This window comes from Anabrus simplex, chromosome 1 (assembly GCF_040414725.1).
Source record: "Anabrus simplex isolate iqAnaSimp1 chromosome 1, ASM4041472v1, whole genome shotgun sequence".
Lineage (NCBI taxonomy): Eukaryota > Metazoa > Arthropoda > Insecta > Orthoptera > Tettigoniidae > Anabrus > Anabrus simplex.
In genome coordinates this window covers 560,520,186-560,592,274 of record NC_090265.1, presented here as the reverse complement: position 1 = coordinate 560,592,274, position 72,089 = coordinate 560,520,186, and the positions used below count along the sequence as shown (strand labels likewise).

At 41.5% G+C, this 72,089-nt stretch overlaps 1 protein-coding gene across 1 annotated transcript; it reads right to left on the bottom strand.

Annotated features, from left to right (window-relative positions):
- Positions 1-13,594: 13,594 nt before the first annotated feature.
- On the bottom strand, positions 13,595-60,289 carry LOC136869690 (coagulation factor IX). The gene is made up of 5 exons (XM_067144867.2): positions 60,133-60,289; positions 32,688-32,810; positions 31,269-31,364; positions 19,183-19,338; positions 13,595-13,893 (listed from the first exon to the last, which is right to left on the bottom strand). The coding sequence occupies exons 1-5, from the start codon at positions 60,227-60,229 to the stop codon at positions 13,829-13,831; spliced, it is 537 nt and encodes a 178-aa protein (XP_067000968.2). The 5' UTR covers positions 60,230-60,289; the 3' UTR covers positions 13,595-13,828.
- Between the last annotated feature and the right edge of the window lie 11,800 nt (positions 60,290-72,089).

The following is a 72,089-nucleotide window of genomic DNA, read 5'->3' as shown; positions in this document are numbered from 1 at the left end:
GCTTGTAAATCTTGCTTACTTAGTAAGCCCGTCTTGTCTACTAAGCTAGGGCTATTGTCATCTCATAAAGCATCTCGATCTATGGAGCGTTTATATATAGACTACGTCGGACCCTTCCCTCAATCTAAAGGGAACGGGAACAAATTCATCCTTGTGTGTGTAGATGACTTCACCAGATTTTCATGGTTATTTTCGACTAAGTTGGCTACCACTCAGTCTACCATTTCTTTCCTTAATACTATCTTTGCTTCTTTTGGTCCTTGTCAATATATAGTTTTCGACAATGCAAAGGCTTTCACATCTAACTTATTCCGAAAATTTTGTTTTGAATTATTCATATCCCATGTCACTACTTCTGCGTACTATCCACAACGATCGCCGGTTGAGCGCGTTAATCGTAATTTCCGATCTGCTTCGATAGTCTTTCATTATGACGATCATTCTAGGTAGGATACTTCTCTGCACTGGTTATCTTTTGCTCTTAATTCGGCTGTTCATGAGTCCGACAAGTTTCCTCCTGCATCTCTCATGTTTAAGTTTGTTCCCAACGCGTTGTTCTCTAATCTATGGTCCATCAATGATATATTGCCAGAGACAATGTACTGTATCCCTATAATATTAGGGACCTGTGGAAGAAGGATAAAAGTAACCTTAAGGCCTCTAATGAGAAAATTAAGGAGAGATATGATCGTGGACGGAGGCCCATCAATTTAAAGGTCGGAGATCAGGTCATGGTTAAGAATTTTGTACCGGCAGGCAGGCTTGCCCACAGATTTTACGGGCCGTATTACTATTATTTTGGATTTCTTAACTCCGGTCACCCTTTTAGTGAGCAATCCAACCACAGAAAGAATATTTCGGGTGCATTTGTCCCTAGTAAAATCCATATGAAATCTTTGTTTTTCAGTGTTAGCTGCTAAGTCATGGCAGTGAGAAAATAGTTATATTTCTTTCCTTAACAACATAGAATCTTTAAATTCATAAGTCAGTTTGTGAAGTGGAGGCCTTCTGCCATGCTAATATACATCTAGGGTATTACCTTTTATTGTTTCACCTGTGTAAAAACATTTCCGTCTAATAAGATTAGCTTTTCTTTACCTTTCCCCGCCTTCAAAACCGAGCCTGCAATTCACACACTCATCCTCGATGCTGCCCGCCTCCCCGCCTTATCTGCACCACCATACTCAAGTATAAAGAAACTCCCTCTCGCCATGAAAACAGTCACTGTCACCCTGAAAATTATTGTTCTAATGCCTTAATTGTCATCTGCGTCCGAGATACAACAACTGGCGAGTGATGCTGGCGTGGGATAAGGGACCACCCCACTCTAGCCCATTCTCCTTCATGACGGCGAAATCGAGCAGCATCTTTACCGGCAAGGGCTGAGGCGCGGTACCACAACCGCCTACTTCACCATGGGGCAGTGCAACAATATCTGATCTGTGGCGACCATCACCTGGGCTACCCCTCTGAAGGTAGCGAGAGAGATGTACCTCGTATCTGAGGGTACTTGGACGGTCCGGGGATCTCACCCGCGTACAGGCAGTGGCAGCCACTTTTGCCGTCAAACTTAGGTCTGTACCTTCCTGACTTGTACGGCTTCATGAATACTTCAAGATTTATTTACGGCACAATTACTTACAAATTTATTTATTTATTTAATCATGTCAGAAACATACATTATATCTTACAATAATATCAGGCCAATAGCAAATTTGGTACTATAACCATTAATTATTTCTGATGATGGCAGGTAACAATGTGATTAAGCTCTACATAAATACAAATGAAGTTTCATCAATAAATTTTCTGACTATAAACTTCAACTTCAATTTAATTGAAGTAAATTTTTAAGCCTGTGTCACTTGTGTAAAGACTTTAGGGGGTGGAGGTCTGTACAGGAGGTACACCCGCCCCGTGCATTTAAAACTTGCGCCTTATAGAAGGCCATCGAAATCAGGAAATCTGAAACTCATTTTGGAAATAGTGTGAACATTTCTCAACAGATGTCGCTACTATCAACTTTCAGTATGTTGTGCCCTCTGGGGTAAAGATGGACTATTAATTTGTAAAGTAAATTTGTATGTCTAGGTTTCCTAAACTGAGTTATTTATAGTTTGTTTTGATGTTGATAGGTTATCAACAATTCTATCTCCTCCTGCAAACTTAAGGCGTTGGCCAATGAAAAATTTTGTACATTTATTTATCTACCAATCAAAATCTTCAGATAATTATTAAATTTACCAGTACGAATTGAGGGTGTGTCAGGGCCTTGGCCCAGGGTTTTCTGGAGCTTTCCTCTACGATATAAAAGCCGAGGGCCGGTGAGCCATGTTGTCTTTGTGATCGTTCCAGTCTAGAGTGTGTACGTAACCGAGGTAGGGGGAAAGGCTCCCTCGTCCATTTTCGGGAGGTCCACCAGCTCAAGGTAATGGCAGTTTCGGCGTAATTATGTGATAGACTTTGAAAGCTAGCTCGAGGGGAAGGTTTAAAGTCTTTAGTAATGTAACTTTTATTTTCTCAAATGTAAATTTCAAATTTAAATGTAAATTTCAAACAAGTCGAAAGAACTTAATTGAAATCAGGGAATAGAAATTGACTTTGATGTTGTAACTTTTAAAATCTATCTTCTAATTTCTGTCACTTCAATATTTTTTTCATCTAGTCACCTCCGTAGTATAGACTTAGCCTCTATAACGTCGGACCATAAGCCCAAATAGGGTTTTAAGCATTTCTGGTAAATTTCAAGGAGCGCATGTGTGCTACATCTAAGCATTTTGATTTTTGGCCAGTAATTTTAACCTTTTGTTTTTACCAAAGGCCAGGTGGAATGTGTACTCGTTACCCCTGTTACAGTTAACATCATTCATTTCATTTTGAGGCAATTCGACTGTTGATCAGTTAAGACAGTGAATACTGTTTAATTTTGTTTAATGTAGGTTGTGCCTGGATAAGCCTGGAACTTGTAAATTTCGAGAATAGTCTACTAAAACGTGAATTTTTAGTGCAATGAAGCTTTTCCACTGATGTAAAAAAATTGGGAGATCTGTCTTCTTGAGTGTTGATTGAATGGAGCAGTAGTGCTCAAGTAGCATTTGTAATTTGGGAGCTTCGGGTTCATATGGTTAATTATTGTTATCTGATTATTTTAGACCTCTCTAAAAGAGTTTTTTAAGCTTAAGAGCTAAATTTCTGTACTTGATTGTTATTTGCTGGGCAAACTTTAAAGTGTTAAGGAAAAAAGAAAAGGTTAAGAAAGGAAATGAAACTGCCCATTTTAAAGTTTTAAATCAATCTCTCGATTTTCGTACATCCACCTATTCATGCCCGCAGCTTTTTTCACCTCTGGAAACCACAATATTTCCGTAAGAGTTCTTCTTCTTATTATTATTATTATTATTATTATTAATATTATTATTGTACCGAGAGGTACACCTCAACGCCGCGCATTCAAAATAACCGCCTTTAAGAACTCCCCTATCGATCAAAAGGTGAAGCTGAAACTACACGAACTTGGAACTTTAATCAGAAGATGTCACCACTGATATATTAAGTAATTGTTTTGTTGTAAAGTTTCCTAAACTGAGTGAATTTCTCCTTGTTTTGTTTTGCAATGCATAAAGATGTTTGGACATTTTTCTACAGATGACACTACTCAAAACTATGATCATGCACTCTGGTGCAAAGTGAAAGAACTTACAATTTAAAGAAGTTTTATATTCCTGGGTTTTCCATAACTGATATATGTTCATTTATTTTTTGGATTGGCAACACTTCCTTTTCTTTCCGCCAGTTTTGAATTTAGCCAATCAGGAATTTCTGTAATTAATTTTCAACATATCACAGGCTTCTTGTTCGATTCTGAGTGTAACTTTGAGATTAACCAATTAAATTGAGAGGGTGGGGCTGGATTAGTCTTGAATGCTCTCGAACCTTCCCTGAGGGTTTATAAGCTGCGGCTTTTAACGTTTCTTGGCCAATTGATCGTCGTCTATCTGAGTGGGTGTGCTTAAGCAAGAGGCGGGCGGCCTCTTTCGTCGGCAGCAGAACATCTATAAGGTAATGGCTACAAAAATTACATCTTTGTTGTCGTAGCTACCTACGCAGCTTAGCCCGAGAGGAAAGGTCCGAATCTTTAACGATGTAACCGACTTTTCTAAAATGTAAATTTTCTTCTGGCTAATGTAAAACTTCATAAAGCTTTAACTGTAAACCGGGGATAGAGAGTGAAGTACCCTCTCGAGCTCCCCTTCATCTTAGTTTGAGGTGACTACGTTTTGTAACTGTTTTCCTTCCTTTCCGTAATGCATTAATTTAACCTTTATTCGTGTCACCTCAGTAGCTTGGGATTAGCTCCTATTTCATCGGCCAAGAGCCCGGTAGGTTTTTAATTTTTCATTATCTGGAGAGCTGTGTTCGCCTCCATTCAGTTCGTGTTTCTGGCCGTTTACTTAACCTGTTCTTTTTCGCAAAGGCCCTATAGATTGGGTACTAGATACCCCTGTTTCAATTTGTAAGTTGGGCCATGGAAGGCCGGAGAGTGTTAGAATTGTGTGTAATGTTACCTTAAGCGGGCGGTTAAAATTGAATATATGTTGGAGAGCCGGTTAGCTCTTTTTCCAAGTTTTGATTATTGTAAAGAGTGCCTCTGGAAGGCTTGACCTTTGTAATTGACGGGGTAAGTCCTCTTGATTTAGGGGGATTTCTGCCCCTGACTTAATGGTTCCCCATTTTTAATTGTGTAAACTGGATCCGGTATCTCTGGAATTGTAAAACTAGGGGCTTGAAGCCCAGAATCTGTAAATATCAATAACCCTGGATTTTCCTAGTCTTGTTTCAAGATTGCTTTGTACCTGATATATTGTTATATTCACTCAGTGAAAAATGTTGTTAAGTTTGTTTTTGGAAAAGAAATATAACTTTTTAAAGTTTTAACTCTACTTTGATATTGTAGATAGACCCATTCACCCCGGCACCTTCTTTAACCTCTTTCTGCTCCACGGGTGTCCCCTTAACAATTATTATTATTATTATTATTATTATTATTATTATTATTATTATTATTATTATTATTATTATTTGGTCATTAAGAGCTGAAAGACAGGGAAGAAAATAGTAAAATTAGCGTGGTTCGGAAGGAAACATGATGAAATGTACGTCACACGTGGGAACATCGGTCGCAGTAGTTAAGTACAGAACACTATGCGTAAGATCAGAACCAGGTCTCTTGGGGATGAATCAGCTGTAACCTCGTATTGTGGTTAGGGGTCTCGTCCATTGTAAACGGAAACCTGCGAAAAGCTACGATGACGAATTCGTACGAACACGCACGAAGACATTTGCCTTTTCGATAACATCATTTACCCACTCCCGTCTCGTTTCCTGAGCTCTTCTTCTCGTTAGCAGATGTGTATCTAATGCATAGAGATCAGGAGACGCCATCATCTCACACGTACACCTACTAAATAACTCGGCCGAATACGCAGCCAAAGGACGATAGCATACGCACGATTTCGGACGAACAGACATCGCACAAATTCGTCCGAACTCGCATTTCGGAGGTTTGCGCTTCTAATAGACGAGAAGCCTTAGCAGATAGGATGAAGTGTGACAAACAGGTTTTGTGTATAAAGGTCAAACATACACATCAACAAATCTGAGGAACATAAACAATGTTACACGTGACAGACATGTAGCTATTAACCTGATGCCAGGCCGACGGTCACTTTCATGAGTACCAGGTTATACACAATTTACACATGTCTAACGAATCTTAGAGGATTCCAGTACAACTATATCGGGTATTTTACTATGATGGTGCTATTACCAGATTTCATCAGATTATGCTACTGCGTGATATGACGATTCCGGTAGAATACAACTGAATAAGACATAAAGCTCCAGAAGAAGAAGAAGGTAATGGGAGCCGCATAGTTTAGCAGGATATAGTCGAACAAGACTCACATTACACTACAGTCGTAATAGTAACACTCTGTTGTAGAAAAGAATGAATTACCATATAGTAGGGACTCCGTAATTCCAGGTGGACGTTAACGAGAATCTCAAATAGAAAAACACGGATTTAAGAAAGTACACACAAAAAAAAAAAAGCCTGTGTACAAAAATAATTTACTTGTGAAACATTACAGCACAATAGTTTAGGAAACAAAAACATACAAATTGCCTTACACTAAAATAAATTTTAAATTTTCTGTTGTAAATTTAAAAAAGCTCAATGTAACCTACTTAAGTTAAACGTTATAGTTTCTATTTCAGTATTGATGAATATAGAAACACGCATTTTATTGAAATTTTAAATGTGATGATGATGATAATGGTGATGATTATTGCTGTTTTAAGGTCATCGGCCCTTAAAAACATTTTTTTGCTATTTGCTTTACGTCGCACTGACTCAAATAGGTCTTATGGTGACGATGAGCTAGGAAAGGCTTAGGAAAGGGAAGGAAACGGCCGTGGCCTTAATTAAGGTAGAGCCCCAGCATTTGCCTGGTGTGAAAATGGGAAACCACGGAAAAACCATCTTCCTGAATCACCACTACCACCTGGGATTCGAACCCACTATCTCCCGGATGTAAGCTCACAGCTGTACGCCCCTAATCGCACGTCCAACTCGCCCGGTCCTTAAAAAACGTAAAGTATCTTCTGTTATAACTCATAGTAATAAAAAACAATATAAACTGCTTGAACACACGTAATGGGCCCAAACCACTTGCAGGGTAGGATTGAGGAACTGCCGAACTGCGTTCAAGGTCTATGTCTAGCGTTTTGACAAGCATGTCTTCCGTGTGTTGTGTTCAGCTTTCGCCACGTATAAGGCACTCGCGCACTGAAAATATTGAGTTATAATTTTTGTCACCGGTACTTCAATTTTTCGGCTCGGATTTATGAGAATATCGAACTATCGAGACTCAAAATACTGCATACCGAGCTCGATAGCTGCAGTCGCTTAAGTGCGGCCAGTATCCAGTAATCGGGAGATAGTGAATTCGAGCCCCACCGTCGGCAGCCCTGAAGATGGTTTTCCGTGGTTTCCCATTTTCACACCAGGCAAATGCCGGGGTTGTACCTTAATTAAGGCCACGGCCACTTCCTTCCAATTCCTGGGCCTTTCCTATCCCATCGTCGCCGTAAGACCTATCTGTGTCGGTGCGACGTAAAGCAAAAAAAAAAAAACAAAAAAAAAAAAAAACTACATCGATTCAGTACTGTACTCCCAAGTCAATACGCTGCAGAAATGGCGTGACATCTTACATACCAAAGTGAAACTCGTAGTAATTGTTCAAAGTGACCACCATGGTCTTATATGCAGGCTTCACTTCTCCTAATCCAGTTGCAACGAATTCGAGCCAAGACACCAGGGTTGTTCCGAATATCCTCTGCTTCTTAAAACGTACGTTCTCGGAGGTAATCTGCAGTGGTTACTTCAGTTCGATATACTTCGTTTTTATGCCTCCCCAGACATAAATATCCATTGGATTAACTTCTGGAGATCTGGCGGGCCAATTGATGGGTCCACGTCGTCCTATCCACCATTGATGAAATGTCTGATACAAATGATCACGTAATAAGCGGCTTATATCAGGTGGTGCACCATCGCGGCGCGTCCTCTGAAAGCTCCAGTAACGTACCTATGAGGAACTCCAGGTAAGATACACCGATGAACCGTGCATGTAAGATGATAATAATAATAATGTTATTGGATTTACGTCCCACTAACTACTTTTTACGGTTTTCGGAGACGCCAGTGTGCCGGAATTTAGTCCCGCAGGAGTTCTTTTACGTACCAGTAAATCTACTGTCACGAGGCTAACGTATTTGAGCACCTTCAAATACCACCGGACTGAGCCACTTAACCCGGCAAGATGATTGGTGCCGCGCAGCGTAAGGTGCTGGCCTTCAGACCCCAACTTGGGAGGTTTGGTCTTGGCTCAGTCCGGTGGTATTTGAAGGTGCTCAAATACGTCAACCTCGTGTCGGTAGATTTACTGGCACCTAAAAGAACTCCAGCGACACTAAATTCCGGCACTTCGGCGTCTCCGAAAACCGTAAGAAGTAGTTAGTGGAACGGAAAAACATTATTCTTTTTATTGTATCATGATTATTATTGAAGCTCTAATTAAACGCGTCAATTAGTCACCATTTTACCTATCGGCACTTCTTGGCAAATGATAAGCCTTCTATTACAAACACTCTGCTGCACTTTTGAAAGTAATGTTATTTGCTTTACGTCCCATTAACTACTTTAACGGTTTACGGAGACGCTGAGGTGCCGGAATTTTCTTCCGCAAGAGTTCTTTTACGCGCCAGTAAATCTACCAGTACCCCCTGTGGACGGGGGACGTAGACAAAGAACACATCCACGGTGTTTCCTGCCTGTCGTAAGAGGCGAGTAAAAGGGGCGACCAAGTGATGAAGGAACTGGAACCATGAGATTACTTGTGATATAGTACCATTAAGTAAGGAACACCATGGTTCGACGTTACTTGCGACTGGAACCATTATGTGAGGAACACCATTGGTTTGGGCGTCGCCTATGATTAGTACCATCGTGTGTATTCCACCGAGGCGGGGAGCGGGCGCGCGGGAGGAGCTGCCGTGCGCTGAGCTGAATCGCGTTACCTATGAGTAGTACCACTATATGAGGAGCACCATGGATCTGTATTGCCTGTGAGTAGTGCCTTTGGGCCGATGACCTGGATGTTGGGCCCCTTAAGACAACAAGCATCATCATCAAGCAGTAGTGCCTTTATGTGATCTACACCATGGGTCTGTGTTACCTGTGGGTTGTACCATAATGTTTGATAGACCGTGGATGTATTGCCAATGATTAGTACCACTATATGAGTAACACCATGAGTATACGTGGCCCGTCACCAGTCCCACTAAGTGGGGAACACCATGAGTCGGCGTTGCTTGTGAGTAGTACCCTTATGTGAGAAAGACCATGGGTCGCTGTTACCTGCGAGTGGTGCTATTGTATGTGACATACCATGGGTCTACATGATCTGTGATTTGTACCACCATGCGAGGAACACCACGAGTCTACGTTACCTATGATTAGTACCACCATGTGAAGAACACCATGGTTCTGCTTTACCAGTGATTAGTGCAATTATGAGGGGACGGTGACCTAAATTTTGGACCTCTGTGGACAACAAGCGCCACGAGGTCCCGGGTTCGATTCCCGACCAGGTCAGGGATTTTTACCAGCATCTGAGGGCTGGTTCGAGGTCTACTCAGCCTTCGTGATTGCAATTGAGGAGCTATCTGGCGGTGAGATAGCGGCACTGGTCTAGAAAGCCAAGAATAACGGCCGAGAGGATCCGTCGTGGTGACCACACGGCACCTCGTAATCTGTAAGCCTTCGAGCTGGTAGCAACTACGGTCTTTGAAATTTGTGGAATGAATAACAATTTCATTGAATCTACGGACAGCGTTTTTCTTTTCAAAGTCCACTGTTCTTTCGTTGACCTGAAAATATCATAACCGAGCTCGATAGCTGCAGTCGTTTAAGTGCGGCCATTATCCAGTATTCGGGAGGTAGTGGGTTAGAACCCCACTGTCGGCAGCCCTGAAGATGGTTTTCCGTGGTTTCCCATTTTCACACAAGGCAAGTGCTGGGTCTGTACCTTAATTAAGGCCACGGCCGCTTTCTTCTCACTCCTAGCCCTCTCCTATCCCATCGTCGCTGTAAGATCTATCTGTGTCGGTGCGACGTAAAGCTAGTTACCTAATTGCAAAAAATATTACGAAAATAGTATAGGCAACTCGTATTGTCTGTTATCAGAAATTCAACATAGACTGACACAGTAATAGAAGTGAAATCGTGCACCTACATTTCATTAACTCATGAACACAATAACTATTTCCCTTCATTTTTCACTGAGTAATGTCACTGACGTCTTATAAATCACACACCACTGCACAACACTTGATTCGCATGTAAGCACTGGTACGGATACTCCGCGTCACATACTATTTTAATTGTCGTAGACCTTAGTAAAGACTGAGTTTCTACCGGACATAGTCCTGAAGCTTGACAATTTTAAAACTAATTAACCTTAGGTATTATTGAAATTCAGGAAACTCAATCGTCAAAAATTACCAGTGTTTCGCTCAGAGTGCGGCATGGGCTCATCAGTTGGATACCGCACCTTTTCCAAGACACTGGCCGGCTAGCACGCCGGTAGCGACACCACTGCAAGCCATACATGGGATAAGCACAATGCAGTGCCGACGTACTAGGGGAGAATTGTATTTCCACTTGCAATATTGCCCTCCCGGGCTAGCATGACCAAAATATGGTTTCCGATTGAGATAGCTAAAATTGAAATTCAGGAAACTCAGTCGTCAAAAATTACCACTGTTTCGCTCAGAGTGCGGCATGGGAAAAGGTGCGGTATCCAACTGATGAGCCCATGCCGCACTCTGGGCGAAACACTGGTAATTTTTGACGACTGAGTTTCCTGAATTTCAATTTTAGCTATCTCAATCGGAAACCATATTTTGGTCAACCTTAGGTATTGTTTATGAATTACTTTATAAGTTCAGTTCCATTTCAACCAACGAATATGTACATGCAAATCCAAATAACACAATAATTACATTTATAGAAAACGGTTGGTACGAGTACAAAATAGCATTCGACGGCAACGTGAGAAAGTACAAGAGTGGATACGTCGGTAAGCATTACGTGTACTTCTCACAGAGTACCCTACATCGGTTTACGAGTACAGATAGTGGTCTGGCATGTGCTTCTACCATCCCTATTTGCCCAGCGGTTAAGGGGAGGTACAGCAACATGTGTTGGCCTTCGATAACAAACAGGTTCAACAATCCCTATGTTCTGCTATTGTACTCTACCACACGAGGGCAGTATGACATACCCGGCGTTTCTTACTACGGCCGTTCAAAACACGTTAGGTCCTGAAATATTTGGCTCATTTATGGGGAAACTAATAGGGCAAGGTAAAAAGTGCATAGTATATGTTTTGAGATGTATTTTTCTTTACCGACAAGCAAAATATCTGCACATATACCCCTAACACCCTGTTTAAAAACAGACGTGTGTGTTCGTATATTTCACCTGGCAGCCACAACTATCTACCGCAGACCACTGTTTCTTTTTTTTGTGGTAGTAGCCGCAAGTCTCCCTTCGTGCACTATAGAGGTTGAGTGGCGGTAGCTGTGGTAATGTGGGGGTTGTGGGGTTTGAAAGTGACCGACTATATATAAATAGACGTGTGTGTTGGTATACTTCATCTTACAGCCACAAATACCCACCGTAGATCACTGGTGATTGTGTATGGTAATAGCATTGAGTCTCCCAATGTACACTATTATTGGTTGTGTGTATGTAGTTGTGGTGGCGTAGGAGATGTGGGGGTGAGGGTGGAGGTTGAAAGCGGCCTACTATATAAAGAAATGGACGTCTGTGTCCGTGTATTTCACTTTCAGACACAACTACCCATCGCAGACCACTTGTGTTTGTGTGTGGTAGTAACTTCTAGGCTCCCCTCGTGCACGGTAGGGGTTGCGTGTATGTAGGTGTGGAGGTGTGGGAGATGTGGGGCTTGAAAATGGCTGACTTCGTCATTGAATGTATTAAAATGAGTGCGAACATTCTGGAAGGATCAGAGTGAGAATGTACTCTAGGAGGATATTATGTGTACTCTTTGGTTTTATATACCATCTGTGATTCATCTCGGAGGAGAGTGGTGACATCAGGACTTAAGAGTTTGCTGCTTGAGTACATCTGTGAGTATTTTCTGTAATTCTTGAATTTAAAGCAGATAGGTCCTGGGCGTTAACGAGGTTAACGTTTGCATCTGATTTTGTATCCGTTCTGTAGAGTTCTCTCAAACGCAGATCCATCTCTACTGAGTTCCAATTTTTACAGTGCACTATACCTCTCGTATGGTTTTGACAAATGTAAATGACTGAGCTAGTTCGTCTCCTTAACTCAATGGCCAGCGTCGCGGTCTTCGGTTCAAACGGCCTGGGTTCTATTCCTGACCGGACCAGAGATTTTATCTGCGTATGGAAAATTCGCGTGGTCCGGAGAGTGTGTGTTTGTGTTAATACACATCTCCTCATCTACACACTGCATATCACAATACCAACCACCACAAATACACAAAATAGTGAATTCATCCCTTTACATAGGGTTGGCGTCAGGAGGGGAATTATGCCATACAACTGTGACAAATCCACAATGAATGCCGACCCGAAGAAAGTAGGAAAAGAATACATCACTCCTTAAAAAGTCAGCCCCTATGATGGTTGGTGTGAAAAGTTTCGCTTGTAGAGTCAGTTAGTGCGTACATTTCAGTGGGCTTGGCAGATTGATACGTAATAGCACCTTCTGGCACCGCGAGGAAGACAACGGGGAACCATCACACTTCTCATTTCCCTGGTCTGCCTCTTCAGTGACGCCTACGCCATCTATGATATCTGATGTTGGAACTGTTGAGGATCAAACCGACCTTAGGACTGAATATTCAACAATAAAATCAGAATGTGTGTAATTTGTAACAAAAAGTTGCAGTTCATACCGCTTTGAAATTCTTACTTTTATTAATTTTTGATAAGTTGCTTTACGCCGTACCGACATAGGTCATGGGATAGGAAAGGGCTAGGAGTGGAATGGAAGCGACCGTAGCCCTAATTAAGGTACAGCCTTCACCTGGTGTGAAAATGGAGGCTGTACCGTAAGTAGGGCCATGGCCAGTACATTCCCTATCCTTGTGTCGCCGAAAAAATGTCGAGAACCACTGCTACTACTCTACAGTCGAAGTTTCCTGTAAACAGAAGGCGACTGGCAAGCAGTCAAGCTCGGCCACTGTGGGCAACAATGTGCGACGTGGTGTAATATGTAGCGGGTTTCGTTTGTCGAAAACATTAGTTCTAACCCAGAAGTTTTGTTCCTCATATCTAAACCATTAAAATGAGCTGCATTTGGTCAACTTCGATTCTTTAACCTTCTTCCGTATTGTCTAATAAGGAATAAATGGAGCCTGTATTTTAATTTTGAATAATAAGATCATCCTTGTGGAATATCATGTACATCGAATTAGCCATTGTCCCACGGTGACAAACAAACAAACTGTACTTGTCCCAGTCGTCACAGAATGACCCAAACAGCTTAGAGAAAGCTTATTACCGGTCAAGATAACCAATAGATCGACAGTCTCATTAATATTATTATAGAGAAAGGAAAACATTATATATTCTTGATACGAAATCGGAAATAAGGTGAGTTGGATTTATACGGCATGGTTTTACGGCCGGATGTCTTTCCTGATACAAACCTCAATTGAGATGCTATTGAGGATGACATGAATGATGGTGAATGAAATTGGGTAGGTGGGGTGGAAAGAATCGGATGTGGGGCTGTGAATAAGAACTGTCTCGGTATTTGCCAGGAAGGGAAAATGGGAAACCACGGTAAACCATTCTCAGGACAATCGATGGTGGGAGTCGAACCCACGCGTCTCCCGAATGCAGAGCTTGGCTCTATAGCCGTAGCACGTTAACACGCGCGGCCACTCCGCTCGCTGGATAAAGGAAAACATTGTTTCATGAAAATTTTATTACAATGGACACAATAATTATATACAAGTCATTATTAGGAGCTAATGTAATTTTTGATCACCTTTTTACATAAAATATTCAAAAAATGAACAGTCTTAATATTCATAATGTTATAATAAAACTTGCTTGATGAAATTATAAATAAGGTAACAAGATAATCTTTTTTCTGTATACACAATGCTTCTTTTCACCCTGGTGCCGAAGGCTTCTGTTGCTATGACAGCATCTTGGCTACAAGAGCAAATACTGCAGTACTCACACATAGCAGAGGGAGGGAACCTGAAACAAAGAAACAAACATTAGCGTAGTATATTATTATTAGGAGAGCCTCCGTGGCTCAGACGGCAACCCGTCGGCCTCTCACCGCTGGATACCGTGGTTCAAATCCCGGTCACTCCATGTGAGGTTTGTGCTGGACAAAGCGGAGGCGGGACAGGTTTTTCTCCGGTTACTCCGGTTTTCGCTGTCATCTTTCATTCCAGCAACACTGTCCATTTTCATTTCATAGCATCTATCACTCATTAATAAATCATTTTGGGAGTGGCGACCCCATCGTACTAACAGCCTATATCTGCTTCATTCATTACATCCCTGACCCGGTCATTGACTGGAAAACAGGTTGTAGGTTTTCATCATTATCAGGCACTGATTCAATTATTTTGGTGATATGTACTGTACTCAGTGCACTGTATCTTATGTCATTCGCTACAACAAGTTTGTTACTTTAATAGACTCTCCTCTGTCTCTTGCTTGGCTTTGGCAATAAGTGACATACGAACAACGCTGGTAACGTAATTCTTTATGTAGCCAACCCCTGTATCATTCCTGGGATCGGTTGGTGTACTTCTACTGGACTTGGCAGATTTATATGCAACAGCGCCATCTGACTCGAAGGGGAAAGTAGCGGGAAATTACCACACTGCTTGTTTTCCCGGAATGGCTTTCCCGTGATCAGATATCTATGACAGTTGATTGAAGAGATGTTGGGGATGTTGACTCAATAATATCATACATATAAACTCACCGGACAAAAAAAAAGTCACCCCTGAAGAAATAATTACAAGCATCATTTATATCGTATAACTCCGCCTCTGGACTTGATAACCGCTTGGATTCGGTTAGGAAGTGAGTCTACAACGTTGTGGAAGTACGTCGCATCCAACCAAATTTCGCAGATGCTGATGTCGGCGTTTTACCCGTTGTTCCAATATGTCCTACAGACTTTCAATGGGGTTCAGGCCAGGTGATTTCGCAGGCCAATTGAGATGTAGTAGGGTGGGGGAGTGTTAAACCAAGTTTTAAAGCCCTAAAACCTACCGTTATGAAGATACTGGCACCACATTACCTTCCGCTCTAGGAATCGGATGAAGAAATGATCGGCCGTAACCATGGCAACGTCAGCTTAAGGATTCTACAGTAGAATACAGTCCTGGTGTTCGAAATAGGCACGCGTGTGAATGTAGGCTAGGCCAAGGAGAGATTCTGCTACACTTATGGCTCTCTGCAAAAAAGCACTGTGGGGGAAAGCTACCCCTAGGGGTGGAGGTGGTATATAACAAATAATCGAAAATAGTTTCGAAACCATAGTTTTCAGGGTCGCTGAGGTGAACAGTGACATTCCGCGTGTCGTTGAAGTCCAAGTTCATTCCGCATCGTCATCGGCATGGGGGTGAAAAAGAGTGAAAAAAGTCAAAAATTGTCGAGATTTTGGATGTATGTCTGTATGTTTCAGAATAGCTGTCAAAACCAGACTTGGTACACATATGACTTACTATCTAAAAAAAAAAAAAAAAGAAAAGTATAGCGGTCCTCTGGGCGGGGTGGAAGGGGGTGAAGTATAAAAGTAATAGGAAACGACCAATATTAATGTAGAATCCATAGTTTTCGGGGTCGCTGAGATGAATAGTGACACTCCAGATGCCGTTTAAGTCCAAGTTCAGCCCCATCGGCACGGGGGTGAGAAGAAGAGAAAAAAGAAACTGTTCAAAATGACCCAGATTACGGATGAATGTGTATATGTTCCAGCATAGTTCTCAACCAAACTTGGTACAGATACGACTTACTATTTGGAAAAACGACTGCGGAGGCAAGACAAGCTTCCCTGGGGGAGGGTGTGAAATATAAATAAATGACCGAAAACTACCGATATTAGTATCGAATCCATAGTTTTCGGGGTCGCCGAAATGAACTGTGATAGTCTGAATGACGTTTAAATCATAGTTCAGACGCAGTCGGATGGAGGTTGAGAAGGGGGGACAAACAAATGTCAAAAATGACCGGGAATATGGATGTATGTGTCTTTGTTTCAGCATACCTCTGAACTGAACTTGGTACACATAATGACTTCCTTTACTATCTGCAAAGAAAAATACTGTAGTGGTAATAAACCCTAGCATCCCTTGTGGTGGGATGAGGAGGGGGTGACATGTAAAAATAATAAAAAACGATGAAAATTAGTGTCGAATCCGTAGTTTTCTGGGTGCTGAGATGAATTATGACACTTTAAATGCCGTTTAAGTCCAAGCTCAGCAATGGACAAGTGGTTCAGAAGGGGTGAAAAATAAAATGCCCTACATGACCGAGAGGGGAGTTGATTCCATAGTTTTCAGGACTCCTAGGCTGATTGGTGACTGTACCAGTGACAGTTGGAATCGTGAACATTATATCAATAGCGCAACGCGTAAGTGCATATAGTTATAACTTCGGTTTTTTAAGTCCAGCTCTATGGCTAAATGGTTACCGTGTTGGTCTTTAGTCCAAGGGGTCCCGGGTTCGATTCCCGGACGAGTCGGGGATTTTAACCTTAATAGGTTAATTCCGATGGTTCGGGGGCTGGGTGTGGGTGTGACATCTTCGTCATTAGAAACATCATAGGTAGGGCTCCATCCTCACAGACACGCAGGTCGCCTAATGGGCGTCAACTCGAAAGATCTGCACCAGGCCTCTTCGGAGGCCACACGCCGTAAAAATATATATTTTTTGAAAGGATCAAGTACTTCCTAAACAATCTGGGGTGCCACAAGGAATAGTTTAATTCGAAATTAAATCTCAAATAAAAATTTAAAATTATACACATCACAATATTTCTAAATCTACAAAAGAGTTATTAAACTGCCATTCAACGTCACAATACAGAAATCTACAAAAGATCATTTTAAACACGTCATACAATTTTTATTTTTAGAATTTGCTTTACGTCGCACCAACACAGATAGTCTTATGGCGACGATGGGAAAGGAAAGGCCTAGGAGTGGGAAGGAAACGGTAGTAGCCTTAATCAAGGTACAGCCCCAGCATTTATCTGGTGTGAAAATAGGAAACCACGGAAAACCATCTTCAGGGCTGCCAACAGTGCAGATCGAACCCACTATCTCCCGGATGTAAGCTCACAGTTGCGGGCTCCTAACCGCATGGCCAACTCGCGCGGTATACAGATTTTAAAAGTAAACATAAAAAAAGTACCCGGCGTAGCCGGGCACTACAGCTAGTAACTTATAAATAATATCCTGAGAACAGTCAGCTTTCACCTCTGTACAACAAATTCGATCTGGAAACAGACCGATGTAAAATAGTTTCGTCTCATTCTTACATAATACCGTTCACCGCAACTGCGAGCTGACAGCATTAGCTTTGTTACACCTTGATTCAATTGCACTTGGTATACTACCATCCTGGGAGAATACATTATACAAAATACCTGAAATGATCCACTTGTTCCAGTTTTGTATTTCAGATCTGATATTCACTCTTAGGTTTCTTCCCAACTGACATAACTTCAGTCTTGGGAATGCTAATTTTCATATCATGCTCGCAGCACCTATTCTCAAGCACCAATAGGACGAATTCGTTGACGTAGGCCAGAATACTAAGTATATTTCTATCCTATTGTTCTTCTTTTATCGATTTTGGCCAGCTGTGGACCACGTAAATAACTCCTCATGATTTAAACTTTCTTTGGCGCCAGTACTCCTTCATCCTCCTGCTTGCTGCTTCTTTTCTTTCAGCCGTCCATTGTTGTTTCTTCTTGGTCGCTGTTTCTGGCTCTAGGAAACCCTTAAATGAGTGTAGCTTTTTTCTGAAGGTGGTTCTATTGAGGATGTCTTGATGTGTGATGTTCATTTCTTGCAAATCCTTCTTCGTGTTAACAAACCATTTTTCATAAGAGCTGCCTTTCCTATTGGGCTTATTGAAGTGGTTAAAGATTTTCTTGGCAAGTCTGTCATCAGGCATTCTTGAAATATGTCCAAACAATTTAACTCTTCGCTTTCGAATGACATCTGAAATCCTACTGCATGTTATTGTTATTTTATTTTATTTTATTTTATTTTTTAGACTGCAGAAGATGTGGAGACATTGCTGAATCGTATGAACAGAGTCTTGTGGAAGGAGTACAAGATAAAAATAAGTAAGTCCAAAACTAAATTAATGGAGTGCAGTCCAACGAACTCGGGTGGTGCAGGAAATATTAGATTAGGAAATGAAGTTTTAAAGGAAGTAGATGAATATTGTTACTTGGGTAGTAAAATAACTAACGATGGCAGAATGAAGGAGGACATAAAATGCAGACTAGTACAAGCAAGGAATGCCTTTCTTAACAAAATAAATTTGCTTACTTCGAACATTGATACAGGATGTAGAAAGACGTTTTTGAAGACTTTCGTCTGAAGCGTGGCACTGTATGGAAGTGAAACAGGGATGATAACTAGCTCAGAAAGAAAGAGAATAGAAGATTTTGAAATATGGTGTTACAGAAGAATGCTGAAGATGAGATGGATAGATCGAATCACGAATTAATAGATAACCCAATTGGTGAGAAGAGATTGATTCAGCAAAATTTGATGAGAAGAAGAGATAGAATGATAGCACACATCCTAAGACACCCATGACTTGTTCAGTGGGTTTTTGAGGGAAGTGTAGGCGGTAAGAACGGTAGGGGTAGGCTAAGGTATGAATATAATATGCAGATGAGAGCAGACGGAGGATGAATAGTTACAAAGAAATGGAAAGGTTAGCTCAGGATAGGGTGGGATGAAGAGCTGCATCAAACCAGTCTATGGACTGATGACTCTAACAACAACATCCAACTGAATCCCTCCCTGTCATGTTATACCCTTCAGTAAATGATCCGTGTATACAATGGTATCTAATCTCTGAGACTACTTTGAACCAAGAACTCATTCTATCATCTATTATCACTGAGACCCGATTGACAACATAAATGCCTATGAAATGAAATGGCGTATGGCTTTTAGAGCCGGGAGTGTCCGAGGACATGTTCGGCTCTCCAGGTGCAGGTCTTTTGATTTGACTCCCGAAGACAACCTGCGCGTCGTGATGAGGATGGAATGATGATGAAGACGACAGCCCTCGTTTAAGCGAAATTAACCAAGTATGGTTTAAATTCCCGACCCTGCCGGGAATCGAATCCGGGACTCCTGTGACCAAAGGCTAGCATGCTAACCATTTAGCCATGGAGCCGGACATAAATGCCTATGATTGCCTACAATAACCTATCTGTAATCCTATATTCACAAAATAGACACATTTTAAAATCAACGTTCAACTTACCAGTATTCGAGCCCGATTTTTCACAACTCTTGTTATCTTTCGCTGGCTTGTACCCACTGTTACAACTGCACGTTCCGTTTGTACAACTGACGTACTTATCTCCGCCATTTTGAAGAAAGCACGTAGTGTTCGCGGAACACCTCTCGCCGACTGTGCCTGGAAACATGTTGAAAGAAAATAATTAAGTTGAAGCAAATACATTAGAGAAAATACAGCCACTTTGCAAAACAGACTATCGCCAGATATTACTGGGAAAAATAATAAGTGCTTGCCGGGTTAAGTGGCTCCGTCCGTAGACTTGGCAGTTTCGATAATAGCCCAGTTTAGTGGAGCTCAATAATATGTCAAACTCTTATCGGTAGATTTAATGCCACGTAAAACAACCCCTGTCCAATCCAATCCAATCCAATCCAATCCAATCCAATCCAATCCAATCCAATCCAATCCAATCCAATCCAATCCAATCCAATCCAATCCAATCCAATCCAATCCAGTCCAATCCATCTTATCTTTAGGGCAGTCGCCCAGGTAGCAGATTCCCGATCTGTTGTTTTCCTAGCCTTTTCCTAAATGATTGCAGAGAAATGGGAAATTTATTGAACATCTCCCTTGGTAAGTTATTCCAATCCCTAACTCACCTTCAAAAACAGAATATTTGCCCGAATTTGTCCTCTTAAATTCCAGCTTTATCTTCATATTGTCATTTTTCCTACTTTTAAAGACACCACTGAAACTTATTCACCTAGCAATGTTGTTCTACGCCATCTCTTCACTGGCAGCTTGGAACATACTACTTAGTGGAGCAGCTCGTCTCCTTTCTCCCAAGTCTTCCCAGCCCAAACTTTACAACATTTTTGTAACGCTACTCTTTTTTTCGGAAATCATCCAAAACAAGTCGAGCTGCTTTTCTTTGGACTTTTTCCAGTTCTTGAATCAAGTAATCCTGGTGAGGGTCCCATACACTGGAACCATACTCTTGTTGGGGTCTTACCAGAGACTTATATGCCCTCTCCTTTACATCCTTACTACAACCCCTAAATACCGTCATAACCATGTGCAGAGATCTGTACACTTTATTTGCAATCATATTTATGTGATTACCCCAATGAAGAGCTTTCCTTATATTAACACCTAGGTACTTACATTGATCCCAGAAAAGGAACTTTCAGCCCATCAACGCAGTAATTAAAACTGAGAAGACTTTTCCTATTTGTGAAACTCACAACCTGACTTTTAACCCCGTTTAACATCATCATCGTACCATTTCCTACTCTCCATCTCACAACAATATCGAGGTCATTTTAATAGTTGCTCACAGTCTTGTAACTTATTTATTACTCTGTACAGAATAACATCATCCGCAAAAAGCCTTATCTCTTATTCCTCTTCTTTGCTCGTATCATATATATAAGACACATAATGGTCCAATAATACTGCCTTGAAGATTTCCCCTCTTAATTACTACAGGGTCATATAAAGATTCGCCTACTCTAATTCTCTGAATTCTATTTTCTAGAAATATACCCATTCAGTTACCCTTTTGTCTAGTCCAATTGCACTCATTTTTGCCAGTAGTCTCCCATGATCTAGCCTATCAAATGACTTAGATAGGTCAATTGCGATACAGTCCATTTGACCTCCTGAATCCAGGATATCTGCTGTATCTTGCTGAAATCCTACAAGTTGAGCTTCATTGGAATGACCTTTCCTAAAACCGAACTGTCTTCTAAACAACCAGTTATTAATTTCGCAAACATGTCTAATATAATCAGAAAGAATGCGTTCCCAAAGCTTACATGCAATGCGTGTCGAACTGACTGGCCTGTAATTTTCAGCTTTATGTATATCTCCCTTTCCTTTATACACAGGGACTACTATAGCAACTCTCCATTCATTTGGTATAGCTCCTTCAAGCAAACAATAATCAAATAGGTACTTCAGGTATGGTACCATATCTCAAGGCATTGTCTTTAGTATATCCCCCGAAACCTTATCAATTCCAGCTGCTTTTCTAGTTGTCAACTTTTGTATCTTACTGTAAATGTCATTGTTTTAATTTTAATACTTCTTTAGTATTAGTCACCTCCTCTATCTGGACATTATCCTTGTAACCAACAATCTTTACATACTGCTGACTGAATACTTCTGCCTTTGAAGATTCTCGCATACACACTCCCCTTGTTTATTTATGATTCTTGGAATGTCTTTCTTGGAACCTGTTTCTGCCTTAAAGTACCTTTACATACCCTTCCATTTTTCACTATAAATTTTATGACCGCCAATTATGCTTGCCATCATGTTATCCTTCGCCTGATGCCTGTTTTATCAGTCAGATGGTACTGCCTAATAGTCCTACTTTTAAGACCTTCCTTTCTATCACATTTATTTTTAACTACTACAAAAACAGCTTCGTGATCACCAATACCATCTAATACTTCGGTTTCTCTATAGAGCTCATTTGCTTTTACCAGCACCACATCCAGAATATTCTTCCTTCTAGTTGGCTCCATCACTTTCTGAATCAGCTGCCCTTCCCATATTAACTTATTTGCCATTTGTTGGTCATTATTCCTGTCGTTCGAATTACCACCCCAACTGACATTTGGTAAATTGAGATCATCCGGTTGAGATCAACCACGTTCCTTTCCATATCGTTTCCGAGATAATTGATCAGCCTCAGCGCTATCCTTTCCCGGTCTGTAAACTCCAGACATCAAGTTGTCTATTATCTTTTTTTTTTTTGCTAGGGGCTTTACGTCGTACCGACACAGATAGGTCTTATGACGACGATGGGATAGGAAAGGCCTAGGAGTTGGAAGGAAGCGGCCGTGGCCTTAATTAAGGTACAGCCCCAGCATTTGCCTGGTGTGAAAATGGGAAACCACGGAAAACCATCTTCAGGGCTGCCGATAGTGGGATTCGAACCTACTATCTCCCGGATTCAAGCTCACAGCCGCGCGCCTCTACGCGCACGGACAACTCGCCCGGTCTCTATTATCTTTAGAGATGAGCCTTACACCTAGAATTTCATGTTTGTCATCTTTAACTTTTTCGTAGCTTAAAGTTCTTCGTTCTTCGTTCTCCCCCTCCTACCATTCCTATCCTATCGCTACGATACACACTCCAGTTCCGCAAGATTATTTCTGCATCCAATATATCATTTCTCAGCTGTGATTCAACTCTTATTACAATATCTGGTAAGTATACTGTATATCTATTAAATTACTTCTATTCTTTTCTTTACAATACTTCTGCAGTTCAGCACTAACATTTTTATGTCATCCCTACTTGACTTCCAGATCCCTATTACCTTATCACTGCGCCATAGGCCACCCCGTTTCCCTGAATGTACCTCCCTATAACCTTTTAAATCAAATTTCCTAACTTATATGTACCACTGCGGTTTAAGTGAAGGCCATCTGAGCGCAGATCCTTATCTCCTACCCACCCATCAGGATATAGAAATCTCACTCCCAGTGTCCCACATACCCCCACTCCATAGTCTCATTTAAATCCCCAATCACTTTCTAGTCAGTATCCCTCCTACACAGTATTCCACTGATATCAATCTCCGCTTCCTTAAACTTCACCCGTGCTGCAATTACCAGAATTCACACATCCCCAACTATGTTGGTACTTAAATCTCCTTGCCTTACGTTGTTGGTACCAACGTGAAACACTACCAACTCCTACTTCTCTTCTACTTTCCTCAACATCTGCCTTAACCTACTTCCTGGATAACACTCTACCCTGGTTCCGTTTCCTCCACACACTTTCCCCACGTGTCTAACAATGGAATCCCCCATGACCAGAGCCTCAACCCACCCATCTCATTTTATCCCCTCCCCTCCTGGTCAGCCCTATCTTTTCTCTCTGCTGCATAAGCTACTTCATCCTCCTCCCTTTCCTCCCTCCCATGATCCTGTTACACCTATCTTTTCCTATCCTCTGTTCTACATTTCCCTTTCCGACCTTTTTCTTTCCTTCTATTTCCACACTTCTCAGCAACAGTTCCCTGTTCCTCATCATCCTTCGGTTGTTCCAACTGCAGTGACTCGTACCTATTTTTCACAGACACCTGTCCTGAATTCTGATGCTGAATAGGGCCCTTAGCCTGCAATCTCCTTCCCCTTAAATCATTCGACCATCTGTCTTCTACAATTCCCCCCTTTCCTTACCATCTTTCGTTTACACCTACTGTATCCTGTACATTGTTTGAGGGAGGCCTACTTTCCTTCCTGTCCTATGAGAGAATTATCTCCCTCAAACTCTCCAACTCCTCACTCATACTCCTTAATGCTTGGCCACACCCACAGTTCCTACACTTACATTCCTTAGCCATCTTTTACGGAATAATGAAAATTAAGTAAAAATGAAATAAGTTATTCTGTGCAAAATAAAAATGAAAGGAAAGAAATATTGTCTAGGATAGTACACAAAGATCACACGACAAGAAGGTAATTAATATAAGCTACTACTATTACACTACAATACTACATAGTTGTACTAAATTTTTATCCTACAACACCCTAACAGGATGAAAACTGCTCTTAATTACTGAAAACCGAAAGGAATACACTGCAGTTAAGTCTACCATAATTACTACAACAGAATTCTAGTAAGACAGTTACTAATGATACTTCTACTATACTACACAAATATTTAACAGTAATAGAATAAGCAAACTAATTTCTAATAAGATACTACAATACACTACAATCATTTTAAACTACGTTGAGACGTATCCTAATTACAATAGGTTATTACTAAGCACAAACAAAATGGAAATTACAATTAAAGTTCGAAATTCTCAAGAACTTCTCAAAGATTACTGTACCGGGCGGTACACCTCCACGCCGCTTGTTCAAATATTGCGCCAATTGAAACTCCTCTACAGGAGAAAGCCTGAACCTTGAAAAACTGTATTAACTCAACAGTTTCTCCGAAGATGGCTTTGTGTGAATTTTGATGTGTTTTTGTTTATCATTGATCAAGAAGTGTGGACATTCTCTAACAGATGTCTACCAAAAACTATGATCATGCACTCTGGTGCAAAGGAATGAACCTTCTTGAAGAAATTTTGTATTCAAAAGTTGTTGTCTTTACTAAATTTTTGTTCTTTTATTTTTGGGTTGGCAATATTAATCCTTCCTTCCGCCAGGTTTGAACTTAGCCAATCCCGAATTTATTTAATTAATTCTCAGCCAATCATGTATGTCTTCTTCGATATGGATATATAGCTCTAAGCTATCCAATAAAGTTGAGGGTGTGTGTCTATTCATTCTTGAAAGGTCTCCAATTTTCCACGAAGGTATAAAAACTGCTGATTTTCTGGTCTCCTGGCCACTTCAGTAACATCTAGCTTAGTGTGTGGATATGTAGCAGGGGGCGAGAAGCGCCTCTTTCTTCAAGCAGCAGCTCTTCAACAAGGTAATGGCCTGTTAACATCTTCATTTCTTGCTAGCTCAGCAGTTTAACTCTCGGGGAGGGTTTGAAACCTTTAATATGTAACCTACCACTTTTAAATGTAAATTCCTCTTCTGTCTATGTAAAAACTACAAATATCTTTTACTGTAAAGCGGGGATAGAGAGTGCTGTACCCTCTCGAGCTCCCCTTCATTTTGAAATTGAGGTGACTACGTTTCATAACCGTTTCTTCTCTTCCTTAATGTATTAAAGTTTTCTCATACGAGTCACCTCCCTAGCTTGGGACTAGCCCCTGTATTATCGGCCTAGCGCCACATTGGTTTAAAAAAACTTTAGTGTAGGAGTACAAGTAATCGCCTCCATTCAATTTTGTATTTTGGGCCATTTATTTAACTCGTTTTGTTTTCCTTCTTGAGAAGGCCCAGTAGATTGGGTACGAGGTACCCCTGTACCATTATATGTGTGCCTTGAGGGCAGTTAGTGTGAAGTCTGCTTATGGCCTCCTGATAGGCTTGAACTTTGAGAGCGGGTCTGCTCTTTCCTCAATTTGATCTCTGTGTGCCTCTAGGAGGCTTAACATTGTAATTAGGAGTAAGTGCTCCTTGGCATGATGGGGTTTTCTGCCCCTTTGTTCAATTTTGTACCTTGGTAAAGTTGGGCTAATAGCTCAAATTGTGATTGTGGGGCTCGAAGCCCAGACCTTGTAATAATCCCCTAACACTTGTAATTTCTTTGTATCTGATTTTGGCTTGTCGTTGACTTGTTAAGTTTTCAAATTCTATGTTACCATTGTTAAGTTTTGAAAATATAACCTTTGTTGAAGTTTTAATTCATCTTTCGAACTTGTAGTTAGACCCATTCCAGCCCGCACCTTCTTTCACCTCTGCTGTTCCACAGATACCTCGGAACAATTACCAATAAAGCTAAATGCGTAGACAGATTTTTAGTATCGGTAAGTTACTATTTTATTCTATTATGCTGTAATAGAAATGAAAACTGCCGTTTGGTTAAATGCTGAAGGAGCGAGAGGGCTACCGTAGACAAAGATACACAAGAATATATCAGGCAAGATACTATCTAATATACCATATCTACACTACAGTTCTTAACTGAAACGCGGATATCTTATTTTTACAGCTGGTCGATTACTATTATTTTCTCTACTACGCCGGATACTCAATGTAGAAACAGTCCGACTCATTGAGTGCATGGTCAGCATTGAGGCCTTCGGTTCAGAGGGTCCCGAGTTTTATTCCCGACCGGGTCGGGGATTTTAATCGCGTGTGATTTATTCTTCTGGCTCAGCGACTAGGTGTTTGTGTTTGTCGCAACACTTCCATCCTCATATTCAGACAACGCGCTACACTACCAACCACCACAAAAACACGCAATAGTGTTTTCATTCCTCCATATAGGTTTGGCGTCAGGAAGGGCTTCCGGCCGTAAAACAGGGCCAAGTCCACATATGTGTGACACAGTTAGCATCCGTGAAGCCACACATGTGGGAAAAACGGTAGTAGAATAATAATAAGAAGAAGTCAGTGAACAGACACACGGTCGTTACGATTTTATCTATATACTGTAGATATAGTAATAACCTATGGTGCTAGCTCTCGGATTGCGGACCTTTGAAAAGGTACCATTTAGATGGCCTTCGGATCAATTTCTACATTTCTATTGCACTGTGATATAGCAGGTTCTATGTTTGAGTTAATTTTGTCGGATGGACGCTGAGTGCGCCAACAAAGGTCAAAATACTAGCGACGTTGTTTGTCCTACAAAAATCAACTACGTTGACCGGAATCCAACCCGTGAAGCTGTGATATCAAATTGGATATTTTGATCCGCCGAGGTATCAAACAGAGTTGAAAACCAGGTTGTTACCAGGAATTTGCACTTTGTGTGCTCAGTTCTCATAGTGTCAGTGGCCGATTTACCGACCATGATAGTTTGTGTTCAACTTATCGCAGGCTTATCTATCGCGATGGTAATTTCTTTTTAACTTGCTGCAGGCTGATCTATAACCGATAGTAGACTGTGTTTAACATTCCGCAGGCTGATCTATCGCTGACGGTAGTTTGTGTTTTACTTGTCGTAGGCTGATCTATCGCCGATGGTAGTTTGTGTTTTACTTGTCGTAGGCTGATCTATCGCCGATGGTAGTTTGTGTTTTACTTGTCGTAGGCTGATCTATCGCTGACGGTAGTTTGTGTTTTACTTGTCGTAGGCTGATCTATCGCCGATGGTAGTTTGTGTTTTACTTGTCGTAGGCTGATCTATCGCTGACGGTAGTTTGTGTTTTACTTGTCGTAGGCTGATCTATCGCCGATGGTAGTTTGTGTTTTACTTGTCGTAGGCTGATCTATCGCTGACGGTAGTTTGTGTTTTACTTGTCGTAGGCTGATCTATCGCCGATGGTAGTTTGTGTTTTACTTGTCGTAGGCTGATCTATCGCTGACGGTAGTTTGTGTTTTACTTGTCGTAGGCTGATCTATCGCCGATGGTAGTTTGTGTTTTACTTGTCGTAGGCTGATCTATCGCTGACGGTAGTTTGTGTTTTACTTGTCGTAGGCTGATCTATCGCTGACGGTAGTTTGTGTTTTACTTGTCGTAGGCTGATCTATCGCTGACGGTAGTTTGTGTTTTACTTGTCGTAGGCTGATCTATCGCCGATGGTAGTTTGTGTTTTACTTGTCGTAGGCTGATCTATCGCTGACGGTAGTTTGTGTTTTACTTGTCGTAGGCTGATCTATCGCTGACGGTAGTTTGTGTTTTACTTGTCGTAGGCTGATCTATCGCTGACGGTAGTTTGTGTTTTACTTGTCGTAGGCTGATCTATCGCCGATGGTAGTTTGTGTTTTACTTGTCGTAGGCTGATCTATCGCCGATGGTAGTTTGTGTTTTACTTGTCGTAGGCTGATCTATCGCTGACGGTAGTTTGTGTTTTACTTGTCGTAGGCTGATCTATCGCTGACGGTAGTTTGTGTTTTACTTGTCGTAGGCTGATCTATCGCTCACGGTAGTTTGTGTTTTACTTGTCGTAGGCTGATCCATCGCTGACGGTAGTTTGTGTTTTACTTGTCGAAGGCTGATCTATCGCTGACGGTAGTTTGTGTTTTACTTGTCGTAGGCTGATCTATCGCTGACGGTAGTTTGTGTTTTACTTGTCGTAGGCTGATCCATCGCTGACGGTAGTTTGTGGTTAACTTGTCGCCGGCTGATCTACAGGTGATAGCACCGTTTTTCATTTACAACTCACGTATATTTTCACTCCTGACTGAACTATGACAATACAGTCACCACTACTGCCATTACGAGATCGATGTTTGGTAGGATTTATATAAATATTTTTTTTAAGATTTCCTCCGAGGTTGTATACTTGTTACTAGGGTTCGGAAGTTTATGACTTAAGGGAATACAAAATATTCAAGCAAATAAGCTCTACTAGGTAAATATGACCCAAAAGAGATAAAATATGACGTAAGTATTTTAGGGATAGGTAGCGAGTATTAGAGTATTACTAAGATCAAACGTGCCAAAAAGTAATTAGCGATAATATAACAGATACACTTAATCATGCAAACTGACAGAGGTACAATGGGTACTATCAATTTTTTATACATATATTCAGTATCACCCCTGAAACACAGTTCTCACTCTGTTTTCCTAAAAAGAAAGCAAAAGACCGAAGTATTAGCATGTTTTTTTAGTATTTGTCGACGTACGTTCGTACATCACCTACCTTTTTCGGAATCATGTCTTTTAGACATGCTACCTATCTGTGGGAAAGGAAGAAAAATACATCTACAGTCTTTTTAAATCCTGTTATCCTTTGTCTAACATAACAAGTACCTTGTTGAAAACAGTTCCTCAAACAAAAATGCTCTAAGTATAACCAAATATGACCTTATATCACTAAAATATGACCAAAATAATAAAAATAGCCGAAATATGCATTTACACGCAACATAAAATTGCTTAAAACGGGCTCAGGGATCCACCACTCACAGTTATTTTGCAGATTTCAGGTAAAATGACCTCAGGAATGAAATGTGACTTTTCCTTAACATCCGAACCTTACTCATTACACTTTGCTTGGCTTTCTCAGCATCAACACTGAACTTTGGTCTGTTGTCTAAAATGGTTGATAAGTTTTGGAACCTGATCTGAACCTTCAGCGCCTCCAGGAAGAAATCTGAGTACGGGTAAATAGTGTCATGAATAGGGCTCGTATATTAATGACCTAAAAATGTTAGAAATATGGCAATAAATATGATTTAAAAGTTTTTTGGTGACATTTTCGAAATTTTTAAAATTTTGCCGCTGTTTAAATTAAAATGAAATTGAAATTAAATTAGATTGAAAACATACTTATAAAATCTAGATCATTCATAAATGATAAATAAGTAATAACATTAATTTTATTATTATATTTTGAATTTATTTAATTACTCAATCTAGAGGTAACTCTCGACTGCACAGATTGAAATAAATGTCACATTTTGATGTGCGATCAGCAAGAATTATAATATCAAATTACATATATTTTATAGTTTTCAAATAGCGACGATCTTCTATTTTCACGCAACATTGACTGGTAACGGAAGAAAAGCCGGTCAACATCGCAGGATGTTATTGAGGCATATTTGAAATACGACAATGGGTTGGGATATAGTACCATATCTGAAGTACTTATTTGATTATTGTTTGGTCGGAGGAGCTATACCAGATGAATGGAGAGTTGCTATAGTAGCCCCTGTGTATAAAGGAAAGGGTGATATACATAAAGCTGAAAATTACAGGCCAGTAAGTTTGACATGCATTGTATGTAAGCTTTGGGAAGGCATTCTTTCTGATTATATTAGACATGTTTGCGAAATTAATAACTGGTTCGATAGAAGGCAGTTCGGTTTTAGGAAAGGTTATTCCACTGAAACTCAACTTGTAGGATTCCAGCAAGATATAGCAGATATCTTGGATTCTGGAGGTCAAATGGACTGTATCGCGATTGACCTTTCTAAAGCATTTGATAGGGTGGACCACGGGAGACTACTGGCAAAAATGAGTGCAATTGTACTAGACAAAAGAATGACTGAATGGGTTGCTATATTTCTAGAAGATAGATCTCAGAGAATTAGAGTAGGCGAAGCTTTATCTGACCCTGTAATAATTAAGAGAGGAATTCCTCAAGGCAGTATTATCGGACCTTTATGTTTTCTTATATATATATATATAAATGATATGAGTAAAGGAGTGGAATCGGAGGTAAGGCTTTTTGCGGATGATGTTATTCTCTATAGAGTGATAAAACAGTTACAAGATTGTGAGCAACTGTAACGTGACCTCGATAATGTTGTGAGATGGACAGCAGGCAATGGTATGTTGATAAACGGGGTTAAAAGTCAGGTTGTGAGTTTCACAAATAGGAAAAGTCCTCTCAGTTTTAATTACTGCGTTGATGGGGTGAAAGTTCCTTTTGGGGATCATTGTAAGTACCTAGGCGTTAATATAAGGAAAGATCTTCATTGGGGTAATCACATAAATGGGATTGTAAATAAAGGGTACAGATCTCTGCACATGGTTATGAGGGTATTTAGGGGTTGTAGTAAGGATGTAAAGGAGAGGGCATATACTGTAAGTCTCTGGTAAGACCCCAACTAGAGTATGGTTCCAGTGTATGGGACCCTCACCAGGATTACTTGATTCAAGAACTGGAAAAAATCCAAAGAAAAGCAGCTCGATTTGTTCTGGGTGATTTCCGACAAAAGAGTAGCGTTACAAAAATGTTGCAATGTTTAGGTTGGGAAGAATTGAGAGAAAGAAGAAGAGCTGCTCGACTAAGTGGTATGTTCCGAGCTGTCAGCGGAGAGATGGCGTGGAATGACATTAGTAGACGAATAAGTTTGAATGGCGTTTATAAAAGTAGGAAAGATCACAATATGAAGATAAAGTTGGAATTCAAGAGGACAAACTGGGGCGAATATTCATTTATAGGAAGGGGAGTTAGGAATTGGAATAACTTACCAAGGGAGATGTTCAATAAATTTCCAATTTCTTTGAAATCATTTAGGAGAAGGCTAGGAAAGCAACAGATAGGGAATCTGCCACCTGGGCGACTGCCCTAAATGCAGATCAGTATTGATTGATATTGACGTCAAATCATTAGAGTTCAATTGAGGCTTGCTATTCTGGCGCTTTATAAACATATCTTTCTATACACCTTACCCTCCTAATTTACATAAATATGTATTGCTAAGAATGAGAACTGTAAGAAAGTACAGATAACAATTAAGAGACGTGAAAAGTCCTTCTTTGAGACGACTACAAGCAGGTATGCGGAAATGGAATGAAAAGATAAATATATGACAAAAATACGAAAATACACGTTGAAATATGACCATAATATGAAAAATTACCTGAAAATGACAAAAAACGTTGAAAGAACCAAAATATGACTTTATATGACCCGTAAAAACTGCATAATTTTAGTCACCGGAGATAAGAGCATGCTTAACTTGTATTTTCCATAGAAATAATATAAAGAAAAAATATGAAATATCATAAACATCCGGGCCCTTGTCATGAAATTACAGAAAATGCTATGAAGATACCACTTTTGTATAGAGAATGCTAAGATTGGAAGAACAAATGATACGTACCCACGATCTGTGTGCAAGTGTGATTCTTCCCGCACATTCTGTTTGTTGAGTTGCACTGGGCATCCTCTTGGCACTTGTCCCCGATGTTTGACTGGACTATGGGCAAAAAGAGACATGCGCATTAACTGATGTTTTGTTTTGTGAGGTATTACATAATTGATTTACATCATATTAAATGGACCAGGGATAGTGTTCAGAAAGCCGAGGTAAAACTGGATGGAGGAAAATTGCCACAAGTAGTGTTCAAATGGCAGGCCCGCCTCTTACCCGGAGGCCCCCGGGTTCGATCCTCTCAGGGATTTTTACCTGGATCTGAGGGCTGGTTCGTGGTGCAGTCAGCCTACGGGATTATAGCTGGCGGTGAGATAACGACACCGGCCTAGAAAGCCAAGAATAACGGCCAAGAAGTTTCGACGCACTGACCATGCGTCACCTCGTAATCTGCAGGCCTTTGGGATGAGCAGCAGCTGCTTGGTAGGGCGCAGTAGCGCCATGGAATTAGGTTTTGTTTAGTAAGAGTATGAAGGAGAGTTGCCTTTGCTGGCAGGACCTAGCGTTTACAGTGCACTATGACTTCTGGTATAGGCTAGAGCAATTTTGTTACTTTCATTGATCTGTCTCTGTCTTATCCTTGGCTTTGACAACATGAAAGTGACTGAGGTATGAGCAATGCTAGTAATGCCATTCCTTATGCAGCCAGTCCCTGCTATGGATGGTGTGAAAATGTTGCTCATAGGGTCGGTTGGTGCATGCATTTCAGTGGGCTTGGCAGACATATGTAATAGCAACTTCTGGCTCAGTGAGGAAAGCAACGGGAAACTAACTCAATGCTCATTTCCCTAGTACACCTTTTCAGTGATGCCTAGGCCATCTATGACAGCTGATGGCGGAGCTGTTGAGGATCCAACCAGCCTTAGGGCTGAAGACTGAACATACACACACATGAAGGAGAGGGCGTATGTCTTTGGTACGACCCCAATTAGTGTATGGTTTCATTGTACGGGACCCTCACGAGGAATAATTGGTTCGTAAACTGGAAAAGATTGAAAGGAATGCAGCACGATTTACTCTTAGCAATTTCCGACAAAAATATATTGGGGAAAATATTCGTTTATAGGCAGAGGAATTATGGAACTGGAGTAATTTAGCAAAGGTGATGTTTGATGAATTTTCAACCTTTTTGAAATCATTTAAGAAAATATAGGGTACTTGATAAACAACTGATAAGGGTTCTGTCACCTGGGTAACAGTCCTACATGCAGATCAGTTGTGACTGATTAATTGATGACTGATATAAAATTACAGGGAAGGATTCAGCTTGGGTGAGGAATTGCCCAGTTCCAAGAGAGGCAGAGATTCACGAATATAACGTCTATCAAGAGATGAAAGTGGCAAGTTCTTAATGTCAAAAATACTTACTTGGTAAACACGTCGTCTTATTCGAGCTAGGTACGTATTTATTGGAGCAGACACAAGTTTGATTGACGCACTCTGCTCCAAGGATGTCTGTGCAGTTCGATACAGAACAGTTACCACCAATTACTGAAAAGAAAGTACAAATCATAATATAATGATTGGAAAGAGCAACGAGCAGAAAATAATTAGTACATCAGTGTGGGATCTTTGTAAAATGTAAAGTAGATATGAACTCAAAATGTGAACTGGTCATACAAAGTACTGTACGGTATAATACTTAACAATTTGCTATACGTTTCACCGACACAGACAGATCTTATGGCAACGATGGGATAGGAAAGAGGTAGGAGTTGGAAGGAAGCGGTCGTGGCTTTAATTAAGGTACAGCCACAACATTTCTTCTCCTTTAGTCACCGTCTCCATACGAAGGTTGGCGATCCACAAAGCCAGCTCAGATCTTTGCATTGTACTGAGCCATTACTATGTGGATTTTTTGAGATATCCTTGATGATCTTGAATGCAGTGGTTTTCTGTTGCCTTCTGCATCTTAATGTCGTTGACAAAAAATTTTCCTCGCCTTTAGGGACAATTTCTTGCCCCCAGGACTAAAGAGTGTCCTAACCTACACTCTTCATGTTCTGCGTTGCGTAGGCTACAGAGTTTGTATTGCTACATCTTCTGTCCTTACTTAGTCAGCCAAACATCTCTCGGCATAAGGAGAAATTTTACATTTCTTTTTTCGGCACCCTTAATATTGCTACACTACTGTATACCAATCAAATAATATTTAGCCTAGCACACACTCCGGCTATCCCTGAACTTACGTACCAAGTTCAGAGAAATTCTGATGATTCATTTTCCCGAAATGTCGGTCGAAACAAACAAACAAACAAACAAACAAACAAACAAACAAACAAACAAACAGACAGACAGACAAAACATTAACTGAACCTAAATAAAATACAGGAAACTCAATGGTCAAAAATTACCAGTGTTTCACTCCAGAGCGCCATAGGCTCATCAGTTGGAAACCGCACCTTCCCAAGACAATGGCCGGCTAGCAACGCCGGTAGCGACACTACAACTACTAACTGTTTTCATTCCTCCCCTGAAGGGGGAGTTGGGCCTCCTAGACGGTGACACCGTCTCCCAGGTCAGGAGATTTATTTCGGAGAAGGAGATGTGTGGAGAAGGTGAGAGGGTTGGTGGCCTTGGGTTATACTAGGAACTGTCCCGGCATTCGCCTTAGTGCAGGAGAATGGAAAAGCACGGAAAACCATTCTCAGAACAGCCGACGGTGGGGACCAGTCCCTCTCCGTCTCCCGAACACAGAGGCGTAGAGCCTAGGCAGAGCCGCGGCCATCCCTCCTCTGCCTGGTTGGTCGGAGTACAGAGCCATCGAACCACGGATCAGCCGTGGCCACTTGTAGGCCGAAGCCCACTCTACAACCACCGACCGACGATACCACTACACACATTCATCAAAAGTTTTCATTCACCACCCTGAAGGGGCGGGGCGGACCACCTAGAGGGCGGCCAAGGCATCTCTGGCCAAGAGATGCGGGCGGGTTGGGAGATGGGTAACATAATGTAAAAAAGGAGATGGGAGGGGTTGTTGACTCTTGGCTACGGGTTTTACATATTTATTTTATTTTATATCTTACGTACATGAAGGAAAGTAATCGTTTGCTTTTATAATATATAGGCTACCAGCACTTAGCTCGATCTTGGTTTGGAAACACAATAATTCTACAGCTTTAACAAAAACTTGATAGTAATTTTCAATTTTATCCTACGCCTGGAATTCCAGGTATGGAAATAGGCAGCTAAATTTGTAAGTACCGTCTGTTACTGGGTTACATAATTGTTCTCTTGATACACTTAAAAATCTACTATACAGAGTGTCCTAAGAAACATCGTCAATGCTTAGTATGTTGTGCGGAAGGCAAACTGATCCGTTTTCGAAAAGGAACCCATATCCAGAAACGCACGGCATGAGCGCCGTAGCGCATCGAAGTGTGTGATGAGTGTGCTTTCCGCATTTGTCAATGAACCCAACATTAGTAGCACATCGGGCTCATTACAAACGGGGTTTGAACTGTGTACCTTCTACGCCGTTGCAGAGCGTACATCGGCGGTGCTAAGCCTGACGCACATGACCCAATACGTGAGACTGTCTTTGAAGAATTTCACTCGCTCCGTGGGTTCGAGCAATTAAGTCCTCCGCTGACGTTACAGGAGTGTCCTAGATCATACTCTTCATACTACCTACGTGGAACTGTCCGGCTTCTCTTGGTCGTCTCTCGATGGCCGCGAAGGTGGAGTGATGTGGGGTACGTCTGTTTGGAAAACGTTCCGCATACAATCTCGCAGCAGCTCTACCATTGCAATCCGCTTTGCTGTATGCTAGCACCATGTCAGTCATTTCCGCAGTTGTGTAGTGGTACATGTCGTACTGCTGTTAACAGCGTTACTGCACTGGCAGACTACGGTACACAAGTAACGCATTAGGATGCGCACCAAGGACTGTGTGGAGGAATGTAGCGCATGAGCAGGAATGTTGCTAGGCTGAAGTCGTCCACAGATTGCTAAAGGGTTGCATACTTTCCGTATTAAGACACCAAATCGGAATAAATTTTCACAATCGTTCTCAGAATTCGACGCTCTCCAGCGCCCAAACTGTGATTTCCGGACAGGGGCGCCTTCTTGAAAACCATCCCGCACAACATACTAAGCCTTGTCGGTGTTTTTGGGGTTACCCTATATACATATTATTGGAATCAACATTGATGGGTTTACAAATTCATAGAAGACGGAACTTTTTTTTCTTAAAAAGAGAGCTGCAAGGGTTTAAACGAGGGTTTCCAGAGATGTAAATTTGAACTGAGGATTTAAGCCTAAACGGGGGTGTTGAGAAATAGACATTGAATGTTTAATTTGCCGCAGCTTATGGTTGATTGAGAATTAAGGCTCTGTTGTAGGGGTGAATATTGAGCAATGAAATAGTTAGGAAACGGATGGGATCTTCTACTGTGGGTGGTGAGAAAAGGGAACGGTCAGGTGATGTGGCGGGTCTATGGTTCTAATAGTGGCTACGAGTTCTGGTTGATTTTTGGGAGGTGGAGTCCGGCTCCATGGCTAAATGGTTAGCGTGCTGGCCTTTGGCCACAGGGGTCCCGGGTTCGATTCCCGGCAGGGTCGGGAATTTTAAACATCATTGGTTAATTTCGCTGTCACAGGGACTGGGTGTATGTGTCGTCTTCATCACCATTTCATCCTCATCATGACGCGCAGGTCGCCTACGGGCATCAAATCAAAAGACCTGCACCTGGCGAGCCGAACATGTCCTCAGACACTCCCGGCACTAAAAGCCATACGCCATTATCATTATTTATTTGGGAGATGGAGGGTGGCTCCTGCAACGGCGTGAGTATATTGAGTGAGTACCTCCACAATTGTGACACTGGGTTGGTTGGTGTGTGTTGGGACATCTGGGCGTAGCGTGTTGTTGATTGCAGTGTCCACATATCGGGCTTTTAGCTGTGCAGTGAGGACAGCACTGCAAGCTATTATGTAATAACCAGAAATGCAGTGCCGACGTACTAGGGGAAAATAACATCTCCATTTGCTATATATGCCCTTCTGGACTAGCATGACCAAAAATATGGCTTTCGATTGAGGTAATTTTGTTTAGCTGAGCATGGGGATAGGCATATACTGTACTTTTACAGTAGTATAACTTCTCCCCAGTCCTCCCAGCCGTCTCTTTCTCTTCTTACATCAGCAGCATGTCGGAGGCAATATAGATTGTGTCGATCACCACACGGGGTGAGGGCTTTGTGGGGGGGCGGCCTCGATTAAAAGAAAAGTGTTGTCGCTAGCTGGCCAGTGTTTTGGGAAGGTGCGGTATCCAACTGATCAGCCTATGCTGCACTGGGGCGAAACACGATTGTCTTCCCTGAATTTTATTTAGCTACCTCAAGAGCTGAAATTCATACGATTGGGCTCACGTTCTTGAGTCTGCTAGGAAAAAAGCTTAGTCATGTGGTGAGGCGAAACCAGACCAGTCTCCTTTTTAGAACTAGGTAAAAATATTTGGAACGTAGGCATGTACATAAAAAAGTGTCCGTTCCAATCTCGACCAATAAGATAAATAAAGGAGAAATACGGGCGAGGAAAAGTCAACCGCACCATATCATTTTATGGTACGTTTGCCTGTTCTGAATACATCGCGTTCCTAACGGTCTCGTGTATCAATTGTGAACTGTTACTTTTCACCATCATGTGTTGTTACTACTACGTAAGCTTTGCCCTATTCCGGTAGATGGCATCTCATGCGTCAGTATATGTCAAAGCATTTCTTTTCTGCCCCGTCTTGTTGGGTTATCTTTCTGGTTGGTTGGGTGGAGAGTTTTTGAAAGCGATGGATTTCCAAGTCGCCTTTAACAAATTCAAGATGACTTTGTACGATTCTCGACCTTTCGAGAATGTTAACTACCTATATATCTCGGCCTTTCGAGAATGTTAATAACATATGTATTTGAGGTATTTATTTTTCTTTAATCTACTCTTGGTCTGATAATTGTTTCATCCTATGCTTGCCATGGTTGGGTTAGAAAGCCTTCTCTCATTACATGTGTTTCTAATTTATTTGTGTGTTAACTTTGCTTTTACACGCTTCTTTCGGTATTTTCCTTTACCGACCCGCTATGTATGTTTTGAAAACAGCTGACATGGATTCATGTATATGTGTGTATGGGATCGTTTGTTGTGTGCTGTCCGAGACCTTTCACTCGTGTCACTTCTTTAACATACCGCTTGAGCTCATGTTCTATTATTTTATCACTTATTCAGTATATTTCATGTCCACTACATTTACGTGCTATGAATACAAGCTAACAACACGATCGACTGCTTTCTGTGTGTTTTGGATGGAGACACTCCGTCTCCCTATGATGGATCACTTTCTGGTCCGTATTGTCTGTTTGAGCTCGAGAGCGGTTGTTTATTTAGTTATGTGCTGTGTGGCTAACGTTTATATGCGTTCGGCCTGCGGCGACCTAAACACGATGGTGTCTGTGTGGGCGAAGGTGGTTCTGACACTTGGATCCGTGGTACATTTTGTGTCTAATTTTTTAAATTTATTATTCATTACGCAATGCTGTTATTGGCTTTCTTTACCTAGTTTTGGTAAAACTTCAATCTTACTTACGCGAGTTTGTATTATAGCATTCAATTAAGGCCACGGCCGTTTCAGTCCCACTCCTAGCCCTTTCCTGTCCCATCGTCGCCATAAGACCTATCTGTGTCGGTGCGACGTAAAGCAACTAGCAAATAATAATAATAATAATAATAATAATGTATTATAGTAATCATGGCTGCCGGTGGGCGAATGGACACTGCCATTGGTTGAAGGCTAGTCGTTCCCATAATTCAATACAGGCAGAAGTTATGACCAACTTACGCGATGAAAAGACCTAAGAGTAAGGCAATGTCAAAGAATAACCATATGAAACAAATGAGAGTAACAATATCTGGCTATGTTGAAGTATGGTAGTGACATTTCATAGGGCAAATCTTCAGGCGATGGCAGAGTCCATTCGTGCCACCGCCTGCCACGATTATATAAGAACGTGATGAAATAGTTGAGACGTTTCGATGCAGTAATTACGATTCTAAACACTAGAAACCATAGATTGCGCTAGTTATGCTTAAATATGAATATGAAATAGAGGCTTAAATCCGCGCGACTTATGATTGAATATTAAAAAGAAATAGAGGCCTAATTATTAGTAGTACGTAGCGTTCCCGACACCGGAAGAAAAAAAACACAAGGAAATGTAACGTGAATGTATAATAGACAAGAAGAATGTTTGTAAATGGAACCAACCTTAATGTAGTGGAGGATCGGAGACGACATGAAAAAACAACACGATTGAACTTCTCATTCACTAATAATTGAACGTCACTGCCACACCTTTCACATACTCTGCTATTGGAAATCAAATTGTGATGTACACAGAATTGAACTAAATCATTGAAGTTGTTCTTGTAATTCGCTAAAAAAAACTTGTTACATTAATAACACATCCATCGCACGATGCCATGTCAATATACACTGACTGACAGAGCAAATGCAACACTAAGAAGGAGTGGTTAGAAAGGGATGAAAGTTGGGGAAAAAACAGAGACGGCACGGACGAATAATTGATGTTTATTTCAAACCGATATGCAGGTTACACAATGCGCACGGCATCGACTCAGTAGAATGTAGGACCACCGCGAGCGGCGATGCACGCAGAAACACGTCGAGGTACAGAGTCAATAAGAGTGCGGATGGTGTCCTGAGGGATGGTTCTCCATTCTCTGTCAACCATTTGCCACAGTTGGTCGTCCGTACGAGGCTGGGGCAGAGTTTGCAAACGGCGTCCAATGAGATCCCACACGTGTTCGATTGGTGAGAGATCCGGAGAGTACGCTGGCCACGGAAGCATCTGTACACCTCGTAGAGCCTGTTGGGAGATGCGAGCAGTGTGTGGGCGGGCATTATCCAGCTGAAACAGAGCATTGGGCAGCCCCGGAAGGTACGGGAGTGCCACCGGCCGCAGCACATGCTGCACGTAGCGGTGGGCATTTAACGTGCCTTGAATACGCACTAGAGCTGACGTGGAATCATACGCAATAGCGCCCCAAACCATGATGCCGCGTTGTCTAGCGGTAGGGCGCTCCACAGTTACTGCCGGATTTGACCTTTCTCCACGCCGACGCCACACTCGTCTGCGGTGACTATCACTGACAGAACAGAAGCGTGACTCATCGGAGAACACGACGTTCCGCCATTCCCTCATCCAAGTCGCTCTAGCCCGGCACCATGCCAGGCGTGCACGTCTATGCTGTGGAGTCAATGGTAGTCTTCTGAGCGGACGCCGGGAGTGCAGGCCTCCTTCAACCAATCGACGGGAAATTGTTCTGGTCGATATTGGAACAGCCAGGGTGTCTTGCACATGCTGAAGAATGGGGGTTGACGTGGCGTGCGGGGCTGCCACCGCTTGGCGGCGGATGCGCCGATCCTCGCTTGCTGACGTCACTCGGGCTGCGCCTGGACCCCTCGCACGTGCCACATGTCCCTGCGCCAACCATCTTCGCCACAGGCGCTGCACCGTGGACACATCCCTATGGGTATCGGCTGCGATTTGACGAAGCGACCAACCTGCCCTTCTCAGCCCGATCACCATACCCCTCGTAAAGTCGTCTGTCTGCTGGAAATGCCTCCGTTGACGGCGGCCTGGCATTCTTAGCTATACACGTGTCCTGTGGCACACGACAACACGTTCTACAATGACTGTCGGCTGAGAAATCACGGTACGAAGTGGGCCATTCGCCAACGCCGTGTCCCATTTATCGTTCGCTATGTGCGCAGCACAGCGGCGCATTTCACATCATGAGCATACCTCAGTGACGTCAGTCTACCCTGCAATTGGCATAAAGTTCTGACCACTCCTTCTTGGTGTTGCATTTGCTCTGTCAGTCAGTGTAATTAGATATGTTTTCTGTATCAACAATGGACAGATGCACTGGATGCGCTTTGTACGAAGAAAGAAGTAGTAGGCTTTGCTGCTATCAATCCTATCATTTCGTGACCAGTAACAGACATAGAATGCCGTGGTGTATTAATGTGAAGAGAAACGTGATTGTGGTCCAGGGCTAAGTATCCTAATATCTGAAAATAAAGGTAATTGTGGCCCAGGGCTAATTACCGTAACATGTGAAAAGAAAGGTAATTGTGGTCCAGGGCTCAGTACCATAACCAATCCAGACTAATGGTCTTATCCATGCCCTGCAGACGCCCTTACGCCCCCAGACCCCCTTTGCTAATAGATGAACTAGTTCCTAAGTACAGTGGTTGGCAGCATCGGCGAGTCGTCTGCGAGAAATAAACATAGGACAGTCATACCGCGTAGATATTGCCGATGCAAGCGGTACTACGATGGTACTAATGTTGCGTGAGATGGACTGAAGTTCTAATCCTAGTTTTCTAGTTTATTATGTTTTATTCTTAACGGGACGCCCTTCTGGTTTTATCTTTGTTTATTTGGCGTGCAACCATGGTAACCTCCCCTTTTCTCTTTGATTTAATTTTATGAGCTCGGTGCATCCTTCCCTCTTCTCCTGTTTTAAGCTCTTTTACTCAACGATCGTTTATGCTCGGGAGATATGTTTTTTGTTTATTCGGATGTTACTGTTAACTAGAACGGAGAATATTATGAAAGAGTCTTGTTTCTCCTTTAAATTACGGTCGCATGGACCTGATGTGCATAAATGAAATACTTTAAACCCACCTGAATTTATGTTCCTCATTTAATTGAGCTAGATGCCATGCCATCATACCTAAGTTTTCATCACGACTTATATTAAGGTAAGAAAGAAAGAGAAGGTGTGACAAACCGTGAATCCTATGTATTTTGATTAAGGACCACGCAGAATTAATATAAACTATTAGATTATTGACCTCCTTGTTTTGACTATGTCGGCCTATGCGGCCTTTCGATTTTTATCTGCTTAATACTTGTAAACGTATGTTTTTGCCCTTATTCCTGTTCTAATTAAATTTATTTGTGTCCCTTGCATGTGTATTATTTGTCTAAGAGGGCGGGGTCCATTTCTTGACAATCTTTGCCAGTTTTGATCAAATCCACTGTATTGGGTCTTCGTTGTATTCTTAGTGGTAGTCCAGGTTACGTGAACGATGTTGATCCACGAAATATCACTGTAATATTTGTCACAAATGGAAGATAGTAATTGCTTTTACTCAATTAAAGTCTCAAATCCCAGGTTGATTAAGAAATAATACGAAATATTTTATTTTAGAGAATACATACTTTACTGCCTTACAACAACTATTTCTGCTACGTCGTAGCGCTTCCGTAAGTGTTTTGTTTGTCCAACACTGTCGTCTGTGATGTCTTTGCTCACTGACGTTCTTTGGTGTCGTTTTATTGATTTTTGATTTTTCTCATTCGATGTAATTTGATGGGCTGTCACCTCATGTACATTAACTGATTCATTAAACGATTTATTGGTCCAGGGATCACACTATTTTCCTTTTAATATACATATATATGTATTGGTCCAGGGATCATGCTATTTTTCAACAAAATACCCGCACCCCATTCGCTAGAAATAGAGCTCGTTGGTGCCAGCCCTGGACCTCAAGAAAGAAACAAAAGACGGCGCAAGCAGCGGAATGCAACACCATGGACTCCTATTTACAGTCAGTAAATACGTATACATATTTCTTGCTAGTAACGATGGTATTTCTTAATCAACCTGGGATTTGAGACTTTATTTGAGTAAATCAATGATTACCTTTCGTTTGTGACAAATATTGCAGTGATATTTCGTGGATCAACATCGTTCACGTAACCAAAAGTCACCCCAGAATTATCTATCACCACTCCACATATCATGGACTCTGAATCATCAGTAATCAAGAAACCTTCAAACAGCTTAGGAGGTGGAGCCATCAGCAAAACGAATTTGAGCTTCCTTGTTATCGGTATATTGGGGGCTTCAAACAGCTTAGGAGGTGGAGCCATCAGCAAAACGAATTTGAGCTTCCTTATTATCGGTATATTGGCTTCATTTATTCCATTCCTGACCCGGTCAAATGACTGGAAACAAGCTTTGGATTTTCATTATTATCGGTATGAAGGCAAAAGAAGTGTTGAAATAAGTTATCTAATGAGCCTGAACCTATTTTCGACTTTGTATTCCTAATCCGAGACAAGAATGAAGTATGAGGCAGAATTTAGAATATACAGACAAAAATGTCCAGTGTTATCAGCAACAGAACCAAAAAGGTAGCACAAGCGCGTGTAACAGTGACATGGTCAAAGTTTACGCAATTCAAACTGACTTATAGTCCGGCTCCATGGCTAAATGGTTAGCGTGCTGGCCTTTGGTCACTGGGGGTTCCGGGTTCGATTTCCGGACGGGTCGGGGATTTTAACTTCACCTGGCTAATTTCTCCGGTTAGGGGGCTGGGTGTTTGTGTTCGTCTTAAATGTATAAGTTCAATTCATGAAAATCGATTCATAATTAATAATCAGAAACATAAAAATTGTCAATTCATAATTAATAATGAGAAATATACAACAGTGGCTAAATGGTTGTTAAGACCGAAAGCCAAAATTAAAATGAACCTGATAGATGAGGATTGCATTCTATCGTTGAAAAGAGAATTCGTGAACTCGTGTAACCTTCCATTTCTTCTGCATGGCTCATAGATATCGTCCCTAAACAGAGACACATTGGAGATCTGTTAGAGATAACATGGAGAGGATAATCTTAGGCATCACCTTGAAGGTCTGAGGAAAATTACGGGGTTTCAGGACGTGGTGACTGTTGTAAGTTGTCTTAGATGTAGGTGTGCCGGAAACTTCACTCCAGTGCTGTTGGTGGGCATACATAAAGACTCACCACCTGAACTATCGGATCGGACAAAGGACAGTACAAAGACAAAAGACGAGTTGAAGAAGTTTTTTGGGAAACAGATTTCAACAAGGAAAAAACAGAGAAAGGACTGGGAGAAACTTGGAAACACAATTGTAAGAAATATAGGCTAAATTTCCTGCAATGCCCAAATAGGATTTCCAAACTAGACAACTGTTCAGCCGTTGAAAGAGGTCATTGTCCTAGGCTAAGTTTAATCCGCCACTGACAGGCTAGAGGTCTCGGTCAAATACTACTACATCGACATCCACCGTACTTTCGATGCATCATCACATTCCTTTCCAGTTTCCTCGAAATGGTATACGATCACTCTCTTTTTTCAGTCTTTTTATGTACCATTGCTCTCTTAGAACTGAATTACAACTGATTGTTCTTTCACTTGGTTCAGCCATATCTTCCTAGGTCTTGCAAAATGTCTCGTTCCAGTAACATCATCAAGCATTCATTTCCGTCGAGTCTCTTCCTTCTTCCATGTGTTTGACATTCCTAGTCCATCGCGTACGTGCCCTAGTTACAGTTTATTTTAAGGATTGGTTTACTCCAACTTCTTCCCTTATCTTCTCATATCTTGCTCTTCCTTTTTTTTTTTACCAGCCGTGCGGTTAGGAACGCACAGCTGTGAGCTCACATCAGGGAGATAATGGGTTGGAACCCCACTGTCGGCAGCCCTAAAGATGGTTTTCCGTGGTTTCCCATTTTCACACCAGGTAAATGCTGGGGTTGTACCTTAATGAAGACCACGGCCGCTTCCTTCCCATTCCTAGGCCTTTCCTGTCTCATCGTCGCCATAAGACCTATCCGTGTCGGTGCGACGTAAAGCAAATAGCAACAGTAGCTTTTTTTTTACCACTTTTAATCATACATTCTAGAAACGTCATCTATACGGCTTGACCGTTGCTGTTTTATGGTCATTCTTGCTTCTAGCCTATACGTTATAACGTTATCCAGAGAAGGCGACGCACCTGAGAACAGAGTTAATGCCTCCATTCCTTAGAGGATAACTGGGAGATTTTTATCAAAATATTCGTGATAAAGAATCTGTTGGTTCAATGATGCCTACAGTAGGTATAATATTAAACTAAGTAGGAAGTTAATGGGTTCATACGCCGTTTATTGAATTGTCTTCCTTTTAAAATCATAACGCCAACGGCCGTAACCGTGTTGAAACACCGGATTCCGTGAGATCTCCGAAGTTAAGCAACATTGGGCGTGGTCAGGAGTTGGATGGGTTGCCACGCGCTGTTGGTGGGGGGTAAGGGAATGGAGGAGCGGAAAGGAACTGGCCACCCTACCGCACGTAAATTCCGGCTCAGGAACACCTCTGCGGAGGTTCGGACCTGCCTTCGGGCAGAATAACCCTTACCTTACCTTACCTAAAATCATAACTGACCCCTGTGATCTGTATTAACTCCCAATTGAGGTAGTTATTGCATCTTGGTCATAATCTTAATGGTACAGTATTTCCAATATTTCTGAAGTTCCAGCATACTAAAGATTACTTGAGAAAAAATGAGTCGATGTTACGATAGAATAACTGAGGTTACAAGGGATAAACAGTACATATATTTAGCAGATATTTCTCTTCTACCACGGTATACAATCACTTATTAATATTTTTGATTTCCTACTATTGAGACAGATAACATTCATATAGGGCGTACAGCATGATACCAAAAGCCTAAAACACTTGACGTCTAATATGCTTTGGAAGGAATTAAATGACGGTTTGTATCGCATGTGATACATGATGTCTGAAGAAGGTAACCTGATTTATTAATGTGTTTGTTAATTCGCGTCGTATACTGTTATTGCTAGAGATGATTCATCCAAGATACTTGAACTGGTGTACTTTTTTTCATGCTATACACTTTCCGGCATATATCCTCTTTCCTATAATAATGAGAATACGCAGTCCATGCACATTATTATGAATATAACTTTCCTCTGACGTTGGGAGCATGAACAGTGTTGCCAACTTATATTTTCAAGATCCGCTAAATACTATTAAACATCCGCTAAAATTCCGCCAAAAATCCGATCTCAAATAATGAGCAATAAAATGAACAACAACAACAACAACAACAACAACAATAATAATAATAATAATAATAATAATAATAATAATAATAATAATAATAATAATAGAAGTAAATGTCTGCTCACCTGATCTGTGAGTTTCAGTGGGATTAATCCCCTGCCTGCGAGCCGGTGAGCTAAAACTTGTAGGCGTTTTACTGCCGGGTGCAAGTTAGGTGAATCCTCTACCTCAAGGGCCATACACAAAACAGGCCAGTTCATTAAACAGTCTTCCTTCATAGCATAAATAGAAGTGCCACTCTCTCACAGTTTCATTATCTGTCGTCATTCGTCAACTAAGATATAAGTAACCTTTCCCCACGCACTACAAATTTATGATACCATGATCTCATAACATCAAATCCAAATAACATCCGTTCTTCATGTAACTGGTAGCTCCTGACAAGAAATACGGAATAGCTCGGAGACAGACTGGAGTACAAATTTTTAAAAAGCATAAAATGGATAAAACACTAAATTCCGCTATAATAAATCTAGAATTCCACCAAAAAAATCCGCTGTCCGCTAAATGATATATTTCTCCGCCGACAGTCTTCTAATTCCGCTAAATTTAGCGGAAAATCCGCTAAGTTGGCAACACTAAGCGTGAAGTCCATTATATTCGTCACGGGTGGTAATCTGGTATGGTATGTATATAGAGTGTCCCAGGAGGAATGGTCAATATTCAGGGATATGACAGGAGCAATCATTTGAAATTAAGCAGAAAAGGACATATGCCCTATTCCGAATGGTTTCGAGATAAAACACAATTAATTTACATTTGTTTTTGGGCTAGTGGTGCGCACGTGTGTGTCTTACCGACCCAACCTCTTTGACGTTTTGGAATGGGTACATGTTTTTCGCATTTAATGTTCGCCGTATACGTGTTCGTGGACATTGGTACGTGCAGAAAGTCGCCGTGTGCTGTAGTAGGAGTTTTTCGTGTTATTTGCTTTACGTCGCACCGACACAGATAGGTCTTATGGCGACGATGGGATAGGAAAGACATAGGAATGGGAAGGAAGCGGCCGTGGCCTTAATTAAGGTACAGCCCCAGCATTTGCCTAGTGTGAAAATGGGAAACCACGGAAAACCATCTTCAGGGCTGCCGACAGTGGGGTTCGAACCCACTATCTCCCGGATGCGAGCTCACAGCGGTAGTAGGACTACGCTGCGCCATTTCAACAATGTTGTGCTGTTACTGCACAGGTTGTTGAACTTACACGTTCAGAAGAAAAGTGGGAACTTGGAAGAATACCTGTTTCACGCAATGAGCAGAAACTTCTGGGCTACTAAGTCCCCTAGTTGGCTTTCATAATATTCTGTTACGAAAGGAAGGGGTAGCTGACCACTTACAATATCAATCAGCACGATGATACTCTGACTAACCAGACAGGTACACTTCTTGAAGTGTTGTCTTTACCATCTCTTTCACTGGATTTCTTTACTTAAGTTTCATTATCTGAGAAAGAATAAGTTCAAACCAAATTGTCCTATTGCCGATAAATATAGTAATATCTCTAAAATGATATCAATCTTATCCTCCTGCCTAAGGGTGTGGTTGACAATTTTAATAATAATGTGATTGTTTTTTAGATTCTACTAACTACTTTTATGGTTTCCGGCGACGCTGAGGTGCCGGAATTTAGTCCAGCAGGAGTTCTTTTACGTGCCGCAAAATGTACCCACACGAGACTGACGTATTTGAGCAACTTCAAAATACCACCGAATTGAGTCAGGATCCAACCTGCCAAGCTGGAGTCAGAAGACCAACGCCTCAATCGTCTGAGCCACTTAGCCCGGCGAAAGTTTTAAGGATTGCTGAAATTTGACCTTCATGTCACAAAGGAAGGGTTGTAGATCAATTGAATGCAGTACAATAGCCACTTTTAGACACAAGGATGGTTGTGAAAGTACAGTACAAAGATAGACTTGGAAGTTATTCTTGGTGCAATCACGAGGAATTTCTGTACAGCACTATACAAAATTTTCAACAACTAGTGTAACACAGGTGAAAAATATATAGAATACATTGTCAAATTGTGGTCAAGATTCAAGTTAGACAGGCGGTCGGCCTACAAAATAAATTTTGTATATAAACAAATGCCAGTTCCATAAATGCTGTGATCAGTGAAAACAAGTAGTCATGTTAGAGAGGTGGTCAACTTCATAGGTTTTACAGTATTGAGTTTTGAAATAGTTTCTGCCTCATTATTATCATCCCCCCTACAGTGCACATGACTCAGTGTAAGATGACTAAATGTTCCTTGAACAGAACTTTAGTCAGTAGCGTAGCCAGGATCGACCGATGGGGGTTATAGTTACAAAATGTTGACAGAACCTAATGAAGGTACTTGTGAGTGTGTGGTGCGCGCATGCTTGAGTGCCATTATAAGGACATTGATACAAGGAATTACGTTGATATTCAGATTGCAGTACCGGTACGTACACTACAAAATCTTGCATTAAAATACAAACAAAATCAGATCAAGTTGCATAGTTTTATGGGGAATGGTATGTTCAGATTACAACCTAAAATCCAACTTTCAAGGCTTCTTAGAAAGTAGATTTAAGAAATCTGTTGGTTTTACAATTACGTCTCTGTGAATGTTCAAAAGAGTCAATCCCTTGAATCGACTTCCACTTGTTTACTGTCAGTTTCTTTTTATTTTATTTTGTAAACATTCCATTGAAGGTGGGGGGGGGGGGGTTCTAAACCCGAGTAGCCCCTCACCCTTGGCTACGCCCCTGTTAGTCACCAAATGAGAGAAGAACAGGAAAGTAATAAAATAATGTATATTGTCCTGTTCTACGTATTTAAGACTATAATTCTTTAGCACATAGAAAAGATAAAAGTAGAGTGCAATTCTATTCTTGTGTAATCCTTTCGGTGTGCGTTACAGACGGGCGTTATCAGCCAGTGATAAGAGCTGGTGTGAGAGATATAATCTGGTTTGCGATAAGGACTGGGTACATAAAGTACTTTCGCTGGTGCACGTATCGAACAGTTCCTCCCCGCAGCAAGGATAACATGTTATCAGACCGGCGTACATTAATTGTGTTATTAGAGAATAGTGTCTGTACTATTGCCAGTTGTGCGCCCCTAGGCACAATAATTGTAGGATATGCCATCCAGAAAAGAACAGTAAAGTACATAAAATAAATATAGAATATGGCACATTGTGCATGTGTTCAGATAGGCAGTGGATATTCAAAATGATTTGAGACAACGTGAGATGTCCAACAAAGAAGACCCCTGTTACCAGTAGCGGTGATTGGGAATTAGAAGTGGGGGGAATTAACAGATAACAAAAAGTACCCGGATATAGCGGGCGGAGGTGGAGAGATGGGGGAGGGGGTTTATATAGATAATTTTGTTTTAAAAACTACAAAATGGTAAGTTTCTATTATGCTTTCTGAGTGAATTTCAACAGAGGGGTAAAAATTGACAGTTTACCAACTTAAGACTTTGATTCCATTCTATACAATAAAACTTTCACCAAAGAAACAGTATTCTTAATTATTTTTTTACAAGTTGCTCTACGTCGCAACGACACCGATAGGTCTTATGGCGGCGATGAGATAAGAAAGGGCTAGGAGTGGGAAGGAAGTGGCCGTGGCCTTAATTAAGGTATAGTCCCAGCATTTTCCTGGTGTGAAAATGGGAAACCACGGAAAACCATCTAAAGGGCTGCCGACAGTGGGGCTCGAACCCACTATCTCCCGAATACTTGATACTGGCCGCACTTAAGCGACTGCAGTTATCGAGCTTGCTTAGGAACTATATTACACATGTATTATAATTAAATAGAACTACGGAGTGATTCTACAATTTTAAAAAATCGTTTAGTATTTGACTACACGTTAAGAAACTAACGGACACTAAAGGCTCTGCCAGACTGACGAATACGCGCGGCAAGCGGGTGAATCATACCTCGTGTCCATGACCTGGCATAAAAATATACCACAGCTACCCTTCCTCACAGCACATGCAAAGTGGCCACTACTTGCTGTGGCGCTATACAAATCGGTTAGCCGCGATGAATGATATTTTGTGCGTATTTCCGCTAATAATTTTGTTAATAATTTAAAAAAACATAAAGGAAATAATTAGCTGATAAGACATCAAGTGTTGTACAAATTGCTTGTTTTAATCATTTATAAAATTCCTAGTTTTAGCCGGATAAAATGGAATAAAAATGTGATGTTTCCTCAGATCTGAAATGACAACACTGTCAAGCAGAAAATACTCAGCAGGGCACTTTTTAAAATCAAGTCATAAACCTACTCTGCGATTGAAAAATACCACAAAAAGCAAAATCAACCATGATCCACACCTACTTCGTACCAGTTTTCACATAGGGCCTATAGTTTACATGTATGTACTCTACTAAACAATGACTAGAGAAGAATGCAGATAACGGAAATAAGATTCGTTAGAATTAATCAAACTGATAGAAAGGAATAATCAGGAATGAAGTGAATAGAATTTAGGTCCTCATTACCAGCGTAATAACGAAGCGTAGAGTTCAATGGTATAGGCACATTATAGAAAAGAACAGCGAAAGACCTTCCAGAAAATATTTTGACCTTACTGTCCAAAGAAATAGACCAAGCGGAAACGCTGTATAGATACAGTACAGTCAGATCTGTAGGAGAGAGGTCTCAGATGGGTAGATGTCCTATGAAAGAAGATGAACAGGGTGACCCAAAAGGTCCTTAACATTTGACGAGGCAATACTTCACGAAATATTAGAGGTAGAGAGGTAATATTTAACACACATGTTTGGTTTTATTGACACAACAACGAGTGCACAAACAGGCCAACAGATGGCGCTGGACAGCAACACGTCAGTGATGCCTCACATGACGCGTGTACGATATAAAAGGAGCTGTAGTGAGAGAGGGCAGATGCGCTGCAATCGCGGCATGTTGTCCTCACCAGAAGAGGCATTGTTAGTGAAGATTAAATACTTTATTTTGGTGTCTTAAAACCCCATGTCATATCAATTCATGTGTGTCAATTATTACATCTCTACCTCCAACATTCCGTGAAGTATCGCCTCGTCAAATATTAACGGACTTTTGTGTCACACTGTATGAAAATTGGAGATGGCGAGCGCTTGTTTACCACTGGAGTTGGAAAATAATGATGAAATGAAATGGCGTATGGCTTTTAGTGCCGGGAAATCCCAGGACGGATTCGGCTCGCCCGGAGCAGGTCTTTCTATTTGACTCCCGTAGGCGACCTGCGCGTCGTGATGAGGATGAAATGATGATGAAGACAAGACATACACCCAGCCCCCGTGCCATTGGAATTAACCAATTAAGGTTAAAATCCCCGACCCGGGCGGGAATCGAACCCGGGACCCTCTGAACCGAAGGCCAGTACGCTGACCGTTCAGCCAACGAGTCGGACAATGATGATGATGATGAGTAACACGTAATATTTAAAATTACAAGAAAGAGAATATTCAGTACCTGATAACTTAAATATGACAATTAATTAATAGTCATAGATCTTTTTTGCTTCACCTTGTTAATAGCGAACTCGTCGATAAATCTTCATAGTTTTCGTTTGCTGGGGGATGTCAGACAAGCCGCTGATTTTAAGAGATTATGGCTAACACGTTAAGGAATATCCACGTATTGTTAGCCAATAGCGATCTCTTGAGGAACAAAGGGGTTCAAAATGACTGGTATTGAATGTAGGCCTATGTTTTCCAGCTGTTATAAAAGTAAGGTGATGTGTGATTATTATTATTATTTGGGGGTGGGGCGATGACCTTCGATGTTAGGCCCCTTAAAACAACAAGCATCATCATCAGCATGTTTTTTACAAGTTGCTTTACGTCGCACCGACACAGATAGGTCTTGTGGCGACGATGGGACAGGAAAGGACTATGAGTGGCGAGGAAGCGGCCGTGGCCTTAATTAAGGTACAGCCCAAGCATTTGTCTGGTGTGAAAATGGGAAACCACGGAAAACCATCTACAGGGTTGCCGACAGTGGGGTTCGAACCCACTATCTCTCGAATACTGGATACTGGCCGCACTTAAGCGACTGCAGCTATCGAGCTCGGTAATGTGTTTTTCTAGGAACAAATAGCGAAAAATTAAGGATTATTATGTTTTCACAAGAACATCAGCACAAGTACTTTGTGTGTCCATAAGGATCCTGAATTTTACTTCTTCTTCGTCTTCTTTATCTGTTTACCTTCCAGGGTCGGTTTTTCCCTCGGACTCAGTGAGGGATCCTACCTCTACCGCCTCAAGGGCATGTCCTGGAGCTTCAGACTCTGGGTCCGGGGATACAACTGGAGAGGATGACCAGTACCTCGCCCAGGCGGCCTCACCTGCTATCCTGAACAGGGGCCTTGCGGGGGATGGGAAGATTGGGAGGGATAGACAAGGAAGAAGGAAGGAAGCTGCCGCGGTCTTAAGTTAGGCAGCATCCTGGCATTTGCCTGGAGGAGAAGAGGGAAACCACGGAAAACTACTTCCAGGATGGCTGAGGTGGGAATCGAACTCATCTCTACTCAGTTGACCTCCCGAGGCTGAGTGGATCCCGTTCCAGCCCTCATATCACTTTTCAAATTTTGTGGCAGAGCCGGGAATCGAAGCCGGGCCTCCGGGGGTGGCAGCTAATCACACTAATCACTACACCACAGAGGCGGACCCTGAATTTTACAAAATAAAAAAACGCCAGTAGACGTAATGTTACAACTTGTAAAAATAAAAAAAATATTCGTATGCACAAATAAAAAAAACTGCTTGGACTTTACGAAATGCAACGCATTCATAGGGAATTATCACACAAAGCGGCATAGATTAACAATTATCAAGCATAAAGTTAGTGGTACAGAATGCTTAACGTACAATATTACTGTAGCTATGTCCGGCTCCATGGCTAAATGGTTAGCCTGCTGGCCTTTGATTACAGGGGTCACGGGCTCGATTCCCAGCCTGGTCGGGAATTTTTACCATAATTAGTTAATTTCGCTGGCACTGAGGCTGGGTGTGTGTGTTGTCTTCATCATAATTTCATCTTCATCGCGACGCGCAGGTCACCTACGGGCATCAAATCAAAAGATCTGCACCTAGCGAGCCGAACATGTCCTCAGACATTCCCGGCCATTTTATTTCATTTCATTGCAGCTATTAATACAAAATAGCATTAGACTCAATTTGTCGCCTAGTTGTACTTCCACTTATAACAATAATCACCACCACCACCTCATCCCCATCCGAATGCCGATACCCCTAGGCACGTGCCCAGTGGGCCTATATAATAAATCCGTCTCTGGCTATTGAGATCCATTTTACTAGGGTGGGGTAGTTCAATAATAATTAATTATTGGTTTTATGTCTTTTGCATTTTTCGGAGACGCCGAGGTGCGAAAATTTTGTCTTGAAAGAATCTATCGATACAGTAGATACCGCCGGACATGGCAACTTGAGCTCAGTAGCCAGCGCCTTAACCGTATGACTCACGGAGCCCGGCCGAGTCACTGAATAACTGTGGTGTCGTGCAGCCGGGCATCTATCAGCAGGATGGACCGATGGAGGAATATCCAGTAGATAAATAAATTTCGTGTGGCTATTTCTAGCCGGGTGCAGCCCTTGTAAGGCAGACCCTCCGATGAGGGTGGGCGGCATCTGCCATGTGTAGGTAACTGCGTGTTACTGTGGTTGAGGATAGTGTTATGTGTGGTGTGTGTGTGGTGTGTGAGTTGCAGGGATGTTGGGGACAACACAAACACCCAGCCCCAGGGCCATTGGAATTAACCAATGAAGGTTAAAATCCCCGACCCGGCCGGGAATCGAACCCGGGACCCTCTGAACCGAAGGCCAGTACGCTGACCATTCAGCCAACGAGTCGGACATCCAGTAGATGGAACGATCGTTCTTATATTCCATACCTGTTTTCACAACTTTGAAGTCATATCCAAAACTATTTCTTGTACCCGTCCTTGACGGGTTAGTCTTTGCCCTGGAGCAGAAATGATATTCAAGAGCCCTTTGGCAGTAATGCCATCTAGCAGAACAGATTTCTAGTTCAAGAAACAGAAGAAAGGAACGAAACCCGCGGCGCAATGGCCCATTCGTCTATCATAATGACAACTGCCTAGCCAGATGGCCTGCAGATATTGGGGTGTCACATGGTCAGCATAACGGCACCTTCAGCGGTATTGCTTGAGCGAGTCTGCTTCCTCTCGTATCAAATCCGTCATCAGTTGGTCTTACGAAACTGAGTGAACACTTTCCAGCCCTCAGAGTAGAATAAAGGATGTTTGAGCTGGCCGGAGATCGAACCTGGAGCCTCCGGGTGAAAAGGTTAGCACGCTACCCCTACACCACGGTGCTGTACAAGGAACAGGGCACACCTCAGTTACCCAGTCAGTGTAGTGCTCTCGTTACCTAGTATTTGAGGTTTCCAACACTATGGACCACCACTCCCGTGTACGTACGAGGTCGAAACGTGTCTGATAACCGGTGTTATTTGTGGTGTGCAGTGTAACTTATTAGGGGGTTCGATTTTGGTAGGTAATGTGTGACTTACTAATGTTATTGGTTTTACGTCCCACTAACTACTTTGATGTTTTTCAGAGACGCCAAGGTGTCGGAATTTAGTCCCGCAGTAGTTCTTTTGTGTCCCAGTAAATCTACCGACATCTTCAATACCACCGGTCTGATCCAGGATCGAACCTGCCAAGTTTGGGTCAGAACGGCAGCGCCTCAATCGTCTGAGCTACTCAGCCCGGCAATATGTGACTTGAAATGAGGTCTAACCAGAGCATTTTCCTCAGTATGGCCACATGATTACAGATTAGTATTGGAGGTTCTCATTTTAAAAGATATTAGAAACGGTTTTTCGCAGACGTATCACTAATGATTCGTGCTGCTAGAAAGTGAATAGGAAAACACACCGTTTAAAATATTTCCTACTAATTTTCCTAACACGCTCTTTCTGTGAAAAGTTCACTGTGTTTTCTTTGTATTTGCGGTACTGGGTGTTATTGCTCACTGAAGTGACCATGAATGTTTACTGTGTGTGAAATATGCGAGACGGGACCCATATCATGAATTCGGGCTTGGAGTCGGGTACCGTATCACACGTACCACAATATTCCTAAGTAGAGAGGGCTTTAAGGGAGGGTTTCTGATCATTTTCGACAGCGGTTAATTTTGCAGAGGAAGGCTATTTTTAAAAAAAGTTGTAAATCGTCGTAGCGCCTGCGAAAAACGCTAGGTGATAATTAGGGCTTGGACCTATCAATTGCCTGTCCAGCTCAATGACTAAATGGTTAGCTTGCTGGCCTTTGGTCACAGGGGTCCCGGCTTCGATTCCCGGCAGGGTCGGGAATTTTAACCATCATTGGTTAATTTCCCTGGCACGGGGTCTGGGTGTATGTGTTGTGTTCATCATCATTTCATCCTCATCACAACGCGCAGGTTGCCCATGGGAATCAAATCGAAAGACCTACACCTGGCAAGCCGAAACCGTCCTGGGATGTCCCGGCACTAAAAGCCATACGCCATTTCATTTTATTTTATAAATTGCCTAATAAAAGACCTATGAAAATACCTTAATCCGCCTCTGTGGTGTAGTGGCAGCGTGAATAGCTGCCAGCCCCGGAGCCCCGGATTCGATTCCCGGCTCTGCCACGAAATTTGAAAAGTGGTACGAAGGCTGGAACGGGCTCCACTCAGCCTCGGGAGGTCAACTGAGCAGAGGTGGGTTCGATTCCCACCTCAGCCAATTCTCGAAGTGGTTTTCCGTGGTTTCCCACTTCTCCTCCAGTCAAATGTCGGGATGGTACCTAACTTAAGACCACGACCGCTTCCTTCCCTCTTCCTTGTCTAACCCTTCCAATCTTCCTAACCCCCGCAAGGCCCCTGTTCAGCATAGCAGGCGAGGCCGCCTGGGCGAGGTACTGGTCATCCTCCCCAGTTGTATCCCCGGACCCAATGTCTCACGCTTCAGCACACTGTCCTTGAGGTGGTAGAGGTGGGATCCCTCGCTGAGTCTGAGGGAAAAACCAACCCTGGAGGGTAAACAGATGAAGAAGAAGAATGACCTAAAAACTGGCAAAAAAGGACGTAAACATGCGATCCAAATTCATAATTTTAGTTTTAATATATATTTAATGAAGGAGTATAATGATTAAAAATGCTAATTTATGGAGGTATGCAACATACAGTGCAAAAATATATGAGTTAAATACAACATCATTTAAAAACAGAAATTCCATGTTTGTTAAAAATGTACTTGCAGAATTTCTTTCTTTCTTTCTTTCTTTCTTTCTTTCTTTCTTTCTTTCTTTCTTTCTTTCTTTCTTTGTTTCTTATTCTGTTTATGCATACTAAATTATTCGTAAATGCGACGACCAAAGCTGACTACTACTAAGAGTGAAAAATGTATTTGGCACTTTGAAGGAAACCTCTGATCCTGTTCTGAGTCACATATCCCAACTTCCTCCGTGGCTGGCGTAGAGAGAGGGGTTATCGTCCACCAGTGTTTCCAATATTAGACTTTGGAACTCTTATGATTATAAACGTGGTCGGTCTTAACATTAATTTACTCATATGGAAACTACATCCGTCCATTTATGAGTTCCTAGAAAAATTACAAAAGAGGCATTTTTAGTGACCAGAGAACTTTCTGTGTTGAGGTCGGTGGGTCTCCAAGTAAGATTAAAATTGATATAACCGTAGATCGTCGGGTGCAAATGGTTATAGACCGTTATAATGAGTATAAGGAAAAGGGGAAAATTATTCACTGCCTGCCCACTCTGGGTCATTTATTCTTATTATGTCGCTGCAGGTAATAAAGCCAGTACACTTTTAAATCTCTTATAATTTGTTTGTATTTGATCAGAATTTTATAAAATATTCAAACTGGCTTACAGTCAGTTTTGGGCATACAGGCGTTTCGGACTAAAAATTGTGACACGAGAAACAGAAGCAAAACATTTTTGGAACAAAAAAGGGACTAAAGATACCGGTACGATTTGCTTAAGGCGAATTGTCGTACAGTCACCGAATGGAGTAGGTGGGAGGAGTAGAGTTGTATAAATTTGTCCAGAAGAAGAAATGGATTGATAGGATGTACCTTGAAACACCCAGGTCATCTTCCATTAATAGAATAGCAATGAAAGCTGCATCAAACCAGTCTATGTACTGATCACTTAATAATATATCATAGTTACCCGACGGTTTTGTTACATTTCACAAATTAAAACGTGCTATTTTGGGTATATTTCTACTACTAGGTCTACCGTTTGACGAAGAACCATGGACGTTAGCGAAGAGGCTTGAAGGTTTTACATGACTGTTGGTAACATGGTACCACGGGACATCCAGTTTTACGTTGAATCCGAACTAAAGGGACGTCACTTTTATTTTTAAAAATTGCATATGTCAGGATTCGAACCCCGGCCGCCTGTTTTGAGAAGGCAGTGACTTTGCCACTCGACTGCTACGGTCTCTTTCCACTGATCATTGGTCATTAACCTGCTCAGATGACAACAGTGATAGCTTTGAATAATCTACAAGGAATTTGTGTAAACAATTGCATTTTGCTTTGGTGACATTTGTTCTATTTTCGTTTGACTAACTGTACCGACCACGCGCTACATGAAAAAACTGGCCAACTGCAGATTCACCAGTCTCACCAAGTTTATTTTTACAATTGACTTTACGTGGCACCGACACAGATAGGTCTTATGGTGACGATGGGATAGGAAAGGTCTAGGAGTGGGAAGGAAGCAGCCGTGGCCTTAATTAAGATACAGCCCCAGCATTTGTCTGGTGTGAAAATGGGAAACCACGAAAACCATCTTCAGGTCTGCCGACAGTGGGGTTCGAACCCACTATCTTCTGGATGCAAGCTCACAGCTACGCGGCTCTAACCGCACGGCCAACTCGCCCGGTAAGTATTTATTTAACGGCGTGTTCTTCCACACCGACATTTTATCATCTGTTCACCAGGGTCCGTGGCTTATGTATGGAGTCTTACAGTTCTCTATTTTTTGTCGGAGTTTCTGGTACCTTCACTTGAAAGAAATGCATGTTTCTAAACGCTAAGCGGGACGCAGCGTACAGAGACTAAGATTGACTGATGCTTCGTAATTCGTGCAATCGATTTTCATATGAAAACTAAATAGATTGAATAGAATTGAGCCGTATTCTAGAATATTATAGATTGTTATTTTAGTGCCAAAACAATATTTGGAATGTGGTGTGTTGAATGTTGTTTATTGGATGTAGGGCCTTCGTTTAACTTTACTTAAGTAGTCGTGTCGGTCAGTTTTAAGGTTTCAAATACCAGCGACCAGTTAAAAAATTAAATATCTCTAACCATGTTTTAGGGTCTATAGACCTACTCAGTAGCGGCGACTAAGGGGGGCGAGGGTGGGGGGAAGTCCCCCCCCACTTTGTAGAGAAAACATTATATTTTTATTCTCTTTCAGCCGGCTGAAACTAGGTATTTGTAAAAACCAATTTGTGCACATTTTTAATTATTAACAAAATTATTATAGAAAATACGCACAAAATGTCGTTCGTCGCGCGGCTAACCGATTTGTATAGCGCCATAGCAAATAGTGGAGACTTCGCAAATGCTATGAGGAAGGGTAACAGGGGTGTATTTTTTGCCAAGGTCGTGGACACTGCGGTATGATTAACCTGCTTGCCGCGTGCATTCGTCAGTCTGACAGTCTCTGTTAGTTTCTTAGAGTGTAGTCAAATACTAAATGACTTTTTAATTTTATAATCACACCGTACTTCTATTTAATTGTAATACGTGTGTAAAATAGTTTATTTAGTGAAAGTATAGTATTGAATCAAAATCTAAAAAACTATTATTGCCGCACTTAAGTTAGTAAACTATCAACCTTTACCTTTCTGTCGAATTTCGCTCGAAGAGCATCAAAAACTTACCATTTAGTACACTTTTTGTTCAGTTTTGATGTGTATAACCCCCCTCCGCCGTCCGCCAGCTATAATCCTCAACCCAGCTACTTTCTGTTGTCTGTATATTTTTTGCCCCCCCCCCCCTGCTACTGAAATTGTTTCTACCTACATCTTCCATATAATTTTCACATCACTATTTTGGACGTTTCTGCTCTAGTATCAGAAGAGCTTTCACATCACCGAGGCAGTCAGAAATGATAATACGTACGTTATTGTCATTTTCTGAGCTTCCTAAAATTTAAAGTTTTATATTATTTATCTTGTTTGGTGTTTGAAGATTCTTAACTGTATGTGGTAACTTACGAGACATCGGAATACTATAGTAAATTTCAAAGTGATTTTTCTCAGATGTGATTTTTTCTACACTTTTACTGATTTCAAAAGTAAATAACTTTGACAAACTTTAAAATAACTTTGTAATTCATTTTGTGAATGAAACTTGAAAAGTACTGCAGTACCGGCGTCGGTAGTCTACTAACATTTTATAGTTTTCTTTGTAGTAATTTTTCACAAGCTCAGTTAACCTACAAACACACATTTTTACCGTTTTTTACGTCGGACCGACACAGATGAGTCTTATGACGACGATGGGATAGGAATTTGCCTTGTCTGAAAATAGGAAACCCCGGGAAACCATCTTCAGGACTACCGACAGTGAAGTTCGAACTCACTATCTCCTGAATGCAAGCTCTTAGCTGCGCGCCCCTAACCACACGGTCAACTCGCTCGGTGAGTATAATAATAATAATAATAATAATAATAATAATAATAATAATAATAATAATAATAATAATAATAATAATAATAAAGGTTTTACGTCCTGCGAACTATTTTTACGGTTTTCGGAGAGGCCGAGGTGACGGTATTTTGTCCCAACAGAATTTGTTTTATATGGCAGTAAATCTACCGACACCAGCCTGATATACTTGAACTCCTTCAAATAACACCAGTCACACCTACTTGGACACCGCGAATGAGCCACTGAGTCCAGAATCGAACCCATATTCTTTCAAGGAACTGACCATACTACTACTACTTCTTCTTCTTCTTCTTTTTCTACCGCTTTTCCCACACCTGTGGGGTCGCGGGTGCGAACTGTGTCGCACATGTGGATTTGGCCCTGTTTTACGGCCGGATGCCCTTCCAGACGCCAACCCTATATGAAGGGATGTAATCACTATTGCGTGTTTCTGTGGTGGTTATTAGTGTAGTGTGTTGTGTGAATATGAAGAGGAAAGTGTTGGGACAAACACAAACACCCAGTCCCCGGGCTAGAAGAATTAATCAGAGACGATTAAAATCCCCGACCCGGCCGGGAATCGAACCCGGGACCCTCTGAACCGAAGGCCAGTACGCTGACCGTTCAGCCAACGAGTCGGACACCATACTACTACTACTATCACTGTATTATTATTATTATTATTATTATTATTATTATTATTATTATGAACATTCCGATGTTCCATTTTACTCTAACCGATGGCAAAGAAACTCTATTTTGGGTGAACTATGTCTAAGTTTTAATTGATTTTTGTCGGGTAAGCGCCTGCAGATTACTGAAGATCCTTTATAAACCCTTTACAAATCGGTCTACCTGCTCCAGGTTTGAACTCGCGATCCGGATCCTGATACTATTTCGACATTTCCCTGAGGGAGCTAAGCATTTAAACATTATTATACTGTCAAATTTAATGTACACAGTGCGTTGATTAATCGACATTTTTAAGCCTTTAGAGGCCAGATATATATCAAATGCTTGTATGTTAGAAATATACATAAGAAATGCTGAATCTTCAATTTTGTTAATACTTTTTTTCTAACTTTCTGCAGAAACTGCATATTTTACTTGAGAAATGAAATAAATGTGGCAGCGGTAGACTTACTGCTTTTACTTCCGTGTGTAGAGGATGCGTTTACTCCCAACCAGGCCACCAGGACTACCACACAATAGCACAAGACAATGTTCCGCACTGCAGCCATGATGCTAGTTGTTCACACACTATACAGCATCAGTCTTCCTCAACCGCTATTTATACGAGAACGCCGCACAGATAAAGCTCTGGACTGGAGGGAAGTGTGATGATGAGAATGACCAAGCGGGCGTGGTCAAGTTTCCTCATCATGCGGACGAGGAGGATGATTCAGGTGCACTACGTAACAAGGAAGTTATAGCTTCCGTCGTTGACCAGAGTGAACCACTTATCATGCATTAACAATTATTGTTTACGTCACAGCCCATAGATGGGTCTTATGGCAACGATGGGATAGGAGTGGGAAGTAAGTGATCGTAGCCTTCATTCAGTTTATTGGCTCAACATTTACATGACGCGAAGGTATGAAACTGCGAAAAACCATCTTCAAGGCTATTTTTCTGCTATTTTGCTTTACTTCGCACCGACACAGATAGGTCTTATGACGACCGATGGAACAGGAAAGGCCTAGGAATGGGGAAAGAAGCGGCCGTGGCCTTAATTAAGGTACAGCCCCAGCATTTGCCTGGTGTGAAAATGGGAAACCACGGAAAACCATCTTCAGGGCTGCCGACAATGGAGTTCGAGGCGAGTTTTACGTGACCTTTACTTTTTGCGTTCATAAGCCACGACATCTACAGTTGTGCATGAAATCCGAATTTAGGCACGTGAATTTCATTCCTAAAATCTTGACATGCATTGGCGCGGTTTTGAACTGTAGGTGTGTTAGGCATAGTCACTGACTTCTCACCCAGGCGGCGGCAATTCAAATCCCGGCCAATGCATGTTCGGTTTTTGAAATGAAAAGTAATGTCCATGTCGTTCGGATGCCACATCAAATTGGAGGTCCTGTAACTACAGTCACCACATTAATAATCGTGTAAAACTATGAACGTGCTTGTGTTGACTTTTTCCCTATGCTTATGCATATTTGTTTGTTTCTTTGTTGGTTTGTTTTCCGTTTGTTGGGTCACTCAACAGAAGTACTAGGTAAATTACGAGTGCTGTAGTTTTTCGTTGCTTTCCACATTGTTCCAGAAGATTCTGAACATATCAGTCTGCCAAGGTCACTGAAATGCACACACCAGCCGCCCCTTTCACACCATTCAACATAGGGACTGACAGCTTAACGAAATATGTTACAAACATTGCTCATACCTCAGTAATTTCCATATTGTCAAAGCCAAGGACGAGACTGAGAGAGGTCGATGAAAATAACAAATTTGCTCTAGACCATACCAGAAGACATAGTAAATAATAATAATAATAATAATAATAATAATAATAATAATAATAATAATAATAATAATAATAATAATAATAATAATAATAATTAGGGCCCGGATGTTTATGCAGTAATAGGTTAGAATGCAAACTTACTGAAGCGAGTAACAAGGAGAGTCTACCTGTACGACGGTAATGCTATGAGGTTTCCATAAACATTAGGTGTTTGGCCCATTAGAACTCCTTATGTTTATGCAAACCTCATAGCATTACCGTCGTGCAGGTAGACTGCAGTTGTTACTCGCTTCAGTAATTTTGCATTCTAACCTATTACTGCATAAACCTCCGGGCCATAATAATAATAATAATAATAATAATAATAATAATAATAATAATAATAATAATAATAATAATAATAATAATAATAATAATAATGGCGTACGGCCTCCGGAGAGGCCTGGTGTAGGTCATTCGAGTTGACGCCTATAAGTGACCTGTGTGTCTGTGATGATGGGGCCATACCTATGATGGATTCGTATTTATAAAACAACGCACACATTCAGTCCACGAGCCAGAGGACTTTACCAATGAAAGTTAAAACCCCTCTTCCGACTGGAAATCAAACCTGAGACCCCTTGAACCAGAGGCCATCACATTAATCATTTAGCCGTGGAACCGGACGACACAGTGTACTATAAACAATATGTATGACCAGGAATGGATTTGAGCTTCTAAGTTTCAAAATCATGTCCAAATCATGCTCTTAAGTTTGCAGGCTCGACCCTGGTCGAGTTTGTCAATTTTTAAAAGGCAGTAAAACACGCCATGAAATTGTTATACGTATTATTTAGATCTGTGGTGGCGCATTTAGGGGCCGCCTGGCTGAGGCGGTAAAGGCGTGCTCGGTTCGCCCGGAAGGACGTGGGTTCGAATCCCCGTCAGGAAGTCGTAAAATTTAAGAAATGAGATTTCCACTTCCGGAGGTGCATATGGCCCTGAGGTTCACTCAGCCTACACCAACAATGAGTACCAGGTTAATTCCTGGGGGCAAAGGCGGCCGGGCGTAAAGCTAACCACTCCACCGCATCAAGTCCCGAGCTTACGGATAGTGGAAGCCTTTACCTTCCACCCTTCCCAGGGCCGCATGACATCCTAAAGGTGCCTAATTCGATGTTATGGGATGGTACATATATGTATCAGAGACCATTTCGTGAAAAATTTACACATAGTGTTCAGTGGTACACAGATGTACCACTTTCTTATCCGAGTAAACTTGAATATAATAATTTGAAAAGTAACATTCCTCAATTAAAAGACAATATATTATAAAAAGTAATAAAACCCCAAACTTCTAATCATCTCACGATGATCAAGTGCTATAAGTTTGATTGTAGAACTATGCGTTGCAAGGAGGTAAGCGTTAGTATGTACATAAAAATGTGTTTCGGGCTAGATAGATTTATTTGTGCTTGGTGAGAAATGGCTATGGAAAGTTACTGCTTGGGATACGCCCGTTACTATACCATACAAGATGATCGCTGGAAGGAGATTGTTCCACCTCATCCCCTTCATAATCCCCATTCTGTTCATCTTCCACTCAGTACTTCCAGCCCTAACGTGGAAGAGAAAGAAATAGTAGACTAGTGATTGGAGTGCACCAGCAGACGTTTAACTGTATGTCTAATTGCAGTTAGTGCGGTATGGAACTACGACAAGATCTGCGACTTCCAACATTTAGAGTTTCCTCTTCATCTCTTCCGTCTCGATTATCTTTCTTCTTCTGATCTTCTGTAATCACTTCCTCAGAATAAGATGTGCCATTTAACGTTGTTGAATTGTTGGCTGCATCATTACCATCTGCATCGAAATCTCAAACATCTGAATATTCTGTCATACCATCGGTAATAAGAAGAAATATTTCATTTTCTGATAAATTTACTTTTATTGCAATGAATTAAAACAGATATGCCTTACAAAGCTGGCCTCACAGTGTAGGCGTAACACGCCTGCTTCTTACCTGGAGTTCCCGGGTTCGATTCCCGGCCAAGTCGTGTTTTTACCTGGATCTGGTTCAAGGTCCACTCAGTCTATGTGTTTACAATTGAGGAGCTATCTGACGATGAGATGGCGGCCCCGGTATAGAAAGCCACGAATAACGGCCGAGAGATTTTGTCGTGCTGACCACATGACACCTTGCAATCTGTAAGGCTTCGGGTTGAGTAGCGATTGCTTGGTAGGTCATTTTCCTTTAGGGCTGTTGCGCCATGGGGTAGGGGGGATGCCTTATGCCTTACAAACTGCACGTCCTTTCACTCATTTGCGAGATTTGGAGACAACTTGACCTCAGTTTTCGTTGCTAGTGTACACTCTTCACGTTATAACAAGTTAGCGACAAATATCCTGCAGGAAAGTACATTACCACTGAAAACAAAAGTATCCAGTGTACTTATATCATTTGAGTAATATCAAATAAAACGAACAATCAATGCAACAATGTCGAACACATATAGGGCAAGAAGCGCTATATTTCCAAGTTTAGTAAGCAAGTAATAAACTTATGTCTACAGGAATGAGTTGAGCGTACACGGAAAAAAGTGTATTTTTACCTCCAATTTCGGCAATGCACAACTTTCCCAGCAATAAATGCTCTCTGGTACACACATGTACCACATTTTCAGAATGTCGCAAAAGCGTTCTTGTGGGAATTGCAATACTTAGTGAAGAAAGCAACTTCAGAGCACTAAGTCTCCCATAAAGACTGTAACTTAATCATGTATCTTTCAGGCAAGTTTTGAGCCCTAAAATCTAGTGGTACATATCCTGTATGTACCAGTGGTCTATAAGGTGTAAGCAGAAACAGGTTCCAAGGAGGACATTCCAGAAATCATAAATGAACAAGGGGACTGTATATATGAGGATTCACAGAAGGCAGAAGTATTCAGTCAGCAGTATGCAAGAATTGTTCTATACAAGGGTAATGTCCAGATAGAAAACAGCTGGAATTCATAAGATTTCTGGGGATATAATGAAGACAACGGGTTGCGTTATAGTACCATATCTTAAGTACATATTTGATCACTGTTTTCATGAAGGAGCTGTAACAAATGAATGGAGAGTTGCTATAGTAGCACCTGTGTACAAAGTAAATAGTGATAAATATAGAGCTTTTAGGTCAGTCAGCTTGACATGTGTTGCACGTAAGTTGTGGGAAAACAATATTTTTATTAGATATATTCGCGAAATTACTAGCTGATTTGATAGAAGACAGTTCGGGTTTTTGAAATCTTATTCCTCAGAGGCTCAAATTGTAGGATTTTAGATTCATGAGATCAAATGAACTGTATCGCTACTGATCTATCGAAGGATTTTGATTGGGTAGATCGAGGGAGAACACTGACAAAAATGATGGCAATAGGATTAGACAAAATGGTGACCTATTGGGTGGCTACATTTCTATACAATATTGCTCAGAGAATTTGAGTAGGTGAAGCATTATCTGATCCTGTAATGGATAAGGCCAGCCCCGTGGTGTAGGGGTAGCGTGCCTGCCTCTTGCCTCCTTAAAACATTCGCCCATCTGTATTCTACAACTTCCCCTTTCCTCTTGTATACATACCGTATCGTGTACACTGTCTGAGGCACACCTACCTCCTTACCTCATCTTGCCTCATCTTGACATACCTCATTGCAACGCCGTCACCGGTTTCGCGATTTCGCTATAACAGCACAACCTTCAGAAGTGCTATTTGATAATTAAACCTGCCTCTTGACCGATGATGTGACAGCCAGCCAGACATAAATCATGAATATTTCTAAAAGAATAATCTAGAACCATGACGAAGTTTTAGAGGGCTGTTTTTTAATCGTGTCAGCCAATCACGCGGCTGCAAGCCTTCCGTGGTGAGATGCTGTCAGCAAGTAACAATGAATGAATAGAATACTCTTCTCCCCCAGTCACGGATGACCACTGTCTGGGGAGGGAGGGTTCATTTATTGTGTGATCTTAATTAATACATACGGTTATTCATTACTCTTCTTTCTTTCTTAATCCGTTTATCCTCCAGGGTTGGTGTTTCCCGCGGCCTCTTCGAGAGACCCCACTTCTACCATCTCAAGGGCAGTATTCTGAATCGTAAGACTTTGGGTTGGGGAATAAAACTGGGGAAGAGGATCAGTACCTCTCCCAGGTGGCCTCACCTGCTACGCTGAACAGCGGTCTATGGGAAGATTGGAAGGGATAGACAAGGAAAAGGGAAGGAAGCGGCCGTTGCCTTAATGTAGGTACCATCCCGTCATTTGACTGGAGGAGAAGTGGGAAACAACGGAAAAACACTTCCAGGATGGCTGAAGTGGGAATCGAACCCTGTCTACTCACTTAACCTCCCGAGGCTCAGTGGACCCCATTTCAGCCCTCGAACCATTTTTCAAGTTTCGTAGAAGGGCCGGGAATCGAATTCCGGCCTCCACGGGTGGCAGCTAATTACACTAACCACTACACCACAGAGGCGGTCTTAGTTTTTTATAATACACTAGCTGTTACCCACGGCTTCGCTCGCGAGGATTTGGTAAGTTGATAAAAAGTAATTGTTCCTCGGTACTGCACTAAGATATCTGAAAATCCCTAAAGTATAAAAACTCACCGAAAAATTGCATTTTATTTACCCCAGAACCTCTTTGTAAACCACGTTTTTGGCATTGCCTTTTGGGGATAAGATGACCAGGCTACTGGCAGAGCTAAATCTGGAACATGCGACATGGAACTCTACATGTGAGAAACAGTTCTCTTTTAAGTCGAAAAAAAAGGGGTTTCTTTATTTCTAAATGAGATTCCAAATACCGATTATCACGTCGTTAACATCTTACTTATAATTGTCCTCATAAAGAGAATTCAACTCCTTCTTCACTTATTTTCGACCTTCAGCTTACGTTGATTTTCCGATTTTTAAAGGGGATTACAAATACCAATCTTCACGTCTGTAACATGCTAAGTTTATGAGATATACTCATTTTAAAAACTGCCCCACTCCTTGGTTGAGTGATCTGCGTTGAGGCCTTCGGTTCACAGGCTTCCGGGTTCGATTCCGGGTTGGGTCGGAGACTTTAATCGCGTGTGATTAATTCATCTGGCTCGGGAACAGGTTGTTTGTGTTTTCCCAACACTCTCCTCTTCATATTCACTCAACACACCACATTACCAAACACAACAGGAACGCGCAATAGTAATTACATTCCTACACACGGGGTTGGCGTCAGGAAGTACATCCAGCCGTAAAACAGGATCAAATTCACATGTGCTACACAGTTCGCACCAGCGACCACACAGGAGTGGGAAAAGCGGTAGAAGAAGAAGATACTCGTTTTAAAAATTCACCCGCTTTTTATTTATTATTATTAAAGGAGATTCCAAATACCAATTTTCATGGCTGTAACATGTTAGTTTTTGTGATATATCTATATAAATAAAGTTGTTTTGCCAATTTTTCAGATATTTATCCGTTTTAGGCCAACTCAAGACCGAATCGGTGGTTTTTACTTTTCGTGTCTATTTGTCTGTTTGTCTGTCTGTTTGTTTGTTTGTTTGTTTGTTTGTTTGTCTGTTCCACCATCACGTCGAAACGGGTGGATAGGTCTTAACCAAACTTCATATTTAGAGTATACTCATCCAGAGGAAGGTTTAGATATGCGTATCATTTTAAAATCTGTGCATAGACGGGGGTTTATAGGAAAACCAGAACGGTTTTCCTCCATTTTCTCTTATACTATTGATTTTTCTAAACTCCGTGGACCGTATGTGAAACGTCTCTTCGTTATAAACAACTTTCGTTATGTTCATAATTAACCTTACTCTTCACATGACGGAGAAATTTACTATTTTCTGCGGGTATCATGGTCTGTATTGAGTGACTGACAGACCGACAACGAACCTACAGGTTACCATGGCAACGTCTCTGACTGCATGCCAGCAGGGAAGTAACGTGTTGCCATTTTCCTCATCATGCTTTTAAATCCGTGGTTGTTCCTTGGGTAGAAGGCAAGAGAGGCGTCAATCGGCCTATCTGCGGGATATTGGTGGAATATCGTTGGAGGTTATAACCGCCCTCGAATAAAGTAATATCACCATTAGTCATCTTATCTGTTTAACTAAGAACCACTGCTCCTAAATTTCTCCTCCCTTACCGCTTTATTATATCCATAACTCACACCAGCATAATTTATCGAGGGGCATTTGATTTTCCAATACATTCACTTGGCATTTACATATTTGTCCTTATTCGGCTGTCCTCAGTTATAATCCAATTTCTATTAATTTCAACTTTCTTAATTGTATTATTTTCTTTAATTACTCCGTATGTACGCGAGTGTTAGAATCTACTGGGTATATTTCCACTAAACTTCATATTTAGAATCCACCTGTCTTTGGGTAGGTTGTAGGGCAAATATTGTTTCTAAATCCCTGAACTGACTGGGGGTTTATACGAAACCGAAACCGTGTTTTGCACTCCCATAAAATATACACAACCAAACGTAATGGAAAGCTACGTGCCTTAATGGAAATTAATTTCTAAACCTTTTTTCTCATGTGCATCATTTCGATACGAGGATTAATAAGGGAGATATCATTAACGGACCGTTTTTCGGTACAAGTCCCATCGGACTTAACTCAAGAGCGGGTCTTACAACTTGAAAACTACTGAAGGTATTCGAACCAAACTTTATATTTAGGATCCACCTGTCCAAAGGTAGGTTTTAAAGGTCTGTAACATTTCAAGTTCCCAGAATTGACTGGTGGTTTATAGGGAACCGAAATGGTGATGTTACTCTTCCACAATATATACAGTACAAGACCAACCTGACTGGGAATCGACCAAACGTGATGGAATTCCATCTCTAAAACTTGTTTTTTCATGTGCATTTTTTCGTCAGGAGGATTAATAAGGGAGACATCATGAATGGTCAGTTTTGCAGGTTAAGTTCAGCCGACATAGCCCAAAAGGTGTTGTACGTGGAGCAGATTCCTTATCCATCTATAGAAATAAAATCGTAACGACTGTGTGCCTCTAGATTGGCTATTTTGGCGAAAGTTTCGCACAGCTACCCGTTTAAGGGGTAATAATGACCATCTGCACAGTTTTTTTTTGTTTAGTTTTCTGAAAGTCCTAATTTTTACCCTCTTCACCCAAAATCCAGATTGCGGCATAATCTGCCTGACGAAAAAGAAAATTGAAATTTGACAAAATTATACGTTTTAGCCTGTAACGGACGGAAAACTTCCAAGATTTTTAAAATTTTCACTTTTTATCCATGAAGAATATCGAAATATGGAGGCAATTTTAATGATGGTGCTGACCTTCGGGAATTTCTACCACATAACGGATTGCACAATCTCCGTTCAATTTGGAATTATCTACAACCTTGGTCTTACGACTTTTTGTCGTATCTGTATCCCTTTTACGTTTGATTTTTGTCTATTAATCGATGTTAAGTAAATTTGGACTTTTCACATGCATAATTCATATTTTAGAATCATCAAACTCTTCACAAAAATTGGCCTAACCAGTAGCCATATGTGAGCCAAATGCTGTGTATGTAGCTGTCGCATAATTATGCGAAAAGTAATGCAATGTGAGATAATCTTACATAAACTTTACGCTGTTCAATATTTCTAACTCAGTCTGACCCAATAGTAGATGAGAATATCATAGGACCAGCCATTTGGGCCACTAAATCCGGCGTCTTATGGTACAATCCTTTGTCGATATGACGTACGTTTAGCAGTAGTTAATCTGCATATACTTTCGTATGTCGATCTATATATATATATATTCACTGATGTCGATTTGTAGCGATCGAGAAAGGGTGTGTCTGCTATTGTAATCAGTACTCCCCACACCGACTTTGTCTGGCAGTAGGTATGGGGTCCTTCTCCAACTCCTGTCTAACTGGCATTAGTAGGGAAGGCCTACCATTGTAATGAATAGTTCACTTCTCGATTTGACTTGCAGAAGGCAAGGGAGCATGCAGTTTTGCTTAAAACTGGTGGTGGTGATTATTGTTTTAAGAGGAAGTACAACTAGGCAACCATCCTCTATATAACACTAATCAGAGAGAAAAATGGAAGGGATCCGACACTTCGAAAAATGAAGGTATCGGCCAAAGAAAGACAAGGGCCACGAAGGGCTTGAAAATGAAAGACTCTCTAGCCCTCGCAAACCTAATAGCGTCGGGGTCGGAAAAGAACAAGTGTTGACCAAGGGAGGTCGGACAGGATAGATGAAAGTGAGGAGCCTGGCACAAGTAAGTGGAAGCAATGCCAGGACTCAGCTGAATGCCCCGTGGTCGCTAACCCACACTCCAAAGTTCAGAGCCCCTGGGGCCCCTTTTAGTCGCCTCTTACGACAGGCAGGGGATACCGTGGGTGTTATTCTACCGACTCCACCCACAGGGGGATTGCTTAAAACTCCCCTACCCGATTGTGTTTGGCAGTAGGCAAGGGTGCCCGCAATTATTAACAAATGTCATCATCTAAAATATGACTGGCATTAGGCATAGTGCCCTGCTATTTTGATGGAAACTCACCAACTTGGTGTGACTGGCAGTAAGCTGGCTGGCAGTAGGAAAAGTGGCCTGACATTATAATGATAACTGCACAACTCAATTTCGTCTGATAGTAGGGTAGTTACCTGCCATTACAATGGAAACTCCTCAACTGTTATCTGTCTGGAAGTAGGAAAGGGGGTCTTCCATTGTAACGAAAACTCCCCAAATCGATTGTGACCGCGCAGTAGGCAATGGGGCCTGCAATTATAATGTAAACTTCCCAACTCGATTGTGAATGGCAGTAGGCAAGTGAGCCTATCGTTATCCTCACAAATCCGTAACAAATACTTTACATTGGAAACAGCGTATTGAAACCTCCCCATGCTGTTTCTCGGATAACGCTAAGAGACGTGCAATTTTAAAACAATCTTATTTACTGCATGTACAGTATTTACTTCGATATTCGAATACAATGTAGAATACCGTAGCGAAGCACGGGTACATTTGCTGGTTGTAGATAATCTCGCTGCTGTAAGAATACTGGAGCTGACGTTGCCATGGTTACGGCAGTTCGATTTCTTTATCCGATTCCTAGAGCAGGGGTAGTGTCGTACCAATATCTCAATAACGGTTGGTTTTAGGGCCTTAAAAGATGGTTTTCGGGCTCATCGAGTTTTGTCCTTGTACGACATATTCGATTTCGCCTATATTAGTCTATTATTTTTATATTTTTATATATCTCTCCCCCCCCCCCTGGAATTGTTTTGAAAATAAAATACAGCCCATGTTACTCACTGGCAATGTAGCTTTCTATAGGTGAAGTAATTTTTAAAATCGGTTCATTACTTTTTGAGTCTATCCGTTAAAAACAAACAAACAAACAAACAAACAAACAAACAAACACATTTTTCATGTTTATAATATTAAAGATAATCCGACTATGAAAATGTTGAAAAATTACTTAAGTATAATTTAATAGTATACTGGTACCGTATATCCCAAAAATACTTCTTGTACGAATCTTTAATAATAATAATTGGATAAACGTAGCCTTTGAGGAACATCCTCGACTTTAACTAAATCATAGATTCATACCTCCATATGCATATTTTTATTACTCGCTATATGCATGCTTCCTGTTTTCATCTTCTTTAGATTTTTTCTGTGGGCTCAGACGGTCGAGGGGCTGACCTTCGGAATACAAATTGGCAGGTTCGATTCTGGCTCAGTCAGGTGGTTTTTGAAGATGCTCAGATACGTCAGAAAAACGGCTATACATCAGGAGACATAACACGAGCTGTGAAGATCAAGGAGCCTAACTTGGATAGTACCAACCAGGACTACAGAAAAAAGAAAAAGTATTCCTTCCTTACGTGGCAGGTATAACTGACAGAATAGGGCGCATTCTTAAGAAGTACAATATAATTCCAGTTTTCACCGCAGACCGGAAGCTCAAATTCCTGTTTCGACCAGTCAAAGAAAAACCGCATCTTGGAACACCGGGCGTATATGAAATTCCATGTGGTTGTGGTTGTTCATATGTTGGCATGACAAAAAGGCTTGTTAGCACTAGGGTGAAAGAGCACATCAGGTCCTCCACGGAGAACGCTATAAACCAGTCTGCCATAGCAGAACATTTCTACAGTACAGACCATGAAATCCTCTTTGAGCAGGCGGAGGTCATCGCGCCTGCAAAAGACTTCTATGCTCGTCTTGTGAGGGAAGCCATAGAGATAGAGCTGCGTCCAAATAACGTCAACATGGAAGACGGCTTCAAGTTATCAAATACATGGAGACCTGTAGGGCCTACTGCAGAAATGCATGCATAACACCACCATGGCACAGCGGGACGCACTCAAACTGTCGACAGAGGGCGGTGAATCAGTAACTTCCCTCCCAACCACCACAGCACAGCGCCACGATCCTTGAGTCCAGTTGGTGGGGTAGGCCGTGGATAGTACGGGCATGACTTCGACGTTCCTTCGGAGAATTTCTTTGCTCACTGTCGGAGGCAAAATTTCACATGCCCTGATGAAGGCCAATGCAATTTGGCTGAAAGCTTGGCTTTATTATTATATATATATAGTGGCTTTAATCCAGTTCATTTA

Bases quoted from the DNA above. Each gene is read 5' to 3' on its own strand.
- LOC136869690 (XM_067144867.2), bottom strand. From the start codon at position 60,229: ATGGCTGCAGTGCGGAACATTGTCTTGTGCTATTGTGTGGTAGTCCTG. The intron at 31,365-32,687 runs GTAAGTATTTTT...TTTTGCCCATAG, and splicing joins TAAGACGACGTGTTTACCAA to TCCAGTCAAACATCGGGGAC. The intron at 13,894-19,182 runs GTAAGTTGAACG...TCTTTGTTTCAG, and splicing joins AAAATCGGGCTCGAATACTG to GTTCCCTCCCTCTGCTATGT.